This window comes from Panicum virgatum, chromosome 9K (assembly GCF_016808335.1).
Source record: "Panicum virgatum strain AP13 chromosome 9K, P.virgatum_v5, whole genome shotgun sequence".
NCBI classification, from domain to species: domain Eukaryota; kingdom Viridiplantae; phylum Streptophyta; class Magnoliopsida; order Poales; family Poaceae; genus Panicum; species Panicum virgatum.
The window spans coordinates 35,462,153-35,534,241 of record NC_053144.1 but is presented as its reverse complement, the minus strand read 5'-3'; the positions used below and the strand labels follow the sequence as shown (position 1 = coordinate 35,534,241).

Sequence of the window (72,089 nt, the reverse complement as noted above, 5' to 3'; positions counted from 1 at the left end):
AGTGACAAGCCGAAGGGGTACGGTTGTATCTCAGCCGCTGGATCACCATCCGGTGGCTCAGATCTGCTATGGATGCGATCTAATCGTGGGCATCCAAAACAGATCGGATGGCCAGGGTGGTTTGCGGGCGACGGCGGCGGCGGAACTCACGGAGCGCGGCGGCGCGCGGCCGTGGAGTCACCGGAGTTCGCCCATCCGACGCTCCGGGGGTCGGTTTGAGCTGGGGATCGGCCGGGGAGCATGCCCGCGGTATGCGTAAGGCACTGGTGGCGATGGGGTGGCTGCTCGGGGCTCGGACGGGGTTTGTGGCGGAGCGAGGCGGCGCTAGCTCGCCGACGAGCGGCGTTGTGCGGGCGGGGATGTGCTACGGGCTACTCTATCTTGCGCAAAAGGACCAGGAGGCTGAGGAGGTGCTCACCGGGCTCTATATTGGAAGGAGACGCGGCGTAGGGTGTTAGCGTCGAGGTCTGGCGATGGTCGCGGCGGCGCAGGGATGAAACTCGGCGGCGTGGTCGATGCAGACCATCTCCGAGCCTGCTGAACCATAGAGGGAGTCCGGGAAGGGCCTGTGGAGGTGTGTAGGGGGTTAGGGAGGTCGGGGGTCACCGACGGCGAGAAGATAGAGCGGGCGGGGCAACTCACCGTCGAGGGTCTCGGGTCGACAATTCCGGCCGTGGCACGGGCGGATTTGAGGCAATCGGGCTCGGAGCGCTTCCTGGCGGCACGACGGAGATTGCGGCGGGGCGCAGCGGGATAAGGATCCCGGTGACCTCGCCGGTGATCTCGGGCGGCCGTTGCGCGGAGCCGGAAAGGAAGGGGAGAGGAAGGCGCTGATGCACGGGCCCGGCGTGGTAGCGGGTGAGGTGATCGCGTGCGTGCGGCGTGCGCTCCGCGCGGAGAGGGGCTGGCAGGTGGGCCTGGGGCGCGACGCGGGGTGACGCGCGCGACGCGGAAGAGGAGGGGGAAGCGGGCCGGTGCGCTACGGGGTTGGAGCGGCCCAGGAGAGAGGGAGCGCTGCGCGGGCTGAGCCGGAGAGTGCGGGCCGGTGCGTGGGAGCAGGCCCAGGAAGAGGGAGAAACGGGCTGCGCGGGAGAAGGGGAAGAGGAGAAGGGTTGGGCCGCTAGCTGGGCTGCCTGGGCTGAGGTCGGCCGTAGTGGGTTGGTTTGGTTAGGGTGATGGGCTGGGTTGGCTTTCTATTTCCCCTTTTCTATTTCTAAAACAAACTATCACACAATTAGGTGAATTCAAATTCAAATTTGAATTCACAACTAGCACTCAAACAAATAAATTAATGCACCAGCATGAATGCAACAACAAAGTTTAATCTATGATAAAATTTTAAATACTTGAGGAACAAAAATTAGGTTAAATGCCATACTAAACACAATAAATCTTAGAAAATTAAATAAAGCCAATTAAATTTATTATTAAATGCTGGAATTTAAATTAGGGTGTTACAACGCGGGAGGTGGGCTGCTGCGCGCGAGCTGGGCCAGAGTGGGAGCGGCGCTAGCTGGGCCGCTGGGATGAGCGGGGCGCGGAGCAGGCCGAGCGTGAGATTGGGCCAGGAGGTGGGGAGGGGACTGACGCGGCTGGGCCTGCTGGGTTGGGTTGAAGGGAGAGAGAGGCCACGGACTTGAGGGAAGGAGGGGGCGGGTCAGGCCGATTTCTGGGTTTGGGCTGGATGGCTTTTGGGTTTGGGCTGAGTTTTGGTTTTGGGTTTCCGGTTTCCTTTCCTATTTACTATTTCAAGCCAAACTCAAACTTAATTGAATTCAAATTCAAATTCAAATTCAACCCTAGCACTCAAACAAATAAAAGAGATGCTCCAGCATGAATGCAACAACACAATTTAAACTTAGACAAATTTTAATTACTTGAGGAACAAAAATTAGATTAAATGCAAGACTAAACAAATTAAATCCTTAGAAAATTAAATAATCCAATTAAATTTATTATTAAAGCTGAAATTTAAATTAGGGTGTTACAAATCCTACCCCCTTACAGGAATCTCGTCCCAAGATTCTAGGCGGGCTAGTAAAGAGATCCGGATATGTCTTCATCAATTCCTCTTCCTTCTTCTGGCAAGTCCTCCAAAAGACATCCGAGAATTCAGACACCACGCGAATACCATCCGTGGGTCTAGCCTCCATCTGATGAAGAAAACTAGAAGGCTCTGTAGCACAGACTGTTACCTCTTGGCCATCAGATGCTGACAAGTGAACTGACCGCTGAGCACAATCAATTCTGACTCCCCACTTGGCAAGAGTATCCATTCCCAGAATCACATCTATACCATTGGTGTCTATCACCATCAGATTTGCACTGAACATTACCCTCCCTATGGAAACACTGACTCTGGGGCAAAAGATATGAGATCTCAATCGTCCTCCAGGTGAAGATACTAACATGCACCTCTTTAATGTGCTTGTACGAATACCATGGTGCTCGACAAAAGACTGTGAAATAAAGGAATGCGTAGCTCCAGTATCAAAAAGCACCGTAGCTGGATATGAGTTGACCATGGACGTACCAATAACAACGTTCGGAGACTCGGCCGCTGACTCGGCCGTCACATGGTTCACCTTCCCCTGTCGTGGCGCCCTGGGTTGGGCTGGGCGCCCCTGCTGTCCTGCCTGCCGTGGTGTAACACCCGGTTTATAAAAGGACATAAACTGAGCAATCATATACGTGCCAGGATCAAGTCACACGTATATACAACAGAATGAACAATATATCATAGCACATATCACGTAAAAGATATAATAAAACGAGTACGAATGTTATTTATTACATTAATGACAAAAATGTCTGATACAGCGGAAGCGAAGTACAAATACGATAAAACTCTCCGAAGCTGAGCAGGGCACCACAGGGACGTCGACTGGGAGACGAACGCCTAGAAGTCCTCGTAGTCCTGGTAGCACTGAGCGAACTCCCTCGCGTCGGCAGGAACTGAGCAGCAGTAGAGTATCCTAGAGGAAAAAGTAGAGAAGAGGCAAGAGTGAGTACACAACTTGTACTCAACAACAGCTATCAGGCCAGTCTGAAGAATTCCCCCTTCGAGGCATTGTATGGCAGAAAGTGCAGGACTCCTCTCTATTGGGATCAGATTGGTGAGAAGCAGCTCTTTGGCCCTGATATCATAGATGATGCAGAGCAGATGGTTCAGGCTGTGCGAGAAAATCTGAGGATTGAACAGAGCAGACAGAAGAGCTATGCTGATGGCAAACGGAGTGATCGGACCTTCAGTGTCGGTGGTTATGTGTATCTGAAGGTGTCTCCGATGAGAGGAATCCGCAGATTCAATGTCAAGGGGAAGTTAGCACCTTGGTATGTGGGGCCATTCAAGGTGCTAGAGTAGAAAGGCGAAGTTGCTTATCGCCTGGAGTTACCTCCCAGCCTCTCTGGAGTTCATGATGTCTTCCATATATCTCAGCTGAAAAGGTGTCTGCGAGTACCCGAGGAGCAGGCACCACTGGATGGGTTAGAAGTTCAGGAAGATCTGACTTATACTGAGCATCCGGTGAAAATTCTGGAGACATCAGAAAGGGTACTCAGAACAAGCACATCAAGATGTGCAGAGTTCAGTGGAGTCACCACAGTGAAGTTGAGGCTACTTGGGAGCGAGAAGATGAGCTGAGGAAGACATATCCAGATCTCTTTGCTAGCCAGCCCAGCTAAATCTCGGGGACGAGATTTCTTTAAGGGGGTAGGGTTTGTAACACCCTAATTTAAATTCCAGCATTTAATAATAAATTTAATTGGCTTTATTTAATTTTCTAAGGATTATTGTGTTAGTCTGGCATTTAATCTAAAATTTTGTCCCTTAAGTAATTAAAATTTTAACATAGGTTTAATTTTGTTGTTGCATCATGCTGGAGCATTTCTTTATTTGTTTGAGTGAATAAGGTTTTGGATTCAAATTTTGTTTGAATTCAAATAGGTTTGTTTGAGCTAGAGTAGAAAAGAGAAGGAAAAGAAATAGAAAGGAAAACCCTTACCCAAACTCAACCCAACCCAAAACCCAAAACCAGCCCAGCCAGCTTTTCCCTTCTCTCCCTCAGCGCTGCAGCGGCCCAGCGCACTCACGTCCCCAGGGCCCAGCACCGCGGACTGCCCCGTCCGCGTAGCGCGCACCCCGACTGACTGCCCTGGCCCACCTGCAGGTCGTCTTCTTCCTCGCGCCACGCCTCCCTGCCGCTGGACCAGCCTTGCCGAGTCCCTCTTCTCTGCGCCGTGGACCGCCCGACCTCCGCAGGCCCACCGACTAGCCAAACCAGCGCCTTCCTCCTTCTAGAACCAACACCCGAGCTCGGGATCACGCGGAGCAACGGCTCGATCCGTTTTCCCCGCGCGGAGCCCGTCTCGCCCGTGATCCTCGCCAACCTTCCTTCCCTCACCCACGCGCCATGATCGTCGGCCCCGTTTCCTTTTAGCGCGCCCCTGGCCATCCTTTGCGCCACACCCGCACAAACCAGCAGCCCCGGGCCCGAGTTTCGCCCGCCACTCTGCTCCGCTGCATAGAGCTCGTGCTCTGCCATCGCGGCCACATCGCCCTGCCGCGCCACCACCCCTGCCAAGCTCCTCCAGAGCTCTGCCCCGAGCCCAGGCTTCACCTCGAGCCCGATTGCCCCGACCCGACCCGCGTCCTCGCCTTAATTTGGCTGAGATCTGACGCATGTGAGCTCGGCCGCCATCTTGGTTTTCTCGCTACCGGTGGCCCTTTGGCCCGTCCTGACCACGTGGAACCATCGCAGGAGCCCCCCCGAGCCGAACCGCGGAGTCTAGGCATCCGGAGAACCGCCACAGAACCCCCTCCGCGAGCGCGGCCCCCGTTTCGCCGCCGGTCAGCGACGCCATCAACTTCACCCGGCCTTCTTCTTCGATCCAAACCTTGGTGAGCACCGCTGGAACCTCCCCGTCCTTTTGCTCTGGTTAATTTCGACCATGGCGCATCCTAGTTCCCGGTACATCGCACGCCGGCGATGCACCGCCGCCGCCGCCGCGCCATAGCGGAGGCCCTGTCCCGTGGCGCCATAGCCATGCTGGAGCCTCCAGTAGCCGCGCCATGCTCTGCGCGTGTGCCCTACTTCCTTAGCACCCCAAATCGAGCCGGTAGCGTGCGCAAATGCGAACACAGATGGGTCTCGCCGCCGCCAAACCCGCCCCCTCCGCTGCGCGCACCACCATACCCTCCGTAGACCCGCACAACCCACATAGGTGGATTACACGTGCCACTAGCTCTCTCCCAGGCCAAACTGCACCCCATTTCGAGCCCGGAAACGCCAGTTAGGCGAGCTCCATCGAGCTCCCAGCCGCGCGCCGCCGCGGGAGCTCTGTCTCCGGCGTCAGCGCCGCCACCCGCGCGCACCATCCATCCTGGGCCGCCCGATCTTGATTCAACGCGCTAGATTAGATCAACTTACCCCTTCGCCCGGAACCGACGGATCGCGATCCAACGGCCCAAATATAAACTTACCGCTTCGGCCTGTAACTTTTGCTAAAGAGACCCTGCCCTTTCTGGATATCAACCCGCCATCCATCTGTATGCAAAACTAATTACAATTGGGCCCAGCTTTTAGCAGATAACCCCCTGGCTTTTCACAAAATAGAACCCGCCGTCCAGGTTAGGTCTTTTTGCGAGTTAGACCCCAGATTTATAGTTTAATTGTGTTTAGGTCCCCAGTTTTTGCCCAGAACCCCCCTGGAACTCCAGTTTTCTTACAAATAGGTCCCTGAACCTTGTTTTTAGCCTAGATTTTGTGTTTTATCTCCGTTTTAAGCGTTCTTTATGTCCACGCGATCGTTGTAACACATAGAATAGTTTTAGACTAGTTTAGTGTGCTGTTTTTGTGTATTGATGTACTGTTTTGTAGCTTTTGTTAGTGTTTGCTTGTATGCGTATAGTTGTGCTTTGTTTTGGCCATGTGCTCGTGAGTAGATGCTGATCCATCTGAGGAGCCCCAGTACCAGTACCCGGAGCACCCGTCTTCTGACTAGTTTGAGCAGCAGCAGGAGCAGTACAAGGAAGGCAAGTATAACATGAATACCCTATCACTTTTAAATACATTTTCATACTGCATTTTAATACTGTATGCCTATAAGGACTTTCCTAGCCACTTTATTTCCTTTATATATACATCCTTTGGGTTGCATTTTGGTTAGTTGTGCTAGGTTCCGTGCTATAACACACTTGGTCCTTTTTAATTAATTTGATTAATGGTATATGCACTTAATTCTGAGCGTGGCCCTCTGCGTGGCTTGAGTGGCTCACGTCTCGTTAAAATTGATTTTGTTAGAAACAAGGTTTAGGGGGCCAGCACGGTGCTTACTGCCTGGTTGGCCACTCTCCATAAGGACCGGTTCATAAAGCGACAACCTGGGACAACAGCGCTACCACAAGACTGGAATGGGACGGTCTTGGCTTACTAATTAGGTCTTTTTGGTTTGGAGTAACTTACCTGCGGGGCAAAGGGTGGTAAGCTTCAATGGACCCTGCTCCTCCGGCTGGTCTGTGCTTGGTTTGCGCACCTGTGCTTGTACCCCCGTGAGGTGGGCCCCATCGTCGCCGATCCAACTCTTCGCGGTTACGCCTTACCAACGAGATTCTTTGTAACGGCCTCGTAGTGAGTTTGCTAGTCATCTCACCTAAGGAAGTGTGATGAACAACTAGCGTAGCTCACGACTTGTGGGTAAAGATGTGCAACCTCTACAGAGTGTAAAACTAGTATACTAGCCGTACTCACGGTCATGAGCGGTCCAGATCCTCCTTTTGATTAGTGGGGTTATCTTCCTTTGACGAGGCAGGTTTCCCCGGGTGGCTTGGTTCGGTTTGGTTCTCAGTAGTATCATGATTAAATTTGACTAATTACTATGTAACTGGGTTAATGGTAATTCATCAACCCATAGTAAATAGCTTTAATAAAAATTTGCAACACTTAAAAGCTAATGCAGTTGAGTCAGCCAACCTAGAGCCTCATAGTTTGTGTTATACTTGTTGAGTACAAGTTGTGTACTCACTCTTGCCTCTTCTCTACTTTTTCCTCTTGGATACTCTACTGCTGCTCAGTTCCTGCCGACGTGAGGGAGTTCGCTCAGCGCTACCAGGACTACGAGGACTTCTAGGCGTTCGTCTCCCAGTCGACGTCCCTATGGCGCCCTGCTCAGCTTCCGTCGAGAGTTATCGTTTATGTATTACGCTTCCGCATACTATGTATCAGACATTTTGTCATTATTGTAATAAATAACATTCGTATTCGCTTTATTATATCTTTTTACGTGATATGTGCTGTGATATATTGTTCATTCTATTGTATATACGTGTGACTTGATCCTGGCACGTATATGATTGCTCGGTTTATGTCCTTTTATAAACCGGGTGTTACAGAGTGGTATCAAAGCCGTATCGACTGTAGGATGAAAGCCTAGATAGAACTGGTCAAGTTCTAAGTCTTCTTCTCTCTCATTTTTGCCTGCTTAAACTATTTTACTATTATACCCCTTGAATTCTATGACTTTTACCCATCTTGCCTTGATTTCTCTCTCTAAAGAATAGTTTTCGTAGAATTTGGCCTGAATCAGTCATCTGACCACCATGAGTATCAGCTAGGTGACCCTTTATAATAATACGGTAGTACGTTCTGCGACACGTTGTGTTAGTCGAGTCGGATGTTAAACTCGGCTAAGTTGTGAAATTTGTATGCTTGTTATTATGCTACATGTTTGATTTGGAATTTTGAATGATTGCATAGCTTAGCAGTTTAAATTTGTTTAAAGAAAATCACTCTGATGTTAAAGTTAACTAATTAATAAAATGATTTAGATCGTTGGGGGGTAAAACAGTCCAATCTATCCTGTCTACTTTATCATGGCTGAGTCTTTTTCCGCAAAGAGTTATCATATCCATCTGAATTTATTCCTGCAATATCCTTACTCGTGAAATCTTTTGTCCAAAATCAGATGATGAACACCAGGCGTGGTTCTGACCAGCAGGGGCAGAACAACCAGGGGCAGAACACCTAGGGGACCGGGATCCCGATGCCTCCGCCTTTGACTCCTGAGCAGTACTTCCAGCTCCAGATGCAGATGATGGCCACCCTGAACAACACTATTCAGGCTCTTCAGCAGTCTCACACTCAGCCTCCGCCTCCTCCACCGCCGCAGCCCTGCGACAGGCGTGCCGAGTTTCTGAGGGGCCACCCGCCGACGTTCTCTCACACGTCCGACCCTCTTCAGGCTGACGACTAGCTCCGTGCAGTGGAGCGCCAGTTGGACATCGCCCAGTGCGATGATCGGGAGCGTGTCTTGTACGCAGCAGGACAGCTGCGAGGTGCAGCTTTGGACTGGTGGGAGTCCCACCCAGTTCAGGACCGCGAGGCTCTCACCTGGCTCCAGTTCCGGGAGCGGTTTCGCAGCCACAACGTCCCCGTGGGCGTTATGAAGATGAAGCAGAAGGAGTTCCTTGCACTGAAGCAGGTAATCTCAGAAATAATTATTCAGCATTTCCTTTTGAGCTAATACCCCCTTGTTCTATCTTTCTGAGTTATGAATTAATCCTTCGATATATATATCTGTCTTTTTCACTTCAGGGGACTATGACGGTCACGGAGTATCGTGATCGTTTTCTGCAGCTTGCTCGCTACGCCCCTGCCGATGTTGCGGATGACCGCAAGAAGCAGGAGCACTTCATGGAGGGCCTTGAGGACTACATCCAGTACGCGCTGCTCAACCTTCTCTTTGACGACTTCAACCATCTGGTTGACAGCGCGCAAGCACCTGGAGATGGAGGACAAGAAGAAGAAGATTGTCCCCGTTACTTCCGGCAGCAACACTCGTCCTCGCCTCCAGCCGCCCCAGCAGTACCAGCAGAGGCCGCAGCAGTACCCACCTCGACAGCAGCAGCAGGCAGGTCAGGGTCCGAGGTTACCGGCACCTCCGGCTCGTATTGCTCCACCAGCTCCGCCAGCACCTCAGGCTCCACGGCAGGCAGCTCCTCCTGCCGGACAGCAGGCTCAGGGACCCCCTCGCACTTGCTATCACTGCGGCCAGCCGGGGCACTATGCCAACTCTTGCCCCCAGAAGGCGCAGGCGGGACAGCAGGGGCGCCCAGCTCAGCCCAGGGCGCCAGCACAGGGTCGGGTGAACCACGTGACGGCCGAGTCAGCGGCCTAGGCTCCCAACGTGGTTATTGGTACGTTCATGGTCAATTCATATCCAGCTACAGTGCTTTTCGATACTGGTGCTACGCATTCCTTCATTACTCAGTCTTTTGTCGAGCAACATGGTATTCGTACTAGCACATTAAAGAGGTGCCTGTTAGTATCTTCGCCGGGAGGACAGATGAGATCTCATACATTCTGCCCCAGAGTTAGTGTATCCTTGAGGGGAGTAGAGTTCAGTACAGATCTGATGGTGCTAGACACCAAGGGCATCGATGTCATTCTAGGGATGGAGACTCTTGCTAAGTGGGGAGTCCGGATAGATTGTGCTCAGAGGACAGTCTTATTATCGGCTTCCAGTGGTTAGGAGGTTACTATCAGTGCAGTGGAACCTTCTGGATTTCTTCATCAGATGGAAGCTAGACCCACGGACAGTATTCACGTGGTGTCTGAATTCCTGGATGTGGATCCGTCCTGGGGATATTCCGAAGATGGCATTCACTTGCAAGTACGGGCTATATGAGTACACGGTCATGTCCTTCGGCTTGACTAATGCCCCGGCTTTCTTCATGCATCTGATGAACATGGTTTTCATGGATTATCTGGATGTCTTCGTGGTGATCTTCATTGATGATATTCTGATCTTCTCCAAGACAGAGGAAGAGCATGAAGAGCATCTGAGGCTCGTGTTGCAGAGATTGAGAGAGCATCAGCTGTATGCTAAGTTCAGCAAGTGCGAGTTCTGGATTGACGAGGTTCCATTCCTCGATCATGTTATCTCTCAGGGAGGCATTGCTGTTGATCCGAGCAAGGTGAAGGATGTGCTCGAGTGGGAGACACCGCAGACAGTAAAGGAAGTCAGGTCATTCTTGGGCTTAGCAGGATATTATCGGAGGTTCATCGAGAATTTCTACAAGATCGCGAAGCCTTTGACTTCTTTGCTGGAGAAGAATGTGGCTTTCGTATGGACTGATGAGCGTCAGATGGCCTTCGATGAGCTGAAGAAACGGTTGACTACGGCGCCAGTCCTGACTCTGCCAGACCAGACCAAGAGGTTCACAGTATATTGTGATGCTTCGAAGCATGGTATTGGGTGTGTTCTGATGCAGGAAGGCAGAGTGATAGCTTATGCCTCACGGCAGCTACGCCGGCATGAGCTGAACTATCACACTCATGATCTTGAGTTATCCGCAGTTGTGCATGCTCTGAAGATTTGGAGGCACTACTTGTATGGGCACCAGTGTGATATCTACACTGATCACAAGAGCCTCAAGTATATATTCACGAAGAATGAGCTGAACATGCGGCAGAGGAGATGGTTAGAGTTGGTCAAGGACTATGACCTGGAGATTCACTATCATCCGGGTAAGACCAATGTTGTAGTAGATGCTTTGAGCAGGAGAAGCTATGTCAACATGGCCGTGGCTTTCCAGATGCCTCCAGAGTTATGCGAGGAGTTCGAGCAGTTGAGTCTGGGCTTCTTGCATCATACCTCCAGTGCAGCGTTTGAGGCAGTACGGACTCTAGAGTTAGAGATCAGGCAGCATCAAAAGGAAGATGAGAAGCTGCAGGAGATCCGTGAGTTGCTCAAGAAGGGCAAGGCTCCACACTTCAGAGAGGATGATCAGGGTACCTTGTGGTACAAGAACCGGATCTGTGTGCCAGATGTGAAGGATCTCTGGAAGTTGATTCTGAGTGAGGCCTATGATATAACTTACTCTATTCATCCGGGCAGCACGAAGATGTACTATGATCTGAAGGAACATTTCTGGTGGTATGGGATGAAGCATTCAGTGGCAAAGTACGTGGCTATTTGTGACACCTGTCAGCGTGTCAAGGCTGAGCATCAGAGGCCAGCAGGTCTGTTACAGCCTTTGAAGATTCCAGAGTGGAAATGGGAGGAAATCACTATGGATTTCATTGTTGGATTGCCTTGTACTCAGAAAGGGTACAACTCCATTTGGGTAGTAGTGGATCATCTGACGAAGGTTGCTCACTTCATTCCAGTGAACACTACTTACTCCGGTGCTAGACTTGCAGAGTTGTACATCTCTCGGATTGTCTGCTTACATGGTGTGCCCAAGAAGATCATATCTGACAGAGGGTCTCAGTTCACTTCTCGGTTCTGGGAGCAGCTCCATGATTCGTTGGATACGAAGCTGCATTTCAGTACGGCTTATCACCCTCAGACAGATGGGCAGACAGAGAGAACCAACCAAGTGTTGGAAGATATGCTGAGAGCTTATGCCATTCAGTATGGTACTAGTTGGGATAAGTGCTTGTCTTATGCTGAGTTCTCATATAACAACAGCTATCAGGCCAGTCTGAAAAAGTCCCCCTTCGAGGTATTGTATGGCAGAAAGTGCAGGACTCCTCTCTATTGGGATCAGATTGGTGAGAAGCAGCTCTTAGGCCCTGAGATCATAGATGATGCAGAGCAGATGGTTCAGGCTGTGCGAGAAAATCTGAGGATTGAACAGAGCAGACAGAAGAGCTATGCTGATGGCAAACGGAGAGATCTGACCTTCAGTGTCGGTGGTTATGTGTATCTGAAGGTGTCTCCGATGAGAGGAATCCGCAGATTCAATGTCAAGGGGAAGTTAGCACCTTGGTATGTGGGGCCATTCAAGGTGCTAGAGTAGAAAGGCGAAGTTGCTTATCGCCTGGAGTTACCTCCCAGCCTCTCTGGAGTTCATGATGTCTTCCATATATCTCAGCTGAAAAGGTGTCTGCGAGTACCCGAGGAGCAGGCACCACTGGATGGGTTAGAAGTTCAGGAAGATCTGACTTATACTGAGCATCCGGTGAAAATTCTGGAGACATCAGAAAGGGTTACTCGGAACAAGCGCATCAAGATGTGCAGAGTTCAGTGGTGTCACCACAGTGAAGCTGAGGCTACTTGGGAGCGAGAAGATGAGTTGAAGAAGACATATCCAGATCTCTTTGCTAGCCAGCCCAGCTAAATCTCGGGGACGGGATTTCTTTAAGGGGGTAGGGTCTGTAACACCCTAATTTAAATTCTAGAATTTAATAATAAATTTAATTGGCTTTATTTAAATTTCTAAGGCTTATGGTGTTTAGAATGGCATTTAATCCAATTTTTGTTCCTCAAGTAATTAAAATTTATCATAGGGTTAAAAATATTTGTTGCATTCATGCTGGAGCATCTCTTTTATTGGTTTGAGTGCTAAGGTTTGAATTCAAATTTGAATTTGAATTCAAATAGTTTGAGTGGTTAGAAATAAAAATAGAAAGGAGAGAGAAAATAGAAAAGAACCCAGCCCAAAACCCCAAACCTGAAACCCAGCCCAGAGAACAACCCAGCCCAACTTCCTCTACTCAGCCAGGCCGCCTCCTCTTCCTTTCCTCAGCCCATGGCCTGTTTCCTTCCACCCCGCGGCCCAGCTTCCCGGCCCGGTCCGCGACCTCCCTCCCCTCCCGCGGCCCAGCTCACTGCGCCAGCCCAATACATGCCACTCAGCCCGCTAACGCCACGTCCCGCTCAGCCCACACGCGAGCGCGTCGCTCACCCCACATGCGTTCGCCCGGCCCAGCTCACCCCTCGCCCTCAACCCGCACGGAGCGCTCGCCCGCACCGCATGCTCTCGCCTCACCGGCTTAAAGGCCGGACCCGCAGGTCAGATCCTTCCCCTTCCTCTCTCCGCGATCCTCGCCGAGAACTCTGTTCCGCCCCGCTGGATCATCCCGCTGCCCTGTGGACCGCCCCAACCCCGTAGCCCCACCGGCCATCCGCCCTAGCACGCTCCAGCCTTCTAGACGCAGCAGCCAGAGCCCGGGATCGCGAGATCCGTTGCCCGTGATCTGCTTTCCCCGCGCAGAACCCCGCCGATATCACCGGGGCTCGCATGTGAAAGACCCTTGTTTGGTTTTTGGTAATTGAGTGACAACTTAGGTGGACTAATAAGTGTTTATGTCAAGATACACAGGATATTAGTCCACACAAAGACACTAGTATGAGCAACATGTGCCATGGAGGAGAAATGGCTAAGGGTTGATGCTATGCTCATATAGTGTGATCGAGAAGCTCATTGCATATGAGACATGACATGGAGTTATGTGACCAAAGTGGAGAAGATAAAGGCAAGGCTTGGCTTGATGGACCGGTTGCAATGGAGAATGGCAAGTCAAGGCTTTGAAGCGAGGGACCGCGAGGCGGCGAAGCTTGGGCAAGATTTGGCGCCGATGGACCGAGGCAACGATGAAGAGCGAGCAAGGTCAAGATTGATGGACCAAAGAGGTCATGTGATGATATGGAGTGGATCATATCATTTAAGAAAGATCAAGCCAAGTGTTGACTCATGATGATGATCTAAAGGCTTGATGGAGTTTGGTGCTTGTATGGCATCAACATTTGGGAAGATGAAATGGAATGCGCAAGGCAAAGATATGACTTGTAGGGCATTTCATTTCACCGGTCAAAGGTTGTGTAGAGAAGTGCATGACCGGATTTAGGATAGATGGCCGTACTATCAAGAGGGGCAAACTTGTTTGCATATCGGTCATCTAGTGCCACTTGAGCGATCTAACATTGCGATGTTGCCAAGATCGAGTGGCGTGGTGAGATCAAGTGAAAATCCTTTGAAAATGATTGTGAAATGCTAACACACATGCACATGGTGTTGTTCACGTGGTTGTGTTGGCACATTTGCAAAGGAGAAAGAGTTGGAGTTGTTGTTGATCCACTTTGGGAAGCAAGAAAGGTTTTTCGGTTTTCTCCGGAAATTAGGTTGTCTCTTGGAGTGGAATACTGCTTTGATCCATTGTGTTTTAGATCAAATATTCAGTTGGGTTGTGTAGCCCTCTGAATAAGCTTTCCATAGAGTCCAAGATCACCTAGTTTGGACATCGGAGCTAGGAGTTATGGCCGTTTTACCAAGGTACATTTCTGCTGGAAATATACCTACGGACGGTCCGCTAAAGGGGGGCGGACGGTCCGCCGTTATCTCGGATGAGCTCGAACAGAACCATCTTTTGGCTCTGTTGGTGGTCCAAAATGAACTGCGGACCGTCCGGTCCATGGGGGCGGACGGTCCGCCTTTAAAAGCTGAAACGGGCGCAGAAACTTGGTAGTTCTGTCTTGGGTGTCCAAATTGAACTGCGGACCGTCCGGTCCTTGGGGGCGGACGGTCCGCCTCCTACTGAAAATTCTTGGACAGAAACACTGCGGGTTCTGTGTGTGCTCACCTTTTGAACTGCGGACTGTCCGCCCCTGGGGAGCGGACAGTCCGCCGGTCACTTCTAGTTTTAGTCAGAGACGTTTGCAAATCGGTTGGTTCGAAGTTTTGAACCGCGGACGGTCCGCCCCAGGGGCGCGGACAGTCCGCCCGGGGCTCTAACGGTCGACTCTGACACATAATCATTGCAGTTCTAGCCGTTGGTTTTGAATGGCGGACGGTCCAGTCTCTGTGAGGCGGACAGTCCGCGAAAACTCTGTTTTCACGGGATTTGAGTGTAACGGCTAGTTTGGGGCCTCCCTCTATAAATAGAGGGTGTGGCCGGCCTTTTGAGCTTGCTTAGCACCTTGTGGACTTGGTGTCCATGTGTGAGAGTGCTTGAGAGCCCTCTACTCACTCTAACTTGATAGTAATCATCCAATCGAGTGAGAGAGCGATTCTAGTGCGATTGCTTTGAGAGATTGCATCGAGTGGCACTAGGTGATCCTGTTGCAAGCCGGTGTGCTTGTTACTCTTGGAGGTTGCCACCTCCTAGACGGCTTGGTGGCAAGAGGCTCTGTTGAAGCCCACAAGAAGATTGCGCGGTGCTCCGGAGAAGAGATTGTGAGGGGTATTGTGCTCACCCCGCGGGAGCCGCGAAGAGCAACTCTAGTGGAGCGAGACGTGAAGAGCAACAAGTGGTCCGGCCGGATCATGTGCTAGAGCTCGGTGTGAGCACTCCACGTGGGAGAGTGTGACTTGAGAGTCACCACTAGCAAGAGGATCGGCGGCAACCTTGGAGCTTGTCTCAACGGGGATTAGCTTGGTGGCAACCAAGTGAACCTCGGGATAAAAATCACCGTGTCAATCTTGTCTACTCTTCTCGGTGGTTTGCATTCTCCAAATCACAAGCCTTGTATTTACATTCATCTATATCTTGTGCTTGTGTAGTTGCTCTCTATTGATTAGTTAGCTTGTGTAGCTTGCTAATCATCTTCTTGCTTGTGTAGCAAGAAGTAGAGATCCTAGTGTAACTAGTTAGCTTGTGTAGCTAGTTGCTCTTGCTTAGATTGTGTAGCTAAGCAAGTTGAGCTCTTGGATTTGGATTGTGTATCCTTGTCCTTGAGCATCTAGTGAGCTTAGGTTTGGCTTTGTGCTTTTGCTCTTTAGAATTGTGTAGGAGCTCCCCCGGTTTGTGAAGTACTAGTGTGTTAGGCTTGTATGACTTGGCATTAGAATTGTTAGGAGAGCTCTTACTAGCTTGGCACTCCATTTGCTTTGTGTAGGATCTTTTTGAAGGTGCCTTAGAGTCATAGTTAGAGGGGTGAAGTCTTGGCTAAGCGAATAGTTTCAATTCCGCATAAGTTTCGGTTAGCCGGCGCAATTAGTTTTAGAAAGGACTATTCACCCCCCTCTAGTCCGCCATCTCGACCCTACAGCCTGCCATCGTCCTGCGCCGAAGATCACGGCCTCCTTCTATTTCTTGGCCCCGAGACCCTCCCGAGCGCACCACACCACCACGGCCACCGCCCAGAACACCAGCGCCACTGCTCTGTTCCGCCCCGCCGTGGACTAGCCGCTACGCCACTTCTCCCTTCCCGCAAGGTTCCACAGCTGCTTCGCCCGTGTACCAAGAACGTCTACGGCCCCTTTTCCCGGTGCTGTGTGCTCTGCACGAACGGGAATTCCTTCGAGACCCAACTCCGGTGAGTTTCTGGTCCACCGTGCGATTCCAGCACGCTGGCATTTCCCGTACATCCCTCACCCCCTCCGCACCTCCGTAGGACCGGCGTGGACCTTCCCATTGGATCATCAGGGCCGGACCCCCTCTGCACCGACCTCCTCCACGAACCCCGTGTCGACCTCGCCGCCGGTCTCCGCGGACGACCACCCTGCACGGCCTCCCCACTCCAATCCTAGCCTCGGTAAGATTCCACTCTCTGCTCTGGTTGTTTTGCACTAGATGATTTAGGCCTCGGTTTCCTCAGTGGGCCGGGCACCGTTCGCCTCCGAAGCGCCCTGGCGCAGAGTCGCCCCCGCCGCCGCGCATGGCATCCCGCGCTCTAACTCCCTCCCCTGAGTGGCCAGTTGGATTTCGCGTGTTGCATTGTCCATCCTCGACCCAAAACTCCAGCCGAATTAGCCCCAGAGCACCGGGATTGAGATAGTCCGGCGAAGTTCGGCCGCGCGCCACCTCGGAGAGTAGTCGCCAGCGTGTTCCGCCGCCGCCGTCAACCGCGAACCACTCCAGCCGCTCGATCTGAATTTGACGTCTGTGATTAGAACCCAAGCCCATCAGATCTGAGCCGCCGGATCGAGATTCAGCGGATCAGATATAAACTTACCCCTTTGCCTGGCCACTTTGCAAAAGAGACCCTGCCTTTCATCGAAATCAACCCGCAGTCCTGCTCAGTGTTAAAGTATTTCCCAAAAAGGCCCATAACTTTACACGAAGCCCCCTGGTTTTTCTAGAAATAGAACCCGCCGTCCATAGCTGCTGTTTTTATGCGTTAGACCCTAGATTTATCCTTTAATTATGGTTAGACCCTCGGTTTTTGCAGAAAACCCCCTGGAACCTAGTTTTTCTCGCAGATAAGCCCCTAGAACTTGTTTTAGGCCTAGATTTTGCGTTTTAGCTCCGTTTTAGGCGTTCTTTATGTCCACGCGATCATTGTAATACATAGAATAGTTTTAGACTAGTTTAGTGTGCTGTTTTTATGTATTGATGTACTGTTTTGTAGCTTTTGTTTGTGTTTGCTTGTATGCTTATAGTTGTGCTTTGTTTTGGCCATGTGCTCGTGAGTAGACGCTGATCGATCTGAGGAGCCCCAGTACCAGTACCCGAAGCAGCCGTCTTCTGACCAGTTTGAGCAGTAGTAGGAGCAGTACGAGGAAGGCAAGTATAACATGAACACCCTATCACTTTTAAATACATTTTCATACTGCATTTTAATACTGTATGCCTATAAGGACTTTCCTAGCCACTTTATTTCCTTTATATATACATCCTTTGGGTTGCATTTTGGTTAGTTGTGCTAGGTGCCGCGCTATAACACACTTGGTCCTTTTTAATTAATTTGATTAATGGTATATGCAACTTAATTCTGAGCGTGGCCCTCTGTGTGGCTTGAGTGGCTCACGTCTCGTTAAAATTGGTTTTGTTAGAAACAAGGTTTAGGGGGCCAGCACGGTGCTTAGTGCTTGGTTGGCCACTCTCCATAATGACCGATTCATAGAGCGACAACCTGGGACAACAGCGCTACCACAAGACTGGAATGGGACGGTCTTGGCTTACTAATTAGGTCTTTTTGGTTTGGAGTAACTTACCTGCGGGGCAAAGGGTGGTAAGCTTCAATGGTCCCTGCTCCTCCGGCTGGTCTGTGCTTGGTTTGCGCACCTGTGCTTGTACCCCCGTGAGGTGGGCCCCATCGTCGCCGATCCAACTCTTCGCGGTTACGCCTTACAAACGAGATTCTTTGTAACGGCCTCGTAGTGAGTTTGCTAGTCATCTCACCTAAGGAAGTGTGATGAACAACTAGCGCAGCTCACGACTTGTGGGTAAAGATGTGCAACCTCTGCAGAGTGTAAAACTGGTATACTAGCCATGCTCACGGTCATGAGCGGCCCAGATCCTCCTTTTGATTAGTGGGGTTATCTTCCTTTGACGAGGCAGGTTTCCCTGGGTGGCTTGGTTCGGTTTGGTTCTCAGTAGTATCATGATTAAATTTGACTAATTACTATGTAACTGGGTTAATGGTAATTCATCAACTCGTAGTAAATAGCTTTAATAAAATTTTGCCAACACTTAAAAGCTAATGCAGTTGAGTCAGCCAACCTAGAGCCTCATAGTTTGTATTATACTTGTTCAGTACAAGTTGTGTACTCACTCTTGCCTCTTCTCTACTTTTTCCTCTTGGATACTCTACTGCTGCTCAGTTCCTGCCGACGCGAGGGAGTTCGCTCAGCGCTACCAGGACTACGAGGACTTCTAGGCGTTCGTCTCCCAGTCGACGTCCCTGTGGCGCCCTGCTCAGCTTCTGTCGAGAGTTATCGTATATGTATTACGCTTTCGCATACTCTGTATCAGACATTTTGTCATTATTGTAATAAATAACATTCGTATTCACTTTAGTATATCTTTTTACGTGATATGTGCTGTGATATTATGAAACCGAGCAATCATATACATGCCAGGATCAAGTCACACGTATATACAATAGAATGAACAATTTATCACAGCACATATCACGTAAAAAGATATAATAAAACGAATACGAATGTTATTTATTATATTAATGACAAAATGTCTGATACAGAGTATGCGGAAGCGTAGTACATAAACGATAACACTCGTCGGAAGCTGAGCAGAGCGCCACAGGACGTCGACTGGGAGACGAATGCCTAGAAGTCCTCATAGTCCTGGTAGCGCTGAGCGAACTCCCTCGCGTCGGCAGGAAATGAGCAGCAGTGGAGTGTCCCAAGAGGAACAAGAGTAGAGTAGGCAAGAGTGAGTACACAACTTGTACTCAACAAGTATAACATAAACTATGAGGCTCTAAGGTTGGCTGACTCAACTGCATTAGCTTTTAATCTAGGCAAAATTTTATTAAAGCTAATTACTACAAGTGGATGAGTTACCATACCCCAGTTACATAGTGATTAATCAGAATTAAATTATGAAACTACTGAGATCCAAACCAAACCAAGCCACCCGGGGAAAACTGCCTCGTCGGAGGAAGATAACCCCACTAATCAAAAGGAGGATCTGGGCCGCTCATAACCGTGAGCACGGCTAGTATACCAGTTTTACACTCTGCAGATGTTGCACATCTTTACCCACAAGTCGTGAGCTATGCTAGTTGTTCATCGCACTTCCTTAGGTGAGATGACTAGCAAACTCACTACGAGGCCGTTACAAAGGACACGTTGGTAAGGTGTAACCGCTAAGGGATCAAGCTCCGCAATGATGGCGACCACCTCGAGGGGTACGCAAACCAAGCCTCGTAGCCTGGGGACCATTGAAGCTCACCACCCCTCCTGCCCCGTCGGTAAGTTACTCCCGAACCAAAATGACCTAATTAGTAAGCCAAGACCGTCCCATTCCAGTCTTGTGGTAGCGCTATTGTCCCAGGTTGTCGCTCTATGAACCGGTCCTTATGGAGAGTGGCCAACCAGGCAGTAAGCACCATGCTGGCCCCCTAAACCATGTTTCTAACAAAACCAATTTTAACGAGACGTGAGCCCCTCAAACGGGCCACTCTCAGAATTAAGTTGCATATACCATTAATCAAATTAATTAAAAGGACCAAGTGTGTTATAGCGCGGAACCTAGCACAACTAACCAAAATGCAACCCAAAGGATATATATAAATGATATAAAGTGGCTAGGAAAGTCCTTATAGGCATACAATATTAAAATGTAGTATGGAAATATAATTAAAGGTGATAGGTGGTGTTCATGTTATACTTGCCTTCCTCAAACTGTTCCTGCTACTCAAACTGCTCAGAAGATGGCTCTTGGCACTGGTACTGATGCTTCTCCGGTAGCTCAATGTCTACTCACGATCGCAACGCCAAAACAAGTCCAGCACATACACATACATGCAAATAAAGGCAGACACTAACAAACAGTACAACAATACATAAAAACAGCAAACAAAACTAAGCTAGAACTAATCTACGCGTTACAACGATCGCGTGGACATAAAGAACGCCTAAAACGGAGCTAGAACGCGAAAACTACAGCAAAAACAAGGTCCAGGGGCTTATTTGCAAGAAAACTTGAGCTCCAGGGGGGTTCTGGGCAAAAACCAAGGGCCTAAATGTAATTAAGGATTAGATCTGGGGTCTAACTCGCAAAATTACCAAGCTAGGATGGCGGGTTCTATATTTAAAAAGCTCAGGGGGCTGCTTGCTAAATTCTGGGCCAAACTGCAATTATTTTTGAAAAGAGATGGACTGCGGGTTGATATCCAGAAAGATGGGGGTTTCTTTAACAAAAATCCAGGCCGAAATGGTATCTTCAGATCGGGACCGTCGGATCTCGATCTGATGGCTCAGGGTGGCTCGGGTCTAGGTCTAATCTAGGCCGTGGATTCGAGATCGAGCGGCCGCAGGCAGTTGGGGGCGCGGGCGGCGGCGGACTCGCCGGAGCGCGGCGGCGCACGGCCGCGGAGTCGCTGGAGTTCGCCAATCCGGCGCTCTCGGAGTCCGTTCGGGCTGCGGTTTGGCCGAGGGTGGAGTGCGGCCAGCACGCATACGACTGCGGGCATGGCTGCGGGTGCGGCGACGGCCGGCACGCACGCGGCTGCGGGTGCAGCTGCGGCGACGGTGGCCACCAGGCACGCCTGCAGCGGCGTCTTCGAGCAGGCACACGAAGGGCAAGGCAGCGCCCCGGTGAGATTCTCCAAATTTATGGTTACCTCAATGTAGATTGTTGTCTGAGATTTATGCCTTCATTTATTCCTAGCATAGCCATTAAACTCTTGCCATGGATAATGGATTGCACATCTGGATTGTTAAAGGGGCTTGGCATGATTTTGAGGGTTAGTAATTTGGTTGCTATGAGGAGATGTTGAACTGGCACTACCTTTCTACTCTGATGTGCAACAGAGTAAATCATGCTACCTTTCTACTCTATGTGCAGTGGAGTAAAATAATGTACCTAGGAAAGCATATGAAATCAGGAGCATATATAAAATTGTGCACTTATTTATTCCTTTTGAAATTGAGTTGCATATACAGTTGCTTGAATTTGTAGTGTAATTGTTTGATAAATTTGCTCTGAAATTAATATTATTACGTTCAACACAGATGGATAGAAGATGGATACATGGAAGACAATTCACAGCCGAGTATATGGCAGGAGTTGATCAGTTCATGGAATTTGTGGGCCAAAAATTTGGGAAGGATGTTCAGATACGTTGCCCATGCCGTAGATGCCTGGATCTGAAGTCATGGCCTCAGCAAGCAGTCTATAACCATATACATATTTTTGGGATTTCATGTATGTACACTCAGTGGATTCATCATGGAGAATCTATGGATGGTGTACAGGTTGAGGTTGTAGAGGATGAGGCTCATGAAACTGGCAATGATGGTTTTGAGATGGATGCGGACAAGCATGATGATGAGGACGATCATGGAGTGCTAGAGTTAATAGGAGACCTATATAGAGTAGCAGAGGCAGATGGAAAAGAACCTAATTTCTTCAAAGTCCTTGAAGATGCGAAGCGGTCACTTATTCCTGGATCTAAGCATTCAAGGTTTTCCTTTATGGTGAGGTTGCTCCATATCAAATCATTTTATCGGATCAGCAATACGGCATTTGATGCATTGTTGAATCTATTGTCAGCCGCTATTCCAGAATGTGACCTACCAAAATCATATGATGATGCTAAGAAGTATCTGCGTGAGTTGGGCCTTGGATATAACTCGATCCACGTGTGCAAGAATAATTGTGTGTTATTTCGAAAGGACTATGCAGAGCTCGATGCATGCCCAAAATGCAAGGAATCTAGATGGGAGGATGCAGGTGGCAACAAACGGGGTCCTCATAAGGTGTTGAGGCATTTTCCTATTATACCAAGATTGAAGAGGATATTTGCCACCAAAGCTACAGCCGAGAGTACCCAGTGGCACAAGAAACAACGTAGGCAGGTGGATAATGAAATGAGTCATCCAGCAGATGGCAAGGCTTGGAAGCACTTTGATAGGAAGTATCCATCTTTTGTTGCAGAAGCTAGGAACTTGAGGCTTGCCATAGCTACTGATGGGTTCAATCCATTTGGGAAGATTAGCACCACTTATAGCATGTGGCCTGTCCTTGTGAAGCCTTTGAGTTTGCCACCATGGGAATGCGTGGATGAATCAAATTGCTTCATGTCCTTACTCATCCCGGGTCCAACATCTCCAGGGAAAGATTTTGATCTATTTCTTGAGCCTCTTATAGAGGAGTTGCTTGAACTATGGGGTGGTGTCAAAACATTGGATGCAAGTAGCGGAAAGGAGTTCAAGCTTCGAGCTGTGGTACTATGGTGCATACATGATTACCCTGCTTTTGACACATTGTCTGGGTGGACGACAAAAGGATATTATGCATGCATTCATTGTGAAAAAAATCCACTCTCACGGCCACTGAGGAATAAGATTGGCTACCTTGGGCATCGTCGGTACCTCCCATTGAGCCACCAATGGTGAAGAAGCTTCCTATTTGATGGGCACCATGAGAAACGGACTGAGCTAGGAAAGTTTAGTGCCAAGGAGGTGCTACAGGAACTAGAGAAGGTTGAAGATGTTAGGCCAGTTAAATAGGATGCAAGTAAGAAAAGAAAGCATGGAGGGAATGAAGAACCCATAATATTCAGTCGTTGGAGTAGTTTTTGGAGGCTCCCTTACTGGAAAGACTTACTGGTGCCACATGTTCTTGATGTGATGCACATTGAGAAAAATATTTGTGACAGCATTCTAGGAACATTGCTCGACATCGAGGGCAAAACAAAGGACACTGTTAATGCTAGGTTGGATTTGCTTGACATGCACATAAGACCTAACCAACTCTTGAAGGAGGATGTGAATACGGTTCGAAAACCAAAAGCTTGCTATGTGTTGGCAAAGGAAAAAAGGATTGAGTTATGTAACTTCCTAAAGAGTATAAAGTTTCCACATGGTTACGCAGCCAACCTAGCAAAACACATAAGTTCTGATGGTAGCAAGGTGCAGGCACTGAAAACTCATGATTGTCATGTCCTTCTACAGAGAATTCTACCCGCTGGCCTTCGGGGATTTGTGGAGAAGAAACCTGTGTTGGGGATTTGTGGAGAACTATACGAAACCATTGCAGAACTTGGCAAATTCTTCCAGGAATTGTGTAGTAGAAATCTGAGAATAGATGTCATAAATAGATTGAAAAGAGATATTGTATTGATCTTATGCAAGCTCGAGAAGATTTACACCCCCAGCATTCTTTGATGTTATGGTGCACTTGGTGGTCCACCTGGCTGATCAGATATTGCTTACAGGACCTGTTCAGTATGGATGGATGTACCCTATTGAGCGGCGAATGGGTACTTTCAAGAATTCAATGAGGAACAGGGCTAGACCAGAGGGATCAATAGCTGAGGCCTATGCTGCTACTGACACTTTGACATTTTGTTCAAGGTACATTGAGGATGTGGACACTCGATTTAATCGGGATACCCAAGGCACTAGTGGGGATGAACCTGTTGAGGATGATATCTCTGTGTTTATGCATGGTGTTAAACTCATGGGAGGCGGTAGTGTTGATCGCGCCTCCGATGAAGACTTGGAGAAGTTGGTCTGGTACGTGCTGAATAACTGCGATGAGGTTTATCCATATGTGGAGTAAGTATCAAATGAAAGGTTCTTTTTATAGTTGTCTATATATGGTACTACGCTACTATGTCCTAATACAACAATTGTGTCCTACTTTGTTATGCAGGTTGTTCAAGGAGGAGTTGGAGAGAGCTGGAATTCGTGATGTTGACAAAAGGCTTCAAAAAGAATTTCCTAAGTGGTCCAGGAGGCATGTAAGTATTCTCATGTATGTTCTCATGGCTGTAGGAATAATGATAAGATTTCATTTTTGTGGTCCTTAGTTTTTCTATTGCACATGGTTTGCAAATTTCAGATCAGGGAGCTTCAAAAAGAGAAACCAGAAGACGTTAGCGAAGGGTTGTTTGCGTTGTCATGTGGACCTGATCCTCGAGTCAAGACTTGTAAAGCTTGCAGTGTAAATGGAATCCGGTATAGCACCCTTGATCGTGAAAAGTTCTTACAGACCCAAAATAGTGGAGTCATGACTGAAGGCACACATGAAGACGCGACAATTGATTATTATGGTGTCCTGAGGGAGGTAATACAGCTGCAATATAATTCCAATGTGGATGTCCATCGGTCAGTGGTTTTGTTCAGATGTGATTGGTACAATCAAGTTGGGAAGACAAGAGGAGTCATAGATGATGGACATTTCAAGTCCATCAACATCGAATCATTTTGGTATAAATCTGACCCTTTCATTTTAGCCACTCAGTCGAAGAAGATATTTTACCTGCCTGATATAGCTCTAGGCAAAGATTGGCGGATTGTGCAGAAACTTGAACACAGGGCTATGTATAATGTTAGTGAAAAAGATGATCACTGTGCTTTTGTACACCAAGATGATAGTTGCTCGGATACAGAGCATGATGTCCAAGAAGGTGATGCTGATGAAGGCATGCACAATTTGCAAGATGATGGAGAAGTCACTATTGTTGAAGGTAAATTGGTAGACCTGATAGCAAGGAACAAGAAAGCGGCCTTGCAAGACAGTGATGATGAAATGGAGGACGATGACACGATATTGCAGTACTGCAGTGACAATGGCAACATGGAAGTCGATGATATGGATAGTGGAGACAGCGATGATGATTGATCCACTATGTGCTGTTGTGCTGGTCCGTGTCACTGAGGTAATTTCCTATTTACTTAATTAGTAGCAACTGCATTAAATATTTATGCTTTTCTTCGCCAAACATCTATTAGTTACGAAGTTACCAAACATCTCTTTTTCCTGCTTTAGCTCTGTTAAAGCATATCTTATTAAACTCAGAAAATAGAGTTATTTGCATGCTCTATACAAATATGGCTTATAGAATAATCTGTTCATTTGGAGTGGACACAGCATGTTTAATGTACCTACTTTTTTTAAATGAAATGTTTAATGTAGCTATTCCAGACTTTGTTAAAGTATAGTGGTTCCAGACAAGAACTAGAGTAAGCTCTTATCTTTTATGTAGAACTCATTAATATTGCATTACATTGAACCAACAGATTGTGCTCAGTAACATTTATCTTTGTTACCAGCTTCTTTTCATGTTAAGCAGAAGGAATATTTCATCAAAACAAGCAGTGTTAACTATTTTATGCATTGTAGGACTCCAACTCAGTGGAATTGACATGATGCCACCTCCACCCTCAGCGAGACCCTTCAGTGAAATCAACCGAAAAGGAACAGGAGCTGTTCCAAATGGTTGTGTTACAAACCTGCATGATGAGACGGAGGATAGTGACCACAAAATGTGATGCTTTCCTTGTACTTGTGGAAATTACCTGTAGTTTTTGCTTTCCTTGTACTGTTGATGTTTTAGCTCCGTCATTGTGCTGATCACTTGCCTAATAAAATGGGAAGGATAAGTTTGGTTTCAGATTATGTGCTTATGCTCAGTTCTTTCTGCAGCTCGTCTCTGTTATCTGAACAAAGTTATGTGACCGAGCGAGGCTTGTTCTGAAGATTTTGCTTGGCTATCTTTTTTCTATTTTTTCTTGCTATAACAACAAAACATGCAAAGTCATGTGCTCTTGAGCCAGGAAAAAAAGCCCCGTGATCTCCATAACATCAAGTTGCAATCTGTTACTTTGTGATAATTGGGATATCAGGCCGCGTTTAGTTTCCAAAAAAAAATTGGGAAAAAATTTGTAGGGACATTTACAACACTAATTAGGAGTATTAAACATAGATTAATAATCCATCGTCAATAATATGCGCTATTTCAGATTCAGCCAGTGAAAGTGGACACATCACTTTGGTGCTGAGTGGAGTGGCATGGGACCTGCAATTGCCCACAACTATCTATAAGTACATTTACACACTCTACTATGCTGCACTAATAAGCTATTATATGACCTACTCTAACTATTGATATGTGCAACTCACCTCACTAGATTCGATTGGCTGTTAACAATGATGATGCAACAAAGGCAGCTTGCGCTGATGTAATGCAGTCTGCGATACGAAACAAGCATTATAGGTTGAAGAAGAAATACTTCAATGGTGTCCCAGCAATTGAGGTCAGAACTACTTCTCCTATGCAAAACACGACTGATGAAGAATGGATTGCACTAGTTGCCCACTGGTCTGACCCTAAAAATAAGGTATGTTCCATCTCAATTATTTTTCAAGCTGTACTTGGAAGCTGATCTAATAAGTGCATGTGTTTGCAGCAAGCCTCTGAAAAGTACAAACAAAACCAGCAGAAAGTGAAGTTTCATCAGACAACAGGTTCTCGCGCCTATGTTCCCCACTTGCATGCCTATGTAAGTCAATCTCCTTTTATAGTCAGCACCCACTTTTCCCTTCAATGTACTATGTGAAATAACTATTCTAATGTTCCATCTATTTATACCAGAGGCAGAAGAGAAAGGAGGTTGAGCCCAGCACAGAAGATGAAGAGATTGATGCAGTGGAGGCCTTCAAGTCCTGCCATACAAGCTCCAAAACAGGACTGATAGATGAGGCACAACGCGCTATTGTAAGTGCCATTTTGATCTATGATTTATTTATTGTTCATGACCTTATGTATCAAATACTGTTGACAGTTAGAAAAGTATCAATTATGGCTTGGCTGGCATGTAAAATATGTGCATTAGGTGCAGTTTTTATCATAAACATGATTTGAGATAATGTGTTGAGAAAATATGTGCAATTTTTATCAAAAACTTTTGCACTAATGTACTATATGCTTGCATTGACTTATATTCTGCTGGTTTGCATTGAAGCTAAGTACATACATGCATAGTATTTATTCATGTTGGCTTCTACCCACCGAATATTCTGTCGTTTGATTTTTTTTTCAGTCTGAAATGGAGGCTTTGAAGGCAGAAGCTGTACCTGATGGTGAAGAGCAAATGTGTAGTGCACAAGTTGTTGCCAAGGTGCTCACTGAGGACAGCTCCATGACAAACACATTTCTGAAGAATGCTGGTCTACAGTCTGGGTGCTCCTCAAGATCAGCTTCATCAACTGAAAGGGATCTTCGAGAACAACTTGAAGCTGAACAACAAGCCAAAGCTGCCCTCGAGGAACAACTTGCAACCTTGAAGAAGAAGAGTGAGGTTATAGAGGAAAATCTTGCCAAGGCCCAAAGGCAGTTGGATGAAACCACAAAGACAGCAGAAGAGACCCAAAGGCGTTTGGAGCAAACCGAAAAGACAGCACAAGAGAACAATATCATCCTCTGCCGTTTCTTGAGCTTCAATGGTAACTCATCCTAGACTTGTGAGCTGTTCCCTTGTCCCAATCTAATGTTAGTCAAGTTCTGTGTTAAACTTGTGTCAGTCCATGGTGTGTTGAACTTATGTCAGTCCAGTGATCATGGTGTGTTGAACTTGTGTCAGTCCATGGTGTGTTGAACTTATGTCAGTCCAGTGATCATGTGGTGAACTTATGTCAGTCCAGTGGTCTGTGTTGAACTTATGCCAGTCCAGAGATAATGTGGTGAACTTGTTGAATTTATGTGTGGTGAACTAAGATGTAAGTTCTATGACCTACTGTGTGATATGAGCTGTGTGTGATCTGAGTTGTTGTACTTCTGTGATGAAAGAAGACCAAAAACAGTGACATTTTTTTATGCCTTTTGTGATGATAAGGATGTTTTCCATGATGAAAATGGACATGTTTTGTGACGAAAAAACATTTCAGTGGCAGACACATGGCGCGATTTGAAATGATCCACGTGGTAGGGCCAGTGAAGGACACATGGCAGATACCACATCATCAGCCAGCGTGGCAGATGCCACGTCATCCACTATGTGGCAAAAGCCACGTCATCTACCAGAGTGGCCGACGCCACGTCACATGCCACCTGGCACACGCCACGTCATCTGCCAGCGTGTCACCCCAAGCCACGCCAGCCGCCAGCATGGTCCATGCCACGTGGCATTTCCCTTAGTGACGAATTTGGTGATGTCCTGTGACGTGTATACTTTTGTCACTGAAGATCGTCTGTTCGATAACAAAGGCCATTTCGTCATTGAAAAGTTCACTTCTATGACGAATTTGTCGATTTTGTCACGGTGGGATAAATGTGACGGCATATGCATGACGAATGAGTTTTTGTCACTAATTCGTCACAAAACATCTTCAGTGACGTTTTGATGGCATACTGTGACAAAAATGAATCGTCATTTTTGTGAGATTCCCTACTAGTGTGCACTTCATTTTCACCTGCCATGGTTAGCGCAAGAAAAGACACCAATTCAAGTTATGTGGCTTTGTGAAGACACTCAATCTCACCTTCTCTTACCACCAAAGTTCTTATGTGTCCTTGCTGAATTGTGAGCTGCACACACCTTGGTGATAGTAGACACGATAAAAGTGATGGATCAAGCGAAATCAAAGTCACAGCGTATCCTAAACTTAGGCTTTTTGTGGAGCTTGGAAGGTTATGTATGTGGTGGTGCAATCTGAAATTTCAAGCTATTGTAAAGTTAAGTATGAATCCAACCAAGAAGATGTCTAGTTGCTGAACTGAAAACAGAGGAATTGTAGAACGTGTTTAGGAACTCACACACAAGGATGGAAAAACTTGTTGCAGCCAAGAAAAGAGCTAAACTGAAGTTTTGATTGAAGACAAAACTCAGTGCTACAAAAGTTATGGAGAGATGCTAGCTAGTTGCTCACAAGATCAATAGGGCTACAAGTTTTGCACAAATGATAGATATATGTAAGCTGAACATTATCAAGCAAGGTCAATCATTGTGGTGACCTCAGCGCTTAACCTCTTGTTTTTGCCTCTTTTTTTTGCTACAAAGATCAGCCACCAGATTATAAACAAATTAGCACTTGCTCTTGAGATAAATTTTAGAAAGAGCAGAGTGCAAAGCCCACAAGCAACAACCTACAGCTAGTCTCAATAGGTTCAAAGTTTCCACAAAGGATGAATTTGGTTCACTACTGAAATTTTCGTGGATAAAGCATGGAACAACTCTAATATTTAGAAACCAAGCATAAGTTGTTCTTATAGGATTTCAAATAAGCTTTCCAACAAGCACAAGAACACTCAAATCGGACTTGAGATGCAGAAGTTATGCTGATTTTTGTGTGCCCTTCTCAAACTTCAGATCTGAGCGCGAAACGACTTCAGGATGAAAATAGATCTGAACAAGAACACAAGAACAAAGGGGGAAATACAGATCTTGATGGGGAACTAATGGGGAAAACAAATTAGAGGCGAAAAAATGAGGGGAAACACAAAGATTCGGCAACCAAACTCGATCTATTGGACTAGAACTTAACCAAACTCACTGAAATTTCAGATCGGTTTATGGGTAGTGGAAATTTTTGGTATTGTCGAGTTTAGGACAGTAAACCAAAGGGAAACTATGGGGTAAAGATCCTAGCAAGTAAACTGTAGCTCTGAATACCAAGATGATGCGGGGGCTTTCCCGATCTTCTCGCTATAGGATCTGTGGATAACTTGACCCGTGCAACCTGACGAACCGATGGCACCAACAGCTACTCGAATAGCTACCTGTGACAAATGATTTCGCCCAACCACACAATTTGGTTGACGCCTAACCTGAACCACGCAAGGTAGAGGCAATGCTCTTGCAAATCACAAGGAAACACAAGAACAAATGGTAGAGAAAACTCCCAATCCTCAAGGGGGCAGCTATGGCACAACCCTAAGGATAAGAGCACTTGGCTTCTCTATTTTATGAGTTCAATTTGTGGTTAGAGTTTCCACTTGGTGTACAGGGGATACTTATACTAGGAACATCCCTCCTAGTTGGGCTGGAGGCCTTACTAACAAGCCCATTTCGAAAATACAGGAGTGGAACACTTCACGGGGTGTTCAGATCAGACTAGTCTGAACTACTCAGTCTTGGAGCAGTCTTTATAAAAATACTCGAATCTCATTGCTGGGTTACCAAAGTACTCGAAATAGATGCCATTGGAAAGTAGACTTCATGATGCTTCCAATGGTATAGGATACCCATGGTGAAACCTTCAGGATTGGTACAGTTCTTGCCCTGAACTGTTATCACAAAATATGGAGCAGTTCTGGAGCAATCTTTACAAAAAGTACTCGAATCTCTTTGCTAGGTTATCGAAAGTACACGAATTAAGTGCCATTGGAAAGTAGACTTCAAGACGCTTCCAACAGTATAGGATACTCATGGTGAAACCTTTGGGATTGGTATAGTTCTTGCCTTGAACTTCTGTTACAATATCTGGTGCCATCATCGGGACTGCAACTTGCTCTCTATCACTTGGACAGACTTCCCATGGCCTCCTCTTGGAACCTAAGGACAAGAAATTGTTGGCGCCCACCAACATCACCACCGAGAAACAGCAATGACGTCCACAGACGCCAATTGGGGTGGCAGTATTTCATGAACCATGAATAAATCCGCAAGCTATATCTACACTTTCTCATTGGTTAGCTCATCAGAGATTAAACTACACAACAGGGAGATCGCTATCGAAGCAACGGGAGGAGCCCGTACACCCTGGCGAATTTATATACCTCCTACCCCCCATACCGAACGTGGAGGATTACTCGGGCTCGGACAGGGCTATCACCAGCTGCCGGCTACCTCTACAAACCGTGGGTATATTTGACATCCAGCAACTCTTAACTAATTTAGACACCATGTCTACACTAGTAAGGGATACTCTAGCATCCCGCGCGGAGCCCCCACCCTTCGAATGGACAGACATTAGACTAGAGCAATTATACGAATACTAGAGCAGTTGATAGAGTTCTAAGAACAAAAGACTATCCATCTCAAGCACAGGGCGATCAAGCAATGCAAGCATTGAATAATAACGCAACCATGACAAGAAACATATACCCGATAACTCAGAACATACTTCAAGCAGATATCGGTAACCATAGTCTAATTCTATTACAAACGACCGAATATTACAAGAGAGAGCTAGAGATGAACCTATACCAGACTCTCGAGCAACTCCGGCGACTCGATGACTCCTAGACTTCTCCTAAACTCCACTAAGCCTAAAGACTATGCAAGATGAGCAAGAGAGGAGAGGTGTGAGGTGTGTGTGTGTGTGTGTTCTCTAATCTCTATCCCCCTTTGTATTTATAGCAGGAAGCCACGGGGTGAGACTGCAGCAACCGACTTCAGCAACCAGTGGAGAGGCGACACGTGGCGAAGTTGAGGCGGTGGGGCCCATGGGCCAAGTCGCCGACCTGTAGGTCAGTCGACTTGCCAGGTGGGCCAACCGACCCCAGCTTCGTTCAGCAGGCTGTCTTGGGCCTCCTTGTCTGGTCCACGGTGGTCTAGGCCTGTTTTGGCTTGTCTGAATTGGGTTCTTGCATCACTTTTGGTCCATCTGAGGCTAAATCGGTGCTTTGATAATTTTTGTGCTTTTATGTCAGGCCAAAGTGTGTTTGTAACCTGCATATTAGCTCTAAAATGCAACTTGCATTTTCTAAAAGGTAAAGTGTGGTTTAGGGACTTTATTGAATAAGGATGCGTGTAAGAAATAGAAACTCTTATGATTTTCCGATCAAGTTGACGCCTGGAAATGATCGTTAGTAAGCGTCAACAAGATCCCCCAAGGTGTCCTTTGCCCGTCCCGGGCAAAGTAGGACAAATCAGGTTGTTGATCAGAAAATCACTTTGACTCGTACCTTACCTGTCATGTCATAGTCTGAAGCAAAGAGATTCATCTATAAGCTTAAAAGAGTTGGCTACCATACCTTTGCACAATTACCTTACTCCTTCATGGGGCTTTTTAGTTGTCTCCTTGTCTTGGGCTGTTGAGAGTTAGAATGGTGCATAGAGTAGTACTTACTTGCTCATAGATCTGCAATCCATCTGGAGATACTTTTTTGAAATATTTTTGAAAACATGGCAAAGTTTCCAGGATAACTCTCTCGAGGCACTCAACTTGTATTTCCTTACCAGGGCAGTATCTGCCTTTGATCTTTCCTACTACTACAAGCCTTTATGGACCTCAAGGTAGGATAAGAACGGGCACACTTGTGTTCTATATGTTGTAAAGTCAAAGAGATGATCCATGGAGAAACAAGTCATGCAATCTCGATCAAAAGGTGCAAGTGTATGAGTGGATGGATGGATGGATAGATGTGGCTTACTCCTTGAGGTAATGGCTTTCTCTCTCGAGTCATCCCTGTGTCTCTTTTTTTTCTCTTTTGAGACATGGTTTCCCCTTTTTTTTTGGGTCATGTTTCCTTGGCATGCCATCTTTTCTCTTTTTGGGGCAACCATAGTCTGACTTTATTTTATTTCAGGGATGTTCTACGAGAGATATCACCAAGACATGGAGCATTTATTGATGTGGAATAGATAGATGGTGGTGCCAATTCCCAGTGTAGGAATGTAGCAAATGGATGGGACGGGTACATGCTTATGATCGAGAAAGCATGAAAAGTATCTCACTAGGGTCACACAATTTGACAAAATTCAATAGAACGACAAGCAGCATATGTGTAATGTTTTTCATGGAATATGACATATGGCTCTGGTAGGACATTGCATATCACTGGGGAACTTGCCTTTTTAATTTTTTCAAAAACAACTCCAAACTTCAAGAATCACTAGAACAAACTTGCACAACCTTATTTATCATATCTGAACTCACAACAACTTAGACTTGGATCAAGCATACGCAACCCACGGAACTTTCAGGTTCATTGGCAAGATATTTGCATAACCAACAGATTTAAACTCGAGAGAACTCTCATTTTCAAACTAGGCACAATAGACATGAAAGAGCAAAGCAAAACTCATCCTTTCAACTTATCATAAAGAGTTAGAACATTCTTACCGCGCATGATGAAAAGGAAAATAAAGTAGTAAATTTTTATTTTGTTTTTGAAAGTTTTTATCGTATTTTATTGAAAGCAAGTAAAGGGATACAGTTGACTTAGGGGAGGGAACCTCCCCCAAACTAGCTCTTAGTTTAGGGTCCGAAAAGCAGGACCTTTCTCCATACCTAATCAGGTTGGGGTCGTTTCGTCCGTACCTGGAGAAGTAGTAGCGGTCGATGACGTCTTGTTCTTCTTGCGCCATACCTTCTTGGTCTTCATTGATGGCGTAGTTGGCGCAGGAACAGGATCCTCAGATGTTGGATAGGTGATTTCCAGATCTTCCCATACTGTATTGGTGATGAAATCAGGGATCTTCTGGTCGTCTTCCAATGGCTCGGTTGGTGGAGTATGAATTTCCCAATCCTCCCAAGCTGGCTTGGAAGGGGGATGATAGTCTTGATCATTCCAATCGGGCTCTGCCATAACCCTTGTTTTTTACTATCCTCATGAATTAGGAATACCTCCCTCTTGTTTTGAAACTTGAATTTCATGGTCTTTCCCATGATACGGAGGCTGATTCTTCCTGTCCATACATCAATTCTGGCGTTTGTATCCTTGAGGAATGGTCGCCCAAGTATGAGCGGGATTTCAAGATCTCCTTCCATATCAAAGACTACAAAGTCCACTAATATGTAGGTATTTTTTGACCTTTACCATTAACATTTCCACAACTCCTTCTGGATATCTTATCGTGGAGTCCGCCAGCTGAACACACATAGTGGTAGGGGAAATTGATGGATAGCCTAGCTTCTCGAATGTTACCTTGGGCATGATGTTGACACTGGCTCCAAGGTCCCACATGGCGTGATCAAATTCATAATCAAAGATTGAGCAGCTGATCACTGGAGTTCCGGATCTTCTCTTATTGTGGCTGCTAACTCACCCCATGCACCTCTTCTTGGGCATGTGAGCTTCTCTGCATAGCTGAGAGGTGTCCTTCTAAGTGGCTCCTTCCACATAGCATAGATGATATTTACGCTCTCTAGAGTTGATTCGGGTTGCCGTGGAATCTTCCCTAGTTCAGCAGTAGGTGTAGCAGCAGCTAGTTGAGCCAATTGAGTTTCTAGCGCCTTATTGAAACTCAGCTGGTTCTTCATAGCCATGGAGAATCCATCCATCTTGGCATGGATGGTCTTCATAGATTTGTCTATGGCGACCAACTTCTTCTGAAGGGACTCATTGATCTTCGCTTGGCCGTAGACAAGATCTCTCAAGGTAGGCTGGTTAGGATTGAAAGAATTTGAATTTCCATTACCTCCTTGGTAGTATGGGCGTGGTTGATTCCACCCCTCACCTCCTTGTGGACGAAACCCATTATTGTTGTCATTGAGGAATAATGCTTCTTCCTGGGTTTCTGGGCAATTGTCGCCCAAATGTCCAACATTCCCGCAGACCACACATGTCATGTGAGTTTCTAAGGTTTGAAGTGTTTGCATTTGAGCCTTATCTTGGGTATAATCCTCAAATTTCTTGAGGAGGAGATCAATCTTCAGAGCGAGCATGTCGACCTCCTTGACGGAGTGCATACCTCGCTGGCGCGGTTGGAGGCGATCATCGCTCCAACCTTGGTTGGAAACCATCTTCTCGATCAATGATGTAGCTCTTTCAATGGTCAGCAAGAAGAAAGCTCCACCCGCAGTGGCATCCACATAATCACGGGATGACTGTGTCAACCCATTGTAGAAGTTCTGAAGAATGAGCCAATTATGCATTCCGTGGTGCGGACATGCCAGAATGTACTCCTGAAGCCTCTCCCAAGCCTCAGGAATTGACTCATTTGATGCCTGCTGGAAGTTCGAAATCTGACCACGAAGGGCATTGGTTTTGCCCGTTTGTCCCATGTATACACAGCAGCCTTGTTAGCATAAAACCATTGCTTCGCTCTCCCTAGAAGAGAGAACGGAAATAGACGGAGCCGGATTGCATCTTGCGATACACCCTTGATAACAAAAGTACTGCAGAGCTCCAGGAACTGCTGGAGATGAGCACTGGCATCCTCATTGGCCTTGCCACAAAAAGGGCTGACCTGCACCATCGTAATGAGACCCGTTTTGATCTCGAAATTTTCCCCTCCGATGTTAACCTCGGGCCCGATAGGGACCTGGTTAGCAGACGGAGCAGAGTAATCACGGAGTGTCTTCTGGGCCATAGCTCTAAGAGCTGACGATGATGCGATGACTGGTTCGGCTGCTGAGAGTGGGATTTGAGGAGGTACGTTACGAGGTCGAACTCTTCTCAAAAGTGACTTTAGATTGGAATGAAAGTTTTATGGCAAGTCGAAACCGGTCATCAACTACCCTATTTTCATATCATCAAAGACAAGAAAACAAAGCCAAGTTAGCCTGTTTAGCAAGCGAATACCAATTTCGATTTTGTTCATCACTTTGTCTATATTCTTCAATATGTGCCTTCCCCGGCAACAGCGCCAAAAATGCTTGTTGGCACCTACCAACGTCACCACCGGGAAACAACGATGATGCCCGCAGATGCCAATTGGGGTGGCAGTATTTCATAGTAAGGGATACTATAGCGTCCCGCGTGGAGCCCCCACCCTCCGGATGGACAGACATCACACTAGAGCAATCATACGAATACTAGAGCAGTTGATAGAGTTCTAAGAACAAAAGATTAACAATCTCCAGCATAGGGCGATCAAGCAATGCAAGCATTGAATAATAACGCAACCATGACAAGAAGCATATACCCGATAACTCAGAACATACTTCAAGCAGATATCGGTAACCATAGTCTAATTCTATTACAAATGACCAAATATTACAAGAGAGAGCTATAGATGAACCCATACCAGACTCTCGAGCAACTCCGGCGACTCGATGACTCCTAGACTTCTCCTAAACTCCACTAAGCCTAAAGACTATGCAAGATGAGTAAGAGAGGAGAGGTGTGAGGTGTGTGTGTGTGTGTTCTAATCTCTACCCCCCCTTTGTATTTATAGTAGGGAGCCACGGGGTGAGACTGCAGCAACCGACTTCAGCAACCAGTGGAGAGGCGACACATGACGAAGTTGAGGTGGTGGGGCCCATGGGCCAGGTCGGCCGACCTGTAGGTCGGTCGACCTGCCAGGTGGGCCAACCAACCCCAGCTTCGTCCAATAGGCTGTCTTGGGCCTCCTTATCTGGTCCATGGTGGTCTTGGCCTATTTTGGCTTGTCTGAATTGGGTTCTTGCATCACTTTTGGTCCATCTGAGCCTGAATCGGTGCTTTGATAATTTCTGTGCTTTTATGTCAGGCCAAAGTGTGCTTGTAACCTGCATATTAGCTCTAAAACGGAACTTGCATTTTCTAAAAGATAAAGTGTGGTTTAAGGACTTTATTGAATAAGGATGCGTGTAAGAAATGCAAACTCTCATGATTTTTTGATCAAGTTGTCGCCTGGAAATGATCATTAGTGAGCGTCAACAATGCATAAGCAATTACCCGGTTGTCTTGCATAAGTACGCATCCAAGTCCGGTGCTAGAAGCATCACAATAGACATCAAATGGCTTGGTGTTATCTGGTTGAGCTAACACTGGGGCAGTGGTTAATTGCGCTGTAAGAGTGTGGAATACTTTTGCACACTTATCATCCCAAACAAACTTAACTCCTTTCTTTAATAACTCCGTCATAGGTTTAGCTATTCTGGAGAAATCTGGGATGAAGCGGCGATAATATCCGGCTAAGCCAAGGAAACTTCTGATCTGATGGACTGATATAGGAGGCTTCCAATCCATCACTTCCTGAACTTTGCTTGGATCAACAGATATGCCTTCACTGGAGATAGTATTTCCCAGAAATTTCACACTATTCAACCAGAATTCACACTTTGAGAATTTAGCATATAGGTGATGATCCCATAATCTTTGAAGAACAACTCGCAAGTGGTCAGCATGATCCTCTTCATTCTTGGAGTAGATCAGAATATTGTCAATAAAAACAATGACAAACCTGTCTAGTTCTGGCATAAACACCGAATTCATTAGATACATGAAATAAGCCGGTGCATTGGTAAGGCCAAAAGACATCACCAGATACTCATAGAGTCCATATCTGGTAGAGAAGGCCGTCTTTGGTATGTCACATGGCCTGATTTTGATTTGATGGTAACCGGAACGGAGATCAATCTTAGAGAAAACTCTAGCTCTGGCTAACTGATCAAACAAGATGTCAATGCCGGGAAGGGGATACTTGTTCTTAATTGTCACCGCGTTAAGGGGTCTATAATCCACACATAGCCTCAAGCTGTTATCCTTTTTCTTCACGAATAGGGCTGGGCAACCCCAAGGTGAAGCACTTGGTCGAATGTAACCCTTGTCGAGAAGGTCTTGAAGCCGGATCTTCAATTTTGCTAACTCATTTGGTGGCATCCGGTAGGGTCTTTTAAAGATAGGAGCTGTGCCTGGTTGTAGCTCAATCACAAACTCAATATCTCTATCAGGAAGCAGTCCGGGCAAGTCATCCGGAAAGACATCCGCATACTCGCATACTACCGGAATGTCATCAAGTTTGATATCTTTCACGGCAAAGGTACAAGGAGTGATGTACTCTTGCGGTGGAAGAAAGAGTAGTAGCTCCTTGAGATGGGGAATCAATGTCAACAGCTTGGGAAGAGATATCTAACAGTACTCTATGTTGGGTCATCCAGTCCATACCTAGGATAACATCCATACCTTCTAGACTTAGAGAAATCAAGTCGGTTTTAATCAGCTTGCTACCCAACTGAATTGGCACACATCTAAGAACCTGATTGGAAACTATTTTACCACCAGGTGTGGCAATCATGTATAGTGCCTTGGCATGACTATATTCCAATTCTACTCTTGCCCCACATTTATTACTAATAAAACTATGGGTTGCACTAGAATCAAACAATATAACTGTAGGCTTATGATGGATAGAGAATGTACCCATCATAGTTGGTGCGCCCTCCGGAAGTTCAGCAAGAGTAGTAAAGTTGATCTTCCCTTGCCTGACTTGCATGACTTGCTTCTTACCCTTGCCCTGGTTGTTCTGATTAGAATTCTGACCTTGGGCAGACTTCTGGTTTCGGGGGCAATTCCGGGCAAAGTGCGCAGGACTTCCACAAGTAAAGCAACGGTTCTCGCTATTTAGACAGTTGGGTTGTTGAACATTTGGCCTTGGCCCAGACTATTGCTGTTGAGGCATAGGAGGTCTAACCACTCCTTGTTGCTAAGGTGGCCTGAAAACCCATCTGCCTGATGGAGGATTTCTCTGTGGGGCCTTGGGTACTGTATTATGCACCAAACGATACCTTGGTGGCTGCGCACCAGAGGGTCCAGTCGATGCCTTCCTCTTTTTCTCAGCACGATGCGCTATAATGCAATTGTCCTGAGTAATAGCCTTATTCACCAGCTCATTAAAACTGTCGGTGCGGACAAGGTTGAGACGCTCCTTGAGCTTGGTGTTAAGACCACGGCTGAAATGATCCTGCTTCTTGGCATCGCTGTCTGCATGATAACCAGCATACTGGCACAGGTGATTGAAGACCTGTGCATATTGAAGCAAAGTGCGGGTTCCTTGAGTAAATGCCAAGAATTCATTTAACTTCCGCTCTAGGAGTCCCTCGGGAATGTGATGCGCCTGAAGGCGGTCCTGAATTCTTCCCAAGTGGCGACATGATCGGCAGGCAGCATGGCACGATAATTATCCCACCAGATGCGGGCGGTGCCATGTAGCTGCTAGGCGGCGAAGAGAGTCTTGTTCGCTTCGGAGCATGGTACCGACAATAAAGCAAACTTTGATTCTATGGTCCGAAGCTATGCATCTGCATCCAGGGGTTCATCGGTCTTGTGGAACAGCAGGGGCTGGGTACCAAAGAAATCTTGATATCCATGTGCAAGGGGAATATGATCATCACGTCCTCGCTGCTGCGAGCGTGGCTGGTTTTGCTGCCCCTGCACTAGTTGACGTAGCAACTCGGTCTGCAAGGCCATAACTTCCGCCAAATTAGGAGGTGGCGGTGGTGGTCGCTGAGACCTACTAGCCTTGCCATGGCTAAACCCTTCGGGGCTACCTCGCATTGAGCCCTCCATCTGAATCATGGAAGATATCTATTAGATCACAGTTTATCTTTACTTCCATTATCAAATGGTATAGTGCAAAACAATATACATCACCCGAGCATAGAGACAGTTGAAAATAGAATGATATTGATTGTAACAACATGCACATCTCACATTCCATCCAACCAGTTCAGCTCAAAATATAAGGAAAGACAAAGTTTCCATAGAGACATAGCCATTTATTCCAAGCATCATGTTACAGTCATGGCGGTGGATATGCTACAAAAGTCACAACCTACTCCCATACTACTATGCTACAACAAGTGATGTTTCCATCCAGGCTATCTTACATCACTTTCTATTTACACGTTTCTACTTCTAAGAAAAGTCAAGCCTAAAAAGCTTCGACGATCTAAAAATCATCGAGGTTGCCGACTGAAGACTCGCTACCTAGAGAAAGGTCTTTGCTCTGAGCTTCGGGCTCTAGACCTTTGTGCTCAGAGTCAAGGTTTGAAACTCCTTCAATCTCTTCGGGGTCTTCTTCTACATTTCCCTCCGGCTGGTCTGGGATATCGGGTGGCATTGGCGGCACCTGGAGGAACTTGATGTAAGCATTAGCATCATCAAGCTCCAGAGTGAGGTCCTGAACCTGCTCTTGAAGGAACTCTATTACTGTGTTACGCTGGTTGATAAGGGCATCGTTCTCGATGATCCGATCCTCTCGATGGCCTATTGTCTCCTCGCGTTGGGCTATCACCTCATCCCGGGCGGTAACTGTTGCCTGAAGCTCTTCCACCTAAGCTATTTGCCTATCCAGCTTTCTATGGGTGACTTGTGCCTCACTAGCCAAGTGGATAATGCCGCGATGCTGTAGCTCCTGATGGCAAAGCTGGGCGTTCATGAACCTGATCATCATTCGCACCGTATCTCCCGCTGAATCCCCAAGTAGGTGTGCACAATGCTCCACCCGAAAAGACCATTCGGGGTCGTGATAGTTTGCGGCGGGAAAAAGGCCAATAGGGTACTCTGCCACTTCATTGGGATGCTTCTCGCAGAAGGTAGTAATAGCCTCTAAAGCGGCGGCTTCAACAGTGTCAGCAAGGCGGTATCCAAATGCCTTGATCTCTATAGGCTGCCAGTGAGCTCGAAAAGGGTACTGTGGTATGGTCATCTTCACAGTGCAACGGGTAACTCCTTCCACTATGTATGTGAAGCAGTCGTACTATAGCGGCTCTGTGTAACAAAAGAGCTGGAGAGACTCCCATAGAAGACGAGGAAAACTCTCCCAGTGGAGTCCATTGGTGTGGGTGTGGCCCACACCATCCTAAGAAGTGCTCGGAACATCAGCCATCTGAAACAAGATTTCAAATGGTGAGATGTCACCAAAAAGGAACACAAAAGGCTGTAGGATATGATTCATTGAAACGTAAAGTTTCAAAAGAATTACGAATGATCAAACTATGATAAGGCTAGTTGATCACTTGAAACTTCCTTGAACAAACGATCAAGGGTGCAAAACTCAGTCTAAGCTCAAGTAGCTTACCTCTCCTAAGATCAACTAAATCTAGGTTTAGGACAAGGCACTCGCCAAAATTCTCACTAGCCAATCAAGCACTCTAGAAATCCTTAAAAAGATGTTCAAGCATTTCTAACTTGAACAAGAAACATAGCATTCAAATTTTAAACAATGCATGCACGTTCGATCGTCCTCACAACCAAAAATAACTGCCAAATACATTTGGTCTTACATGGTTAATTTTGGTGGCATAGATACGTCTCTCTCTATATTATCTAGCCGATAGATCCTAACCGTTCTTAACCCATCGAACCATGGTTAGTGTACCTGCAGAAAACATATAGTTAATAGCCACCTTATAATACCCATAAATCGTCACCCTAGGGCTTTACGGTCTAAGCACAACCCTTAACGAGTCCAATGCATTTTTGTAAACACTTTGTTGAGCATATCTTTTATTCAAAATCTTTCTAAGGTTTGTTGTACCATCTGGAGTATACTTTCCTACTCTGATACTAGCTGTGGCAGAACCAGTTTGAATTACACCAGTTCGAGTATGCTAAACATCTAAGTGCACCTCAACCGGTATAATTATTGGTCTGTCAGGTAATATCCCGATGTAACCACTGAATATCCGATCGTAACACAAGTATACATCCCGCACGAAGGCGAGTCGGAGATACAATATTCCACAATATTTCACATCACATAGATAAGGGGTGTAATTTACATCAAAGTTTTTGAAGCTAGGAAACTAAAGTTCTAGTTTTTACAAACCTGTTTAGAAGGTTCTATAAGAGTTAGAAGTAAGCTATGCTTACTTTAGAAGTTCTGTGGCGGAAAAGAATAACACGACTATGGACAAACATCGTAGGGTTGATGTCATGGTAAGCCCAAACATGACATCATTCAGCCGAGTCATTGCTGGCCGGGGATGGTTCCCACTCCATAGACCAGCCAGTAGGTAAAACACTAGGCCAAGTTAAACTAGTGTTTTGATCCTCACAAGTCATTCCTGAAAACAAAGTCACAAGCAAGACTGAGTATACTAATACTCAGCAAGACTAACCCAGCTAAGGGTATATAACAGCCCTTCAACTAGACATGCAAAGCTTGTGAAGGCTCTGGGGTTTCTTTTGCTGAAAAGCAACAAAGAGTATATCCTTAATTTCAAGTTTTAGCTTTTAGATTCTAGTTTCATGAACCATTCTAGGTAAGCACCTATCTATACAAACATGGTAGAGGAATTAATTTCATTCAACCATATTATGAATCATAATTGTTCCACTTCTTACTCTATGTGGCAAAGGGATCAAGCAGTCTCAATATCTGCGAGAAACGGACGATTCTGAATCGAATTTCCAACCTTGCAAGGATAAACCTAGCACACATGCTGTTGACACCGTTTTTTGACACGTGTGAAGGAAGGTGATTTTTGTGAAGGGAAGGTGGCCGATTTGGAAGAAACCAAAAGATGCACAGGGTTGGGATCGGCCAATGGAGTCTGTTCGATGGACCAGAGGAATATGCTTTGAAGATGCTGATCCGCTAACTCTGGTATCTGGCCGATGGAGAGTTGCCGATGAAGTCAAGAAAAGAGAAGAGGATCCGGACTCTACGAGAATCTTGATGATTTAGTAGTAGTATTTAAAGTAGTTTATCTTTAGTTAGTCTTTTCTTTTAAGTCAAGTAATGTTTGCTGTGATCGGCTAGGATTTGATAGCGCTAGGCTATATATATATCAGTTGTAAGGGACCGGAAAAACTTGATACACATCCAATACAACAAACTTTACAATTCCTTTGCACTTTTTCGGCGACTTCGCCTTTTCTTTTCTTTTTTCGACGAGTTCTTTCAAGTTGATCAAGGACGCCTCACATTCGAGCGACTTGATTTGCTGGTGAGTTTTCGTTTTACCGAGTATATTTGAGCTTTAGCTACCGAGCGCATCGTTGTAGCCTTGTTCAAATCTATTCAAAAGTTATCGAGTTTATCTAGGCTTTGACTTTCTAGCGCTTCGTTGTCGTCTCGTCTATATTTATTCACCAATTATCGATATCGGCTAGATTTGTAGGTTTTCCTATGCTTTTTGGCCATTATCACATCTCAAAACATACTAGATCGGCTTTAGGTTTTGGAGTAACACTTTTGTTATCTCAAGAGCCGGTTTAGATATGTTTTTACCTCACATCATCTGAGTTACACATTCATAGCTTAGATCTTTTCATACATATGCAATCGGCTGTTCAAGGCCGGTTTTGTCATTTAGTGCATCGGCTAATCCTGCCGATGCGCTCTTTTACTACGCGCTTGCATTTAATATCTTTTTATCATCTATAGCATCGGAAAAGCTTGCCGATATGCTAATCTAAGAGATATTCGGAATACTAGCCGATATGCTATCGAATTTAACTTTGTTTTCTCCCTTGTCAATTTCAGGTCAAATTGACTGGCATGCTAGGTTGACTGTCTGTGACTCAGCGAACACTTGCCCTCGGATTCCAGTGTGTTGATTTTTGCGTCAACACATCTTTTGGCATGCCCGGTGGGACCGAAAGCTTTAACATGGTGGACATTACTGATAAATCTGCGGTCAGTGAAGAGAACCAGATTCCTGTTCCTGAAGATAAGCTCAAAGAAGAACAAAAGAAGGAATATGAAGAGCTGGTGGAGAAATTCAAAAGTGAATGCCTCAAGTCGTACAGTATCAACAGATCTGGCGAAGTGATCAAGAAGTTTGATCTTCCAACTTTCCAGCCATTGACAGAGGCTCAATATGAGAACAAGATGGTGGATGCATTTGGCCAAGCTGTAGCACAAGCTTTCATCAAGAGTGCAACAGTCATGGGCAATACAGTTCACAATGCGGTTGTCAAGACTTTTGCTAAAGGCACGTTTCCAGGTTACATACAACTAGATCAGATGCAATATACTCCCTTGGAGGTGTCAATGGCAGCAGCTCTGTCGGCTCCAAATAGCCAGGCAGGGACAAGCAACAGTCAAACGCCACCACAGGTTGCTACTACAGCGTCAGCAGTTACAACAGATCCTATCTACTCAACCACGCCGCCGATTGCTCCAACTGTGCAAGATGAATCTACGTCCGTATTTCCTAAAGGATAGAATCCTGCTACTGGGTATGGCATGCATCCGGATTTCTTTTCTATGCCACCCAAGATGCAGTTTAATGCATCGGCTTCTCAGCCGATAGCCTCTCAGCCTGATCCATCGGCCGTTCAGCCGATGGGTGCACAACAGGATGTATCGGCAACACAGCTGAATGCACAAGGCGCATTGAGTCCACAACAGATGGCACAAACTAATGCATCAGCGCCATTGCCGATGACCCCACAACAGTGTCTTGCTATCCTGCTCCAACCCCAGTCTCCTTCAGAAGTGTTGTTGTCGCAATCTCCGCATCAGAAGGGAGTCAACTGGTTATTCCACAATCAAGCAACTGGACAGATACGGTGTGTCAGTGTACCATACATGGATGTTATTGGGCAACAGTCGGCAAGTCCATCGGCTCCACAGCCGACGATGACTCAGCAAACACCCAATCGGATAGCATAGCAAACACGTCAGATGCAATCGGCTAGACATCCGATGAACCATGTAGCTCAACAACTTGCGATGCTGATCAAAGCAGCGAGCATGGTTTCCCCTCAGCAAATGCAAATAGTTGAGCCGCAAGTTGATTGGAGCACAAAGATAGCTGAAGTGATGAGGGAGCAGTTTGGTTTGAGGCCAAAGCAACAATCCGTTATGTACAAGACTCCCTATCCTCCGGCTTATGATCAGATTCCTCTCCCACACAAGTACAACATGCCTGACAGGGCAGGGAGAAGTTTCTACAATGGAACATGTTAATAGGTTCTTCTACAGTTGGGAGAAGCGGGCAACCATGATGAACTCAGAGTCCGTTTGTTCTCCTTGTCTTTGTCTGGATTGGCCTTTGCTTGGTTCACCACTTTGCCGGCAAACTCCATATTATATTGGGCCGATCTAGCGAGACAATTTCATCAGTTCTTTTTCTCTGAGATTACTGAGTTAAAGTTGACCGATTTGACCGGCTTAAGACAAAGAAACAATGAATCGGTTGCTGCTTTTATCCAAAGGTTCAAAGATGTCAAGAACCGATGTTATAGTTTGGTTCTGTTCGATCAGCAGTTGGCCGATGTAGCATTTAATGGGCTCTTGCCGCACATTAAAGATAAATATGCATCATAGGAGTTCGAAAGTATTAGCCAGATCGCAAGTCGGATGACAGGAGAGACTCGATCCTACGTGTCCAAGAAGCCTTTTCAGAAGAAGATCAACTATGTGGAGTATTCTGCTAATGATGAGTCTGAAGAGGAGCAAGAAACGGTGGCATTGGCTGAGTGGATACAGAACAGCAAAAAGCCAGTGACATCTCCGTTTGGGAAGAAAGAGCCTGAGTCGTATGGGTTTGACATCACCAAAGCCGACAAGATCTTTGACTTGTTATTGTCGGAAGGGTTGATCAAGTTGAAGCCATATCACAATATTCCATCGGAGGACGAGCTCAAAAATATGAAGTACTACAAGTGGCACAATGCCATGTCGCATGATACAAATGAGTGCAAGGTCTTCCGACAGCAGATTCAGATGGCTTTCGAACAAGGGAGATTGAAATTTGGGGCTCCCATGAAGATGATGAAGATCGACGGGCATCCTTTCGCCACAACAGTGTCTTGCTATCCTGCTCCAACCCCAGTCTCCTTCAGAAGTGTTGTTGTCGCAATCTCCGCATCAGAAGGGAGTCAACTGGTTATTCCACAATCAAGCAACTGGACAGATACGGTGTGTCAGTGTACCATACATGGATGCTATTGGGCAACAGTCGGCAAGTCCATCGGCTCCACAGCCGACGATGACTCAGCAAACACCCAATCGGATAGCATAGCAAACACGTCAGATGCAATCGGCTAGACATCCGATGAACCATGTAGCTCAACAACTTGCGATGCTGATCAAAGTAGCGAGCATGGTTTCCCCTCAGCAAATGCAAATAGTTGAGCCGCAAGTTGATTGGAGCACAAAGATAGCTGAAGTGATGAGGGAGCAGTTTGGTTTGAGGCCAAAGCAACAATCCGTTATGTACAAGACTCCCTATCCTCCGGCTTATGATCAGATTCCTCTCCCACACAAGTACAACATGCCTGACAGGGCAGGGAGAAGTTTCTACGATGGAACATGTTAATAGGTTCTTCTACAGTTGGGAGAAGCGGGCAACCATGATGAACTCAGAGTCCGTTTGTTCTCCTTGTCTTTGTCTGGATTGGCCTTTGCTTGGTTCACCACATTGCCGGCAAACTCCATATTATATTGGGCCGATCTAGCGAGACAATTTCATCAGTTCTTTTTCTCTGAGATTACTGAGTCAAAGTTGACCGATTTGACCGGCTTAAGACAAAGAAACAATGAATCGGTTGCTGTTTTTATCCAAAGGTTCAAAGATGTCAAGAACCGATGTTACAGTTTGGTTCTGTTCGATCAGCAGTTGGCCGATGCAGCATTTAATGGGCTCTTACCGCACATTAAAGATAAATATGCATCATAGGAGTTAGAAAGTATTAGCCAGATCGCAAGTCGGATGACAGGAGAGACTCGATCCTACGAGTCCAAGAAGCCTTTTCAGAAGAAGATCAACTATGTGGAGTATTCTGCTAATGATGAGTCTGAAGAGGAGCAAGAAACGGTAGCATTGGCTGAGTGGATACAGAACAGCAAAAAGCCAGTGACGTCTCCGTTTGGGAAGAAAGAGCCTGAGTCGTATGGGTTTGACATCACCAAAGCCGACAAGATCTTTGACTTGTTATTGTCGGAAGGGTTGATCAAGTTGAAGCCATATCACAATATTCCATCGGAGGACGAGCTCAAAAATATGAAGTACTGCAAGTGGCACAATGCCATGTCGCATGATACAAATGAGTGCAAGGTCTTCCGACAGCAGATTCAGATGGCTTTCGAACAAGGGAGATTGAAATTTGGGGCTCCCAAGAAGATGATGAAGATCGACGGGCATCCTTTCGCCACAAACATGGTTGATGTGGCCAAAGATGAGGGTTCTCCTCAAGCCAAGATTCTGACGTCGTCATCGGCCAAGAGATCTGGGGCTGTTGATCCTAAAGCACAGATAGTGGCCGATGAGGTCAAAGGAAAGGGTCAGATGAAGGATGTTGGATGTTCAACGACACCACATAGACGTGTCACGTCTCAGATGTTATTGAAAAAGTTTCAGCGTGATCACGAAAGGTGGCAACGTAGAGAAGAAGAGGAACGACGCGAGCAAGATCATTGGAGATGTCCTTTCTTTGTCTACTACTGGGAAGAAGGGTTGACATTGCCTTCGGCATATGATTGTCCCAAGTGCAATGGTCAAGGCAGCCAATCATATGAAAGGTCACGTCATGAACCCTATCGGCGTGAGCGCACTCCTGTGCACGATCGGCTAGGAAAAAAGATATCGGTGCATGATCGACTGGGGTGTAGTTCCATGCTACGTGATCCTGCTGGAAGAAGAGTACCCGCACATGATTGGCTGGAGCAGATGGCCGATAATAGTGTGCAAGATGATCAGCCGATGCGAAGAAATCCAGAACATGAGCCTGATCGCACGAATCAATCTTAATGGTGTCCAGGAGGTTTAACCAGGTCTCAGAAGTGACGTGTTCAGAGGTTAAGCAAGCTGGAGATCATAGAGGAAGAGCAAGAACAGACTCTAAACAGGAAAGAAGTCAAATCACAAGTCTGGCATGTCAAGGCTAAGGCCGATGGTGAATCGGCCAGTAATAGTTCCACACCGATCCAAGCAGTTGGTTCTTTAGAAAATTCCTAATGGATGAGTTCCTAGAAGAAGAAGGGAAGTTGGGGCATGGGTTTACGTCGGCCGATTTACTAGAGGAAATTGATATCAGAGATGGTGATAGACCGAGGCCGACGTTTATTAGTGCCAACTTGGATCCCGAATACAAGCAGGAACTGAAAAGCTTATTAAGAGAATACAAAGATTGCTTTGCTTGGGAATATTATGACATGCCTGGCTTGGATAGATCTATTGTGGAACATCATTTGCCTATAAAACCGGGATATCGGCCATATCAACAAGGAGCGAGGCGATTTAATCCTAAGATTTTGCCAGATATAAAGGCCGAGATTACACGGTTAATTGAAGCTAATTTTATTCGGCAGTGTCGTTATGCCGAATGGATTTCTAACGTGGTTCCTGTTTACAAGAAAAATGGCAAGTTGTGGGTATGCATTGATTTCAGGGATCTCAACAAGGCTACGCCGATGGATGGTTACCCCATGCCGATAGCTGATATATTGGTAGATGCTGCTGCTAGGCACAAGGTGATCAGTTTTATGGATGGTAATGCTGGGTACAACCAAATCTTAATGGCGGAAGAAGACATCCACAAAACTGCGTTCAGATGTCCGAGACATCTCGGTTTATTCGAGTAGGTAGTCATGACCTTCGGACTAAAAAATGCCATAGCTACATACTAGAGAGCCATGAATTATATCTTTCATGAACTCATCGGCAAAATTGTGGAGATATACATTGATGACGTGGTTGTGAAGTCAAAGGGGCACCAAGAACATTTGGCCGATCTGCGTAGAGCTTTGGAATGCACCAGAAGGCATGGTTTAAAGATGAATCCAAACAAGTGCGCTTTTGGTGTATTAGCTGGCCAATTCTTGGGTTTTATGGTACATGAGCGAGGGATTGAAATTAGTCAGAAGACTATATCAACCATCGACAAAGTTGAAGCCCCTACGACGAAGGTTGAACTTCAGTCATTGATCGGCAAGATTAATTTTATTCGAAGATTTATATCTAATCTGTCGGGAAAAATTCAGCCGTTCAGTTCTTTACTGAAGTTGAAGGCCGATCAGGAATTTGTATGGAGAGAGGAACATCAGAAGGCATTGGATGAAATCAAACATTATCTGGTAAATCCTCCAGTGTTGGTTCCTGCCCAAAAGCACAAGCCGTTTAAATTGTATTTATCGGCTGATGACCGTGCTATCGGATCGGCCCTTATTCAAGAATTTGAAGGAAAAGAAAGAGCTATCTATTTTGTGAGCAGAAGGTTGCTGGATGCTGAAACCAAGTATTCTCCTGTCGAGGGATTGTATCTTTTCTTATACTTCTCATGTACCAAGCTTAGACATTATTTATTGTTGGCTGAATGTGTTGTTGTGAGCAAAGATGATGTTATTAGATATATGCTCTCATTGCCGATTTTAAAAGGGAGAATAGGGAAGTGGATTTTGGCATTATCAGAATTTGATTTGAGATATGAATCGGCTAAAGTAGTTAAGGGTCAAGCCGTAGCCGATTTTGTTGTGCAACATTGTGGACCAGATCTAAGCATGGTAGATCTTGTTTCTTAGACTTTATTCTTTGATGGATCTTCGTGTGGGAACGGTTCTGGAATTGGTGTGGTGCTGATTTCCCCTCGGGGGGCAAATTTTGAGTTCTCATTTCCGATTGAAGCCTCTGCAACCAATAATCAAGCTGAGTATCGTGCTATTCTCAAGGGGATTCAATTACTTCGAGAAATCAAAGCCGATGCTGTTGAGATTTTTGGAGATTCTATGCTGGTGATCAATCATTTAGTTGGGGAGTATGAATGCAAAGATGATATTTTACAATTATGTCATGAAGAATGTCTCCGGCTGCTGAAAGAATTCAAGAAGGTAACCATCGAGCATGTTCCCAAATTTCATAACAGTGATGCAAATCGGCTGGCTCAGCATGCTTCAGGATATCGGCCGATGGAAGGAATAATGTCCTTGGAGTTAATAGCCGATGATTGGAAGAAAGACATAATTGATTATCTGAAAGATCCATCCAAGAAAGTAAACAGAAAGGTCAGATTCCAAGCGATCAAGTATGTGCTGTTGGAAGAAAATTTATATTATCGGACGATTGATGGAGTTTTGCTCAAATGCATCGATAAAGAAGAAGCAAAGGTATTAATGGGTGAAATTCATGAAGGGGTCTGTGGATCCCATCAATCGGCCTATAAGATGAAATGGGTGATCAGGAGAAATGGATATTTTTGGCCAACAATGTTGGAAGATTGCTTCACGTATTACAAAGGTTGTCAAGAATGCCAGAAATTTGGGAGCGTGTAAAGGGTTCCTGCATCAGCCATGAATCCCGTAATCAAGCCGTGGCCATTCAGAGGATGGGGAATTGATTTGATCGGTCAGATATATCCACCATCTAGCAAGAATCATAAGTTTATTTTAGTGGCCACTGATTATTTCACCAAATGGGTTGAAGTGATTCCTCTGGAGAATGTTACATCGAAGGAGATGATTGAATTTGTCAAGGAACATATTATCTATCAGTTTGGTATTCCACAGACCATTACAACCGATCAAGGTACTATGTTTACGTCAGATGAATTCGAGAAATTTGCCACTGGCATGGGAATTAAATTGCTGAATTCTTCTCCATATTATGCCCAATCCAATGGTTAGGCAGAAGCATCCAATAAAGGAGTCATCAAATTGATCAAGAGAAAGATTGATGAATATCCTAGAAAATGGCATACTGTGCTTCATGAAGCTTTGTGGGCATACAGGATGGCTTGTCATGGCGCTACTAAATTGTCTCCATATCAGTTGGTGTACGGGCATGAAGCTATTCTGCCATGGGAGTTAAAGCTTGATTCACGACGTGTCACATTCCAGGATCAGTTAACGGCTGATGAATATTCTACTCTGATGAAGGATGAACTGGAAGATTTGGCTGGCCATCGGCTGAAGGCTCTCATAAATGTTGAGGCGAATAAAGCTAGCGCTAGCCGATGGAATGATAAGAAGGTAAAAGCCAAAACTTTTGAGCAAGGCGAATTGGTTTGGAAATTGATACTGCTGATAGGAACAAAGAGTTCAAAATTCGGCAAATGGTCGCCAACGTGGGAGGGGCCATTCAGAATAAACACATGTGTTCCTAGTAATGCTTACATTCTAGAAATGCTAGAAGGGGAGGAATACTCTAGAGCTCTTAACGGAAAATATTTGAAGAAATATTACCCTAGTGTTTGGGTGGATGCATAGCCGATTAATTGAGTTATCGGTTGAGTTGTTATGGCCGATACGATATGTATCGCCCTTAGTGCAAAAAATCAACACAATCCAAGCTGTTCAGATTCAGGTCGGGGTTGGTTTTTTGCATTATCAAGTGAGAAGTTGCAATGGAAGACGACAAGAAAGAGGAAATATTTCATTAATAATATTATTTACAAAAAGGCTGATCAGATGATCTGGCCGATACAACAAAAGTTGTTTCTAGGAAGATGCTACTCCTATAAATCTAATCATCGGCAAAGACATTGCCGATGACCGCCTCTATGCTAACATATTCGGAGATGGCGGCGGCTGCCATCTCCATGTCGTCGGCGAGCTCCTCAAGGGCCCACCAGTCTTCGCTGCCCAGCGGGAAGTGGACCGGTTCGATTTGCAAGAAGTCGTGGCCGGACTCGAGCTGAGCTGTGGCAAGGGATACAGCAGCGCTGCAGCGGACTCCATGTCTGGCAACCTCCTGGATGTGGTTGGGGATGTCCTCTAGGCGGGCGGCGACAGTATTGCCGCGAGCGTTCACTGATCCAGTCGCGGTGGCGGTTACGACATGGAGGGCTTGGACCTGCGACTCCAGGACTAAAGCAAAGTGTCAGGAAAGGAATCAGAAAGGCAGAAGGGGTGCTACTTTGGAAACAATAACTTACAGGCAACCCTGGAGTCGGCGACGGTAAGTTGGGCCCGGACAATGGCCCGGTCGGCTTGTGCCGCCTCTAATTCGGAGGCGAGACGCTGAGACCTGATGGTCTCCTGGGAGTAATTCTCCCGGGCCTCATCCTTCTCTCGAAGAAGTTGGCGGATGTATTCTACGGTGCCTTCATCAGCACCAGGGAAGGGACCCTCCGAATTGGAGGAGTCTGAAGAAGAGGGGGCGTCGTCGCTGTGCAAAGATTGGAGATTAGTATTAGGCCAGAGTATAATGATTGGGGATAAAAGAAGAGGAGTTTACCCCAGGCGACATTGGGTCGCTGGAGGAGCATTGGAAGGACCCTCATCGGAGCGCTTGATGCCCGCCATTGCTACAGGAAGACCTAGGGTTTTTGCTGAAGGAAGAAGGAGGAAGGTGCTATAGCTAATGGAGATTTGTTGCTGATGTAGAAGCCAAGGGGTAATATTTATGGCCTATTCTGGGTAGGTGAAAAGACAGAAGGTGAATCGGCGCGTTGAGTTTGCGCGGACGGAAAACAAAAGGCCAAGGGCAAAGAAGAGTTTTACCTAGCTGGACGGGGTAAGCCGTGTGCACGGGGTACGAGGAATGGCTTTGAATGCTGGTTGGAGTAATTTCGAAATAAAATAAATTATTCCAAAACTGGGGGGCATGTGTCAACACCATTTTTTGACACATGTAAAGGAAGGTGATTTTTGTGAAGGGAAGGTGGCCGATTTGGAAGAAACCAAAAGATGCACAGGGTTGGGATCAGCCGATGGAGTCTATCCGATGGACCAGAGGAATATGCTTTGAAGATGCTGATCCGCTAACTCTGGTATCCGGCCGATGGAGAGTTGCCGATGAAGTCAAGGAAAGAGGAGAGGATCCGGACTCTACGAGAATCTTGATGATTTGGTTGTAGTATTTAAAGTAGTTTATCTTTAGTTAGTCTTTTCTTTTAAGTCAAGTAATGTTTGCCGTGATCGGCTAGGATTTGATAGCGCTAGGCAATATATATCAGTTGTAAGGGACCGGAAAAACTTGATACACATCCAATACAACAAACTTTACAATTCCTTTGCACTTTTTAAGTAACTTTGCCTTTTCTTTTCTTTTTTCGATGAGTTCTTTCAAGTTGATCAAGGATACCTCACATTCGAGCGACTTGATTTGCTAGTGAGTTTTCGTTTTACCGAGTATATTTGAGCTTTAGCTACCGGGCGCATCACTGTAGCTTCATTCAAATCTATTCAAATGTTATCGAGTTTATCTAGGCTCTGACTTCCAGGCGCATTGCTGTCATCTTGTCTAGATTTATTCACCAATTATCGATATCGGCTAGATTTGTAGGTTTTCCTATGCTTTTTGGCCATTATTACATCTAAAAACATACTAGATCGGCTTTAGGTTTTGGAGTAACACTTTTGTTATCTCAAGAGCCGATTTAGATCTGTTTTTAGCTCACATCATCTGAGTTACACATTCGTAGCTTAGATCTTGTCATACATACGTAATCGGCTGTTCAAGGCCGGTTTTGTTGTTTAGTGCATCGGCTGATCCTGCCGATGCGCTCTTTTACTATGCGCTTGCATTTATTATCTTTTTGTCATCTATAGTATCGGCAAAGCTTGCCGATACGCTCATCTGACAGATATTCGGAATTCCAGCCGATACGCTCTCGAATTTGACTTTGTTTTCTCCCTTGTCAATTTTAGGTCAAATTGACTGGCACGCTTGGTTGACTTTCCGTGACTCGGCGAACACTTGCCCTCGGATTCCAGTGTATTGATTTTTGCATCAACACACGCTTGGAGTACCATCGAGTCACTCCCAAGCAATCGTTGGCTTCTCATTCTGGTTCATGGATCAGGTCCACTCTCCCCGACTACAGAGAACCGCCATTCTCTGCACCCGTGATTAATGCAACATAAATTAACTTCCTATCCCTAAGAGAGAGTGGGAGGTATGTCCATTTGCCGGGCCGATTAGTTACTAGGCTTACCGCGTACCATATTTACGGCATGTGGCTAGTACTTTCAAACGCTTAACCACCGCTACCACACACTGCGGCCTTAGCAAATTATTAACACAGACGGATTTCATCCATGAATCTCGTAACCAAATCCGTCCATGGTCCTTATAGTGATTGCAAGAAAGTAAACAATCGACTCCTATAGAGCTCACGAGTGACAGGCAATCACCCGACTTTTACCGGTCCTAATTAGCATAGCATCTATTCGGACTCAGTTTCTAGTATTCAATCAATAGGTACCTAGAATTATGCATCTAAGGTTTTCATTCAACTCCAATAACTTAAATGTGCAAGTAAATAACAATAATAAGTGGCATAATTTGAAATAATAGGATTATGCACCGGGGCTTGCCAGTAGTGGTGTCTATAGTTTCAGTGGACTTTGGCTCTTCTGAATGAGAGTTCGGAGCTTCAGTTAATTCAACAATGTTGGCCTGAGCTTCGAAGAAATCCCCGTCGGGTTCCTGGATGAGCTCGTATGTTCCGTGAACTAACGAGGTTGTTTCTATATGCAATGCAATAATTGGAAATTAGTGAAGTGCTTAAGTTTAGCTTTCCTTCACTAAAAGGTTGGAATCCAATAAAGTAAATATTAAGACTAGACTTAATAATTTTACTTTACTGGGCAATCATTTATAGAGTAAAAGTGAACACGATAAACTCCATAAAATAACATTGAGAAAAGGATTTCTATTTCAACAAAACAAACAATAAAAAGGATTTTTTTTTAAAAAATTCTGAAGAACATAAACAATATATCCAAAACGAATTTTAAAAACACAAACTAGAGTCCACTAATGGGTCTAGAAAAATTACACTAAGCTAGACATACTCTATAGAACACATGGTTCAAAGTTCACTCAAAGTATAGCTCTCGAACAAAAGATATAAATAAAAAGAGCTATACTTTAATCCTATTTTTAAAATTAACTACAAAAGGATTCAACTCAAACCCACAACATCAAACTTGTAGAGCTAATCACAAGGAAAACAACAAAATTGGTTTGGTATTTTTTTGATTTTTCTACAATTTCCTAAGAATTTTTTAAGTTCACTAGAAAAAGAATAAAAGGGATTTTGTTCTTTTGCAGAAAGGACCATCGAAAGTTTTAAATCCCTTGCAATTAGGTCCTTGGTCGGGATCAGAGGTGGGGAAGGTGTTTCACCGGCCGATTCCGGCGAGGGGGGTCACCAGCAGCGAGGGCCAAGGGGCCAGGGAGCAAGAGGGGTTCGAGGCGCACCTGCTGGAGTGCTTGGGAGCGAGCAGAGGTGGCTGGAGAGGGTTCGTCGGCGATGGGACAGAGCGCGGCGGCGGGGGTGAATAGTGGCAGTGGTGTTCCGACGATGGATTGGCGACTAGGAGTGGCGAGTGAGCTTCACGAGGTCAAGGCGAAGCTAACCGGGGCCTTGGGTGGCTGGGGTGGCACTGCAGCGGTGGATCGACGGTGGACAGGAGGTCGTTGGAATTGAAGAAGAGGTACGGTGGTGTGTGTCGGCGATGAGGCCCGACCGGGGCTATTTATAGCCCAGAGATGAGAAGGATGAGCAAGGGAAGGGGCTCAGGGAATGAATTTGACCGAGCAAGGGAGAAATCAGCAGCGGCTCTGGTTTCTCCATGGGTGGCCGGCGAGTTGGCGTGCAGAGGAGTGTCCTGGGCGGCGTGGCGCAGGGTTCGCAGGCCAGGCAGAGGTGGTGCTAGTGGCGGCAGAGCTTGCGCTCGACACGTGGGGCGGCGAGGCAGTTCAGGAAGGCAGTTCCCGCAGTGGTCGAGCTCGCCGAAAAGATAAGCAGGGGGCGGCGAGCTGCGGCGCGGCATGGAGAGAGGGAGAGGCGCCAGCAAGGGAGGGGTGGGGTCCAAGAGAGGCTAGGGAGGCCAGGTGTCACTCCAAGCAGCGGCGCAGAGCAGCCAGCGGGCAGAAACAGCAGCGGTGGCGGCGATGGAGCAGAGCTCCGGCGAGGTGGGAGGAGGAAGAAGGGCTGGAGGGTCTTATCTATAATTTGTGAAAAGTCCAGGGGCTCAGAAGTAAACTAAAATTTGTCGTTGATCTAGGGCTGAAATGAAAAAGTGCCCAAAATGAAAGTTGTTCAGTTTTTCAAGATTTACAATTTTCATGTTGTGCAAATTTGCACTAGATTAAAGGATTTTAAAATATTTTCAAAAGTTCAAATGAACTCTAATTCATAAAAGAAAAAATACTTTTTGGTAGCAAATTTCAACAAATTTAGGACTAAATTGCAATAAAGCTGCCAAAATAATGATTACTAGCACAATTGCAAGAAAGCCCTTTACAAAATTGAATTTGCTTCCTAAGTCAAAAACTCTTGCAAAAAGGGACTTGTAAATTTCCATAATTACAGAAATACCCCTAATTTTGTATTGGAAAATTAAAATTTCACACAAGAACAAACATAAATTTCACACATTATCCTATGTTCTAATTACTAGACACCTGAAGTGTCACAAGCTATAGTTGAGGGGAGTAAATTCAACTTTTTCCTTTTAAGAAAGGGGGGCTAAGCACAACTAGACATACAAGGCGGCAGCAGCTAGGGCAAAGCTTCCCTATCCTACAACACTGATCACGGTTGACCATAGCGTCTCAGTAAGCAACCAAGCGTAGGGAAGAAGGGCTAGGATACAAGGTGAAACATGCACATGACGGCTGGCAACCTGTCTAGGGCTCGCGTAGTGAGAATTCACATAAGGCGGCTAGCGGGCAAATCAAGTAATATGATGGCTCAACTTTCTGTGAACCTAAAGATGGATGGGATACCGGCGGAAATAGAACGGCGACATGCGATTGAACTATGACAACAAACACACCAAACAAACAACAAGACTCGACCACAGACATAAACTCAACAAATCAAATCTGAAATGAAATTGCCAAGGATTGAAAGGCAATAGGACAGCGAAAAGTGTATGTGTTTTGGGGATTTTCGTGGACTCTAGGTAATGAAAACGAGATGAATAAGGGGAACATGATAATATACCTCAGGGACAACCTGGAATCCTTATATCACTTGATGAAGCACTGGCTCAATCTTCTGATAGTTATGGGTAATTCGATTTGTGGAGAACTTGATATGGACAATCCGGCTTCTAATCAGACACAATTCAAATCCCAGCAACCTCTACACTACTGCTCCATTTGTTATCAACCAAATACAACTCGATTGACCTTACCAAGAAGACTTTTCCCTTCAAGTAAATTGAAGCACACAAGCAAAAAAAAAGTATAAACACACAATCTGAAATTGCAGATGTATATAAAATAGATATGAGTAAAAGCTTCGAGCATCAATTTAAAAGGACTAACTGTTATAGTCGAGAAGAATAAGAATAGGGGGTCTGGATCACAATAAAAGGACTTGTTGCCACTGTTACAATGAGTCAATCTCAGTTTCAGAAGACTAGAACTAAATAGAATATATGTTTCTACAGTAGCAGCTACTGAGTTTAAATCAAAAGTGGTAAGCTAGGGTTAGGGGCAATGAGGGGGGCGCCCATAAAATGGGCTTAAGGCCCGACATGATACAAGGCTAATGTGGCCCAAAACTTGTGACACAGTATATTGTCATGGTCATACAGAATGATCCACAGCGCATCTTTTGCTAGGACTAGAACCAAATGAAAGTTTTCACCGTCTTTTTCCAATACATCAAAGAACGCCTCATTTCGATATCGTATGAAAGAGATATCACCATCTCCGTCCAGGGTGGTAGGCTGATTATGAGCCGAACGCGAATATCAAGTTGGTGAGGCAGGACCTATAACTTGGAGGAGGCCAAGGCTTGGGTGTATCCAACATGGTGATGCCCTCGTCGCTACGCCTATGAGCACCTCTGAGAGACTCAGCTAGTATATCCTCAAGATTGATAAAGCCACCAAAATGACCTTGTTGTCGACGAGCATGCCGACTACCACTGAAAAATAATGTCGGTTAAATCCTGGAATAAAATAGGAAAATGCAAGCTCTCATGCTGACTAGAGGACTTGAACTGGCTAGGTAGATCGACTGAAAGAAATCTTACATGTTGAGCTACGCTCAGTTCACGATCTCATTTTTATTTGAAGCCATCTTGGTACTCAAATCTGATTTATAATTAATGTTTAATTTTCACTCGACTTATTCTATCATGATTTCACCCATGGGAACATCACAAGCTCATAATATAGTAAAATATGAATAATAATATTATATTCTCTATTTAGCACCCAGGTTGCTGAATAAGTTATTCAGCACCCCTCCCCCAACCCCGAAACCGGAAAATGTGATCCCCAAACTGGAAAAATTTTCTTTAAACCGGAAAAAGATAAGCATCCATTCCGCAACCGGAAAATTAGGAGGTTCAAACCGGAAATTGTTCTGCGTGATCGGAAAATTTAGCTCATCCATTCCGCAACCGGAAAATTAGGAGGCTCAAACCGGAAATTGTTCTATATGACCGAAAAATTTAGCTAAGTCATGGCCATCCATTCTGCAACCGGAAAATGAAGCTCCTAAAGTCGACGGCCAAGTCCAAACAAACCTACAAGAAATAAACTGATGCATTAGAAGACAACAACAGGAACCTTGACAAATAATCATTCGTTTCCACCTTATTTTGTTTTCCTGTTGCAAAAAAGCAACATTCTTCTACCCATGTTGTTAATTTAAATAACTTATCTAGCCTCAGTGTGATCCCAAACCCAACGTGCTTGATATATGCATAATTTTCATGTTAAAAATTTTGATTTTCCGACCACGGCCGATACTCTTTCCGAGGCAAAGGGATTTCTTATGTAGTCCAACATGCTTGATATTCATAATTTTCTTGTTAGAAATTTTAATTTTTTGGTTACAATAACACGTTTACGATTATTGAATCTTTGTTTTCCCATTTCAGCCTATTTCGAGTAATTTTCTGGGTAAATCACAATTTTTTGGTCTGAGAAATACATTTTTTGGTTCCAGATCCCTGAATAGAGGTGTGTCATGTTCTTTTCCGGTTAAGATTATAAGTTTCCGGTTTTGAGATTCCATTTTCCGGTTTCAAATCCCTGTTCATGTGTTTTTCTGGTTTCGAGATTCCATTTTCCGGTTTCAAATCCCTGTTCGTGTGTTTTCCGGTTGAACAAAGAATTTTCCGATTTTGGGATTCCATTTTCCGGTTTCAAATCCCTATTTATGGATTTTTCCGGTTCAACAAAGAATTTTCCGGTTTTGAGATTCCATTTTCCGGTTTCGGGTTGAGGGCTGGCGTGGGGGGTAGGGGCGCTGGATAATAATCCAACACCCAGCGCTCTAAATAGCGCCCCCCATAATAATATACTGAATATATCACTAAAAGGAATGGCTAACATGTTGTATATGAAATATATTCGTATGGGACTATTATAGTTCCAAGTTGGACATAACAAGAATGGTAAATCCAATTATAGTGATATAATGGTTGTATTTGAATTATAATATATGTTGTTAATAAGTTGTTCATGTCGAGAGCATGCAAGTGTCAGTTTGAATTTTTGTTCAACATTTTAATTCGGAGTCATTTATATATTTATGTAATCAACGAACGATCCGGTCAACGGGGTCCAAACATAAAATATGTCATTGTTCTCGCAGAAAGATCATAGGCCTAGTGTGTACTGGGCCCTGGGGTACCAGCACTACCGGAAACCGCGAGTTCGCCGTGTGCCCCAAGGTTTGACGTGTACTATTCCTTGGACACACGGTGAAGAGCTAATTTGCCGTGCGTAGAAAATAAAACACACGGCGAACCAAAAGCACACGGCGAAGCTTCAGTTCACCATGTGCTCCAGGCCCAGCACATGGCAAAGCCTCAGTTCGCCGTGTGCCCTAGCCACGACACATGGCGAAGTGGGCTCCACGAGCGCCGGCCAGCCGCCGACGTTAACGGCCGTGTGCTGCGGCTCAACGCCGTCAGCCTTCGCTGTGTGCCAGAGGCTCGCACATGGTGAACGTTACTCTTTGCCGTGTGCCTCGAGGCAGCACACGGCGACATGATGGCCCCGTTAACGCATTCCTAACGTCTCTTGGATGACGTGTCCTTTGCCATGTGCTGGAGTTAGGCACACGGCAAAGGATAGGGTTTGCCATGTGCTGGGGTTAGGCACACGGCAAACATAAGGCTTTGCCATGTGCTGCCCCTTTTGCACACGGCAAAATAAAAGTAACAGGTCGAACCCACTGAAGTAGCTCATGAATACAAATATTATGTATAAATATTTATAAATTATATAAATTCAAAACATGAACTAAAAATTATGAAATTTCTCATGATCTCATGTCATCATATATGGAGTCTCTGGTAAACATATGGTTGGATTATTCACTTTTTTCACAAATGCTGCTTACAAACTGTTGTTTCTCCGGAAAAGATCCATATAGTTTTAAAGATTTCAGTTATGTGTGTATGCGTAATGATTTGCAAGTAATAATTTGGGTTCTAAACTTTTTATATGGGCAATACACCACATAAAAATAGTTCATGTTCAATCATGATAATTTTCTGAATTTGTTTGCCATTTTTTGAATTTTTTAGTACTGTTAGAATTAAAGTCGGAATATTCAAACTGAGATATACATGCACAGAAAAATACAAAATTTTGAAATTATGATATGTTTAGTTAATTTGATAATACTTTGCAATGTACATTTCATTAAATTGAGTGAAACATGTTTGGAAAACAAATTAGTTGAATTAATGGATGAAAAAAATAAGGTTTGCCGTGTGCCATATCCTTGGCACACGGCAAAATAGTGGTTTGCCGTGTAATTTTTATTTTTTGCAAAGAATCAATTGAAATTGAAAATAAAAAAAAATTGCCGTTTGCCCAGATCCAGGACACACAGCGAACTCTCGTTTCGCTGTGTGTTTCGTCGTTCGCTGTGTGTCCTAGATCCGACACACGGCGAACTATCCAACACTAAGCCGTTTTTGGCCACCGCCCCTCACTCACTCTCTCACTCTCTTCATCCCCGTCGACGTGCCGCCGCCGTCCCAAGGCCGATGCACCACCGCCCCCGCCCGACGCCCCCGGCCACACGCGCCCCGGCGCCGTCGAGCCTCCCGCCCCGACGCGCCCCGACCCGCCACGGCCGGCCCCTACGTGCGGGCGCAGAGACTGCCCCGCCGCGACACCGCCCCACCCCATCCCGCCACGGCCGGCCCCGACGCGCAGATGGGTACACACTACACATACTCATTTCTCTAATCTAACGTTCAATTTAGCATAATTTGTAATCAACTTCTTCCTTTTTCGCAGACGTCCTCATATGAAGGCCAGGAGTGCACCCCGTTCGTGGGATGGGCTCTGGCCCACAAGGGCAAGGCGACATCCATCGTCACCTACAACCCTGACGACCTGCCCTCGGCGTACAGCAACCTGTCCGTCCATAGTCGTATCCAGGCGTACACAGAGATGGGAAGATAGGTCCATGGGCCAGACTGGGATCCGAGGACCCAGCCCCTTGATGGTGAAGTCATTATGAGAGTGGGAGGAGACAAGAAGCATGAGCGCTACTATATTGGCGACGGCCTTGTAGACACGGCCAGCACTCCCACACTCTCCCAGATTCGAGCGAGGAGCACGGCCAATAGCCCGGCCATACGCCCACGGCTGTCCGCGTCGAAGCTCCAAGTGCAGTAACTTTAGATTATTTCTTATTTATTCATAGTTTGTTCACTTTGTACATATGTTTGCTTTGTATGGTAACATTGTCATGAAATATTGTAGGCCCAAATGCAAGCGCAACAGGAGGCGTACGAGGGGGCGCTGGCCGAAGAGAGGAGGATACAACAAGAGAACGAGGCGAAGCAGGCGGCCGAGATAGCCCAGATGTACAACTACATTCAGGTCTTTCTGTCCAAATGGGTAATCCCATCCCACCCATGCAATTCCCTATGGCTCCTGCTCCTACTACTCCTCCGGTAAGTAACTTGAAAACCTTTTAGTTTCTTTTCAAGTATTAGATACTTAGAGAACTTTAGACTTACAGATTATGACTTACATTACTCACTTAAGGATTTAGGGGACCTAGAGATTTAGATTTGCTTAGATTATAACTTGAGAACTTGGTTTTTGTCTCATCTACAATTTACTGTCTTACATTTTTTGCAAAATCAATCGGCGACATCGAATATGCCAGAATTGTCGCCGGGCATCTCACCGACACTACCCCATAGCAGTTGTTCCCACCTCAGTTCGGCGGTCTACCACCGTTCGACGACCCAACTCAGCCATAAACTTGTTGATTTGTGCACTTATGGACTTGTAAACTTTGCATCGGACTTGTGAATTTCCATTGAACTTTTAGACTTTCTATTGCACGTGTGCATTTGCATCAGACTTGTGAATTAGAGGCTTTATATGTTGTGATGCTATGATATTTGTTGTGATATATAATGACTTGCATGTTGTTTGTGATATATGTATTGATATATGTTAGAGTGGGGTCCTTTAAACCTAAAAAACAAAAAAAATAGAGTTTCTTTGGTCACTTTGCCCATGACACACGGCAAAGTGACCATATGGACCGGCCTGGAACAGCACTTTGCCGTGTGCCAAACGCAGCACACGGCAAAGTGACCATACTTCGTCGTGTGCCCTAGGAGCGGCACACGGCGAAGCCGCGTTGTCCACGTGGCCCACCACCAACTTTGCCGTGTGCCTACTGACCGGGCACACCACAAAGCCTGGATTTTCATCGTGTCCACGGCGTAGGCACATGGCGAACAACCGCCGACGCCGTCAACTAGCCGTGACGGCGTCTACTTGCTTTTTTTTGCCGTGTGCCTATATTTACACACGACGAATAGTTTTGCCGTGTGCCCGATAATTGGCACACGGCAAATACGGCCTTTGCCGTCCCTGTGGCTGCCGTCGGCCACCGTCGGCGAAGACTTCGCCGTGTGCCTAGGAGGCTTCGTCGTGTGCCAGCGGCACAAGGCGAATTAGCGAATTCCGGTAGTGCAGTGTGCATGCATAAGCATACATGTTCGATACCGAAAGAAAGGTGTGTTATAAATAGACGTAGATTCAGTGACATTCCACGGTGACATTCTCGGTGAAATTGAGTCACTGACATGTGGGACCCATGTCTTACAGGTTTCATATGTCTGTGACTCAATGTCACCGTGAAATGTCACTGAATCTCAATCTGTTATAAATTATGGCCCTAGATACTAGGTCAGTGGGTCTATGGATTCACCAGCTCTACCGCTAAAACCCTGGCACACACATTGGATGCTGTACACTGAAAATTAATGATTTTTCAATATTTGTGTCATTTTTACCTTAGTGCGTGTGCGCCCCCACTGACTTGTTATTTAAATATCACGGAACTGGTTGCAGCCTAGGCGTTTAGTAGGGAGGTGCTATAGCAGGTGCTGCCCCCATGCCTAGCACAGCGCCAAACTAACAATACATTAGAGTGTTCACCAACGAGAGCGTCGGCAACCTCAAGCTTGTTCGCCTGCGTCGGGGAGTTCAAAGAGACGAGCCGGCACAGAGCCGCTGAGCATGTTCTTGCCAAGGAGGATGCGCTTCAGCGTCTTGCATGCGGCCAGTGACTCTGGAACGGGACCGGACAGGCCGTTCTCCATCAGCACGAGGATCTCCAGCTTCCTGCCCGCGCAGAGGTCAGGCGGTATCTTGCCCGTGATGTGGTTGGTGGCCACGTCCAGCATCTTGAGTGGGCTGTTCTTTCCTAATCCGGCCGGAAGGTGACCGGTGAGGTTATTCTCCCACAGTTGCAGCACCTCCAGGTGCGGTAAGTCGGCCATGAACGCTGGTATGTTGCCGTGGAGGTGGTTGCGGAACAAGTGTAGAAGCCTGAGGCTGGTGAGATTAGCGAGGCCGGCCGGTATCTCGCCGACGAGCTGGTTCATGGAGAGGTCCAGCGACTTGAGATCCTTGAGGTCGCCTAACTGCGTGGGTATTTCCCCGGAAAGGCGATTCATCTGCAGGAAGAGCGTGTCGAGGCGCGCGAGCCGTCCGAGCTCCGTCGGGATGGGGCCCGTGAGGTTACAGCTGCTCATGTCGAGGCGGACGAGCGAGTCAAGCTCGCCGAGCTCTGGCGGGATGCCGCCGTTGAACAGGTTGAAGTAGCCGATGTACATCTCCCGCAGCCGCTTGAGGCGCGCGAGCGACGCGGGCACCTGGCCGGAGAGCGAGTTACCGTTGAGTCCAAGGTACTCGAGCGCCGCGAGGTCCGCGTAGCTTTCCCGTACGGCGCCCGAGAAGTAGTTCCCGCCGAGGTGGAGGTAGCGGAGGCGCGCGTGCGCGGCGCCGAACGGGGGCAGAGGGCCGGAGAGGTTGTTGTTGTAGGCGTCGACGACCTCCAGCACCGGGAAATAGGGCTCTCCGGCGCCGGCCGGCGCGGGGAACGGCCCGCTGAAGTTGTTGTTGGAGACGTTGAGGTGGCGGAGCGCCGGCAGCGCGGCGAGCGACGCCGGGAGGCTCCCCGCCAGGGAGCAGGCGGCGACTGTGAGGTTCACGAGGGCGTCGAGCAGCGCGACCTCGGGCGGGAGGACGCCCCCATGCAGCGGCATGCTCGTGAGGTTGATCCTGACGACGCGTGCGGCCGCGTCGCAGGACACGCCCGAGAAGGAGCAGTGCGCGGGGGGCGTGGCGGAAGGGTCCCAGTCGGCGAGCGCGGTGGAGGTAGCCGGGACCAGTAGCGCCGCTTTCATCTTGATGAGCGCGTACACGTCCAGCTCCGGCGAAGCGGAGGCAAGGACTGAGAAGAGGAGAAGAAGAAGGGGAAGAGGCATTGTTGGGGCTGCGTTGTGGTGGCTGCGGGTGCTGCGTGGCGGCGACTGGCGGAGGAGGGACGTGCGAATAAAAGGGCGGAGGCGGTGGTGGAGGGAATCAGCATATCGAATTCTTTAGATGGAGACGGGGACTACAGCGCCCTGCTTGCTAATCAAGCTCCGCTATGAGGATCCTGCAGAGCTGACAGTACAATATATTTTTTTGCTACAACTTTAACTACATGAAATCAAACTTTCGTTCAGGCCCTGTTTAGTTCTAAAAAAAATTACAGTACCTATCACATTAAATTTTCGGACACATGCATAGAGTATTAAATGCAGTTGAAAAAAATAACTAATTACACAGTATAACTATTTTATACAAGATGAATCTTTTAAGGTAATGACTTCTGTTTGGCCGGCCGTAATTTGGTTCAACATTACGCACCCACCATGCGCGAGTGGAGAGATTTTTTTCCCACTTTGCACCGCCAGCTCAAATTAAATCTCTTGACCCTTCTCGTGCGTGGTCCCCAGGCAACCTTATCTCCTCAGCTTTTCAGCTCTCCTTTACTCATCGTCTCTCTCTCCCTCCCCGATCAACGGCGCAGCTTGGTGACGGCGGCCCGGACGGGTCACTGCCTGGCTGATCTACTCCCCACGTTAATTACCTTGCCTGGCTCATCAGCGTCGAGGTACCAGGAAGCCGCGGGCACTGCCTGGCTGATCTGCTCCCCACGTTAATTACCTTGCCTGGCTCATCAGCGTCGAGGTACCAGGAAGCCGCGGGCACCGGCGGCAGCGGGAGCAGTAGCGGCCTATGTTACACGGATACCGGTACGGGTATCGGATACGCGGATACGCACTTTCCTAAAAAACACCGATACAGGGATATGGCTAGGATGATTAATAATTATATATAAATATCACATAGATATTCAGCAACATAGTCGTAGTGCCCTAAGACTAGTAGGCTACAATTAGAGAACAACTAAATTGAGTTCAACGACATCCAGATACATCATACTGGAAATTGGAAAGAAAGTCATCAAGCCACTAATTGATGAAAAGAAAGGAAAGAAAGGCAAGAGAGCAGCAAGACTCCTAGTCTTCTTCCATCACAGGGATCTCGCCGGCGACCGATTTTTGCTGCGGAAGGAGCTCGCCGGCAGCCGGCGGCCACCGGATCTAGGGTAAATACGACCAGGTTGGGAGTTCGTGAGGGAGGAGCAGGAGCACGGGATTGTGGCGGCTGCTGCTAGGTCTGTAGGCGCAAAACATGGGGAGGGTAGCTGTCCAAGGAGGAACTTACTTGTTTCGAAGGGAGGATCTCGCCGGCGACCGATTTTTGCTGCGGAAGGAGCTCGCCGGCGGCCGGTGGCCACCGGATCCAGGGGTTCGTGAGGGAGGAGCAGGAGGTGAGGGGAGGGTTTGTGAGGGAGCACGGGATTGTGGCGGCTGCTGCTAGGTCACGGAGGGGAGGGGAGAAGTAGTAGTTCAAAGTCTGGTGGGCTAACTAGGCTTGCTAGTGCTTTGGGCCGTGGCCCAAACGTATCCGATAAGAGTATCCAAGCCTATAAGTATCCAATCTTTTAGGATACGGCTGGAACCATATCCAAGGCGTATCTGTATTCGAAACGTGTCGGATACATGATACGGCACCCCCTAGGAGTATCCGTGTAACCGAGGTAGCGGCAACGGCGGCGCCGGGAACTGGCTCCGGCTCGGCTTCGTCCTGACATCCCTTGGCGCTGGCGCCACGGGCTCGCCGGTCAGCACCTTCGTGGACGGCACAGCTAGGCCGCTTCCCCTGACGTAACAGCCGCGAACGACGATGGCGGAAGCGCTGCCGTGGCCGTTGGAATATGGTTCGTGCTCCTTGTAACATTCCGGATTTTTCCGGAATGTTATAAAGTCGAAAAATGTGAATTTCAAAAAATTTTCGTGGCAATGCTGTAATTATCACTCTAAATAGGATTTTCGCCTTCTCAAAAATCCTAGTAATTAAAAACTTTGTTTATAATTAAGGTTATTGATTGCTAGTGTGAGAATTTTTGGAGTTGTTGGATTTACTTGGCTCTACCTTGTTTAAATCGATTTCGAATTTGGATTTATTTTATTGTGTGAATTTGTGTAGAAATTAAATCGAGGTGTGCTCCTCAATTTAATTTCAAATGCTAACCCTCGCGTGTAATTTAATTTGAATTGAACAATTCAAATTAAGTCCAAACTCTAACCCTAACCCGCTAACCTATCCTAGCCCTAACCCAGTCCGAACCCAGGTCCGATCCAGCCCGGTTGAACCCACAAACCACCTAAACCCATCCGCACCTAAACCCAGTTAGCAGTCCAGCCCACCTGGCCCTTCTCTTTTTCCCCGTCCTGCTCCCGCACCCGACCTGGCCTGCTTCGCACGCGGACCACGGCCCGCCAGCCCGCACGCGCCCTGGCTCGCTACCACGCACGCCCTGGCCCGATAATGCGCGCGTGGCCCAGCTCGCCGTGGCGCATGCGCCCATTCCGCCAGCCCAGCTCCGCAGCCACGCCCTCCGTTCGCCTTGACCCGCTGACCCCGCGGACCCACCAGTCAGGCCGCCCTGTTCCCCTTTCTCCTCTCTTGTGGACGTAGCCGCCTGCTCTGCTTTTCCCCTTTACAACCGCCCGCGCCCTCTCCGCCTCTCATGCCGGCGTCGCCTGCCTGCTCGCGTCACCCGCCTACCCCAAGCGACGCTTTTGACCGCCCCCCGCGGTGCGCCCTACCCATGCCATGCCGCACCCAACCCTAGCCGCAGCCGCGCGATGGGCGCCACGTGCCCCTGCGCGCGTCCCCAAAGCAGCCGCCGGCAATCCTCGGTGTCCGTGCCTTGGAGACGCCTTGCGCCGGGCCCAAACCATAGCAGACGCCTATAAAACCCGCTGCGGCCACCGCCCAAACCCTAGCCACTGGTTCTTTTCCCGTTCAGCTGCCTCAGCCACCAAGAACAGAGGGAGGAGGAGTAGGAAGGGAGAAGAAGGAAGAGTGAAGGGGAGAGGAAGGAACAGCGGCCCGTGGAGCGCCACTACCGCTAGAACCCGACGCTGCCGGGCCAAGGGAGAAGGAGGACGCAACCACCGCCCGCCGAGGAGGAGCCGGAGCGCCACGCCGCCGGAGGACGTCTTCACAACGCCGGCGCCCCGATCGATGACATCAACGATGCGGCGCTACTTGTATGGCCCCGACTTGCCACGGCTATGCCTCGTCCCTGCGTTGCCCTTGTCGTTCCCAACCTGAGCCGGTAGGCCTCCGTTCCGTCGCCCTCCACCTTGCCTTGTGCTGCCGGTGTGAGCCTCGCGCCGCCGATGAACCCACTGTAGTTGGCCCTAGAACCCGTCGTAGTTCTTCTGCAGGGACCTCACCGTCGCCCTCGCCCTGTCCTTGCAGCCTGGTGCCACCGCGGAATGGCTACGCCGGTGCCCATGAGCGCCATGGCCGCGTCGCGACATCGGTGAACCGGAGCTCGCATGCGTGCGCACGCACACGCCCGTGCACACACGAGCACTGGCCAAAGGCCGATCCTTTGGCCCTCACTACGCCCTGGACGCGCCCACGCACACCGTCGCAGTCACGCTGCCGCGCGCACCTGTGCTGGCGGAAAAGCCACGCCATCACCCGGCCCTGCATTGCCGCCACCGCCGTTGCGCCATGGCCACGCCGTGCCACGCCCACGATGTCGCGCATGCGCCGCGACTCGCCCAGCCAAGCCCCGCTCCGCTTTGCCTTTTTGGGCCGCGCACGACGTGTTCGCGCCGTGCCTTGGGCTTTGCCGCCCCCAAACCTGGCCCTACGCCGCCGCCGCCTTGACCTCGCCCCGATCATCACTGCTGCAGCCACGCGCCCACCTTTGTCTTTATGCCGTCAAGGACAAAGGCCACGCATTAGGCCTTGGCGCACCATGACCAGACCATCGTCGACGCCGTCCCTCCGTCGCTCCGCCTTGCCCAGCCCTACCTCGCCGCCGAAGCTAGCTGCGCTCCACCGCCGTGAAGCCCGCTGGGGATCTCCGCCGAGCCGTCGTCGCCCCACAGCTGGACCACCGAAGAGCTCCGCCGCCGGAGAGGATCTCCGCCCGAGCCGCCATCGCTATCGACGCCGAAGCTGGAGAAGAAGGGGAGCACGGAGCCCACGCCCGGAAAACCCTTGAGCCCACCAAAGAACCCTGACCCAAAGCCTGCCGAGCCCGGACCCGAACTGCCGCTGGCGAGTTCCTCTGCTCCGCTGGCACCGCCTCCAGTCGTCTCCCTCACGCAAGGCCGTACCCAGCCAAGCCGCACGGGATCTGTCGCGCCCATGCCAGATCCCACTGTCACCGCCACCCAGGCCCCACGAGTCAGCTGGTGCGGCCAGCGCAGACCGGCGGGCCCGCCTTGCCAGTGAGAGAATAAGAGAGTAAGAGGGAGGGGGAAAGTGCGCCGCCTGTTGGGCCACTTCCGGCCCAACGAGCCAAGAAACCGACCAGCCTGAGCCGCCCCTTTTGTCCCGAGCCGAACAGAGCCGGCCTGCGAGCCGTTGCCCGAGCCAACCCATCCTAGTGAGCCAAGCCGAGTGGGCCAAGAGCCGGCCCAACTTCCCTTTGAGCCCAGTAAACCAGCCGACCTACCTTTTTCTTTTTTTGGTTTAACCCTTTCACGCGGGTCCCACCTGTAAGTGTCTGTTGAGAGACTAACCGATGGGGCCCACTGACTTGCAGACCCCACTGACCCGGTTGACCAGTCAATGGTCAATGTTGACTTGGTCAACACAAACGTCAGTAGGGTCCACTCCTAATGTCAGCAGAGCTGACCCTTGTGGTGATGTCATGATGACATCATGCTGACGTCATCATGCTGATGTGGCACGCTCTGGTGCTGCCACATGTCACCTCTGTGTTTTTCCTTTTTCGATAATTATTTAATAATTCCAGAAAATGCTTTAGTCTTAGAAAATTCATAGTAATTCAACCGGAGCTCCGAAAAATATGAAACTAGTTTCATAATTCTTCTAAAATTATGATCTACGTGTTAAAATAGGTTTTGTTGTGAGTTGGATCTTATTTGAGCTTGTTCTATGCATTCTTACACTTTGGCCCCTATATTTATACGTAGTTACGACTAGGTCCAGATGAGTGTGACACCCTAGGTGTCTGCATAACTGTAACAAACATGGCACCATTGATGCCATTTCGAGTGATTTTGGTGATCGAATGACAACACAACACTTGGACTAATATGATTGTTAAGATGATCATTCTCAGGCTTTTAGGTTCAAGTGATAACTTTTAGGTGCAGAAGGGAATCGAAGCCAAGTCAGCCTATAGGCACCGGTTGAACCGACGGTCCAAAATAGGGCATCGGTGCATTGGCCGTCCTTTGTACCAGAGACGATGTCAGGTGCCCAGGAGAAGTGTCTTCAGCACCGGTTCAACCGATGGGGCATCGGTGCATACCACCGTTGTAATGACGTCAGCGTCCAGGAGAAGATTCCTTCAGCACCGGTTGCACCGGTGAGGCATCGGTGCAAAGCATCGGTTCAACCGGTGGTCTCTGCGTCAGCCATCAGGAGTCCAACGGCTACTTCGTGTTATGAGTGACCGGATGAACCGACGCTACCCTGCCAAGAGGCATCGGTTCTTCCGGTGGTACGCAGATTTTCAGCTAACCGTTGGAGCAACGGCTACAAGACTTGGTGGCCTATATATACGCCTCACCCCGGCCATTTGAAGATTGCTGGAGTTGCTGGACATCCCACACACACCCAAGAACATCTCCAAGCCATACAAAAGCATCAAGATCATATCCTTAGCCCTTAGCACACTTTGAGAGTGTTGTGTAAAGGATTAGCTCTTAGTGAGTGAGATTGCAAGGCCTTAAGCCTTTGTGCTGTGGTTCTTTAGCGAACCAAAACAAGAGCTTGGTGCGCCGGCACCTTGGAGCGTGAAGCTCGCCGGCAACGTCATCGACCCTCCGACTTGGTGTGGAGCGGCGACGACACCTTTGTGCGGGGGACGTGGAGACCCCCATCCTTTGTGGAGAAGCTCCTTAGTGGAACCCGGGGCCAAGGTGACCGTGATTGTGTTCACGGAAGAGACTTGGTGGCCGAGTAGCAATACTCTTAGTGAGTGCTACAACAACGTGGATGTAGGTGTGCCTTTGTGGCTAACCGAACCACGGGATAAACACCCGCGTCAAGAGTTTGCTATCTCCTATCCCGCTCTTTAAGCTTCCGCATTTCATTCTAGTAATTTGTATGCCTTTACTTTCATAGAATAGTTTTTTGATAGGAAAGGCTATAGGTTGCTAAACTCTTTTGGGATAGGGGTTTTACACTAGAACAACCTAGTTGCACATCTAGATAGCTTGTTTTAGTTTAAGCTTTGTGCAAACTAGTTGGAGCCATAGGTCTAAGTTTTTATTAGTGCCTAATTCACCCCCTCCCCCTCTTAGGCTAGAGCACCCGATCACTTTCAATAACAAAACTACATTTATTTCCTGTGCTTCAAGTGTGAAATTGTTTGAGCAAGGGCCTATTTGAAAATTTTAAGGACCTTTGTGTAATTATGAATTGTTCCAGGGTCGTCTCTATAGTTATATTTGAATAGGATGTGTGATTATAGCTTTTGTGGAGGGTGTTTTTGCAAAATGTAGTGTAATCATTGCTTGGCAGGAAATCTTTCAATTCAGCCTAAGTTTAAAGTGAATTTACCTTGAAAAAGACAAAATTCCTTGGAATTCAAAATCCCTTCTAGGTTTCAAAAATAGCTCTTTATCCTTTGATCAAATCAACTTTTGCACAACATCAAAGTTGTACATCTTGAAAAGTTGAACAACTTTCATGTTAGGCACTTTTTCATTTGAGCTTTAGTTTAAAAGTTATTGCTGTTTTACAGTTGGGTCCCTGGAATTTTTGGAAATTGCAAATCGATCCCTTTCTCCTTCCTCCAGCCTGCCTGCCTACTCTATTTTTCAGCGCCGCTGTACTGAACACTAGACCTGAGTTCGAATAATTGCTAAGCTTATAGGATCGGTAAAAGTCGAGTGATTGCCTGTCACTCGCGAGCTCTATAGGAATTCCTTGTTTACCTTTCTGTTATCAATATAAGGACGACGGACGGGGTTGTGTTTGATATCATGACCTTATGTGAGACCCCAGTCTGTGTTGATGAACTTGCTAAGGTCGCGGTGTGTGGTAGCGGTGGTTAAGTTTTTAAATGTACTAGCCACATGCCATAAATATGGTACGCGGTAAGCCTAGTAGCCGATTGGACCGGGAAGTGGATATACCTTTCACTCTCTCTTAGGGATAGGTTTTATTTTTATGTTGCGCAACACTGCGACTTCGAGGGACAAGGTTGGACCTTGGAGCTCTGTAGTCGGGGAGAGTGACCCTATCCACAAGCCGGAAAGAAAGGTAAACAGTTGTTTGGGAATGACCCGACGGTGTTCCAAACATGTGTGTTAGGTCTGCCTGGCCAGGTTAATAAATTTCGATTCGAATCATCTGCTTCTCACAGTTTGGGACTGCTTGATCCCTTTGCCACACAGAGTAATAAGGGCAACATTATGATATTCAATTTTGATGTTTGCTTAAAGATCTACCATGATTGGATAGTAGTTGCTTACATAGAATTGTTAATCAACTAGAATCTTGGAAGCTAAAATTTGAAAGTAAGGACCTACTCTTTATTGCTTTTCAGCAAAAGGAAAACCAGAGCCTCACAGAACCTTGCATAGTCTAGCTAAAGTGGGCTACGTATACTCGTTGACGGTTAAGTCTTGCTGAGTATTAGAATACTCAGCCTTGCTATTGAAACCCTTTTTCAGGTATGAGTTTTGAGGATCAGATCGCTAGCTTGACCTATCCCTACTCTTTGCCTCCTGGCTGGTCCGTAGAATGGGATACGTCTTTGGCCGGCAATGACCCTGACGAGTGATACCATGCTTGGACTAGCCTGGTATTCTTTTGCGACGTGTTGTAGCCGTCGTGTTCTTTTTCC

At 46.9% G+C, this 72,089-nt stretch overlaps 1 protein-coding gene and 1 non-coding gene across 2 annotated transcripts; one reads left to right on the top strand and one right to left on the bottom strand.

The window, feature by feature from the left end:
• Window positions 1-34,686: 34,686 nt before the first annotated feature.
• On the top strand, window positions 34,687-34,793 carry LOC120653026. Its single transcript, XR_005666724.1, has one exon. It is a non-coding gene; the product is annotated as a small nucleolar RNA R71 (small nucleolar RNA).
• Window positions 34,794-62,787: 27,994 nt separating this feature from the next.
• Window positions 62,788-64,101, bottom strand: LOC120647961 (leucine-rich repeat receptor-like kinase protein FLORAL ORGAN NUMBER1). Its single transcript, XM_039924756.1, has one exon. The coding sequence runs from the start codon at window positions 64,099-64,101 to the stop codon at window positions 62,788-62,790; it is 1,314 nt and encodes a 437-aa protein (XP_039780690.1).
• Between the last annotated feature and the right edge of the window lie 7,988 nt (window positions 64,102-72,089).

What these genes read in the sequence shown, in the direction of transcription:
- LOC120647961 (XM_039924756.1), bottom strand. Translation starts at nt 64,101, where the DNA reads ATGCCTCTTCCCCTTCTTCTTCTCCTCTTCTCAGTCCTTGCCTCCGCT.